Source organism: Chelonoidis abingdonii, chromosome 14, assembly GCF_003597395.2.
Source record: "Chelonoidis abingdonii isolate Lonesome George chromosome 14, CheloAbing_2.0, whole genome shotgun sequence".
Lineage (NCBI taxonomy): Eukaryota > Metazoa > Chordata > Testudines > Testudinidae > Chelonoidis > Chelonoidis abingdonii.
The window spans coordinates 6250230-6322318 of NC_133782.1; the positions used below are offsets into that span (position 1 = coordinate 6250230).

General features: G+C 43.6%; 2 protein-coding genes across 2 annotated transcripts in view; one reads left to right on the top strand and one right to left on the bottom strand.

Annotated features, from left to right (window-relative positions):
• Positions 1–18501: 18501 nt before the first annotated feature.
• On the top strand, positions 18502–51964 carry CHRNA4 (cholinergic receptor nicotinic alpha 4 subunit). Its single transcript, XM_032766406.2, has 6 exons — positions 18502–18986; positions 20480–20631; positions 26699–26743; positions 26841–26950; positions 39391–40771; positions 51286–51964. Exons 1-6 carry the CDS (start codon positions 18926–18928, stop codon positions 51409–51411), a joined length of 1875 nt encoding a protein of 624 aa, XP_032622297.1. The 5' UTR covers positions 18502–18925; the 3' UTR covers positions 51412–51964.
• A 10825-nt stretch (positions 51965–62789) lies between these two features.
• The window catches only part of COL20A1 (collagen type XX alpha 1 chain), a 95762-nt gene continuing 86462 nt past the window's right edge, over positions 62790–72089 (bottom strand). Inside the window, exons 35-38 of the mRNA XM_032766402.2 lie at positions 70346–70534; positions 66461–66538; positions 64809–64964; positions 62790–63549 (exon numbers count right to left, since the gene is read on the bottom strand). Coding sequence (XP_032622293.1) covers positions 63536–63549; positions 64809–64964; positions 66461–66538; positions 70346–70534 — 437 coding nt within the window. The 3' untranslated portion in view covers positions 62790–63535. The remainder of the gene's footprint in view (positions 63550–64808; positions 64965–66460; positions 66539–70345; positions 70535–72089) is intronic.

A 72089-nucleotide genomic window follows, 5' to 3' on the forward strand; every position in this document is an offset into this window, starting at 1 on the left:
AATGTCCAGCTAACCTCCTCTGCTGCATCCACAAAATATGTGGTTGGTTAAGTTTTGCACCCCTGCAGCTATTCAACAATGCAAAAAGTTCTGTGTGTGGACGTTGGATTGTTAGATGAACAATTACCCAACTCTCATGTGCATATACTCTTTGGTCTGTATAAAAATGTGGTTGTGTATACAAACAGGTGTGCTCCTGTATTCTAGGGCCTGTTGGACATACTGATTTAGCAATGCATGTAGGCACATGCTTCAGTCCATTCCTAGGCCCAGATCCTGTGAAGACTTATTCACGTACTTCGCTTTACACCCTGCAGGTCCATTGAACCAATGGGATTTTTGCCATTGATTTTAATGGCACCAGGATGTGACCATTTGAGTAGCCCCAGTGAGATCAGCAGCGTTACTCACAGTGTGTAAAGTTAAGCACATGCGTAAGTCTTTGCACAATCATGGCTTTATTGGGCAAATCATTTAATCTCTTGCTTAACTTTAATCATGAACTGAGATCTCCATGTCTTCACAGTCAGTGCTTGAATGCGTTGCTGAATGGGGGACTGGAAGCACAGCCCACAAGTGTTGCTAGGCTCTGTTGTGGCTTTTATTGTTGCCTTTTTATCCTGCACAAAATTATAATCAATGTCTCTGCTTTCAGGCAACTCTGTTAATCAACTTTTTATTATTATGATAGCTTCCGTGTTTTCATTATACCATCATTTATTTACTGAATGGCTGCCTTAGCTTGCTACCCCTGCACAGGCACAGTTTTGCATCCACAGAACTTGCATCCACATATATCAGTTGCAGGAACGGGTATAGCTACATCTTCTCTAGTTGTCAGATTTATTTTTTTTCTCTCTTCCAGTAATACAACCTTGACCAAGAAGATTTTTGATTTGCAAATTCTCAATTGTGAGCAGTTTCCACATAGACAGCAGGGATTATTGATCTTGCTCAACATAAACTGTACCGTTTGCTGCAGTGCATAAATTAATCAGCTCCCCTACGACAATGCTGAACTGCTTCCGCTAGGCCTCCATGAGAAATAATTAAAGGTAGCATAAGCCGTGCTGCTAACAATGGTCTCTTTGTAGAGCTCACTTATCTACTTGTAATTCTTTGTGGAGACAGCTCAGGGAGTCACTTTTCCTTTCTCTCCTGATGCATGACACCTGCACTCTGCAGGATGTGTGGAGTTCAATTGCTGATGCTCATGGTGGGGATAGTGGTTTTAAAAAAAGAAATAGAGGAGGTATAGGGTACTGTATAGTGCAATGTTTCTCAAACTGGGGTCGCCGCTTGTGTAAGGAAAGCCCCTGGCGGGCTGGGCCAGTTTGTTTACCTGCCCCGTCCACAGGTCCGGCCGATTGTAGCTCCCAGTGGATGCGGTTCACCACTGCAGGCCAATGGGAGCTGCTGGAAGCGGCGGCCAGTATGTCCCTCAGCCCGTACTACTTCCAGCAGTTCCCATTGGCCCAGAGCAGTGAACCGCGGCCAGCGGGAACCACGATCGGCCAGACCTGTGGATGGGGCAGGTAAACAAACCGGCCCGGCCCGCCAGGGGCTTGCCCTACACAAGTGGTGACCACAGTTTGAGAAACACTGGTGTAGTGCATTTGTTGGCCTCCAGTCTTTGGGGACAGTATACAAAATAGCGTATCCAAATGGCATTATGTTCTAAGGGCTTGTCTACACTTGAAACTCTACAGCTGTAGTGCTTCAGTGTAGACACTACCTATGCCAATGGAAGGGGTTCCTGGTTGTCACTAAAACATGCTGTAAATTGGGGAATCAGCCAGATATTAGCTCCCCAGAGACAACAGCAAGGGAAGTAACCAGTGCCCGGGTGGGGTGTCAAACAACCCATCAACAGCTATTGTGCAGCAAGGGAGTTACAAATTAATGACTCACCTGCATAAGGCCACACCAGGGGAATTGCTCAACCTTGCCTGGGGACTCAGCAATGCCCCCCAGACATGCCTGGACTTGTGTATAAATGGACTAAGGGTATAAAACAGGACACAGCAAGCAACACTGAGAAGACTGAGGAGACTGGCCCAGGTTTCAAGGGTAAAATCTGTGTACTATGAACTGAAATATCCAGTGGAGTGAGAAAAACTGCTTAATCTAGATGTTGCCCAGCCTAAGAGGGTTGAGAGTTTAGACTGCGTGCTTATATTTTCTTTTTCTTTTGGCAACTAACTCTGACTTTTTGCCTATCACTAATAATCACTTAAAATCTATCTTCTGTAGTCAATACATTTGTGTGACTGTTTATCTTTACCAGTGAGTTTGCCTGAAGTGTTTGGTAAGGTGCCACCTTCATTTCTTCACCAGCTCTATGGGCACTAGGGGGCCCAGCCTGTGTCAGGGGCCAAATAGAGCTGTTCTAACTTGCACCTCTGCACCTATGGACCGTTTCAACAGTGCAGAATTAAAGGGGCACAGAACTACCTGAGCCATTTCCCCTCCCTTTATAGTGGCTTATGCATGCGCGCACGCGCGCGTGTGCGCACACACACACACACACACACACACACACACACACACACACACACACACACAATTGCCTTTGGTTCTGAACTAATGATAACTAAGTGGTACAATTTAGAAGCCAGGTTCTGATGATGCTGACTCACATTGAATAGTACCTTAATCTGTGAGAAACCTCTCTAAAAACAATGCAAGTATGCGTACCCGAATCTGGTCCTGAGTCTGGACCTATGTATTCAGAATGTGGAGAAATCTTCCTCTGAAGGCATGAGGAAGGTTGGGATTTTTGGGGGAGATTATCAAAGCAGAGAGGGCAGTTTCAGAAGCCAATGGGAATTAGGTACTTAATCATTTGTATTTTTGAAATTCACCCCTTTAATCAATCAAAGACCTTGAGATTCAGAATGCTGTGGGAGGAACAGATGGGAGATGGTTCCTCCCGCAGGGCACTGAAATAACAGAAGCATATGTATGAATCAACAGGAAGCTGATTTAAGACCAAAGGTGTCAATAACACAAGTTATGGGTACAGACAAACACACAAAGGGGAACCAGCTGCCAGCCTTCTTTTCTGTCAATAGACTTTCTTCTCCACTGCTTGAAAATTGAGAGTGAGGGAAAATTATCAATAGTGCATTGGAATTAAATAAGAAGGTGATCTTGAGATTTCTGCATTGGAACTTGCGAAGCAAAGATCATAGCATATACTAGCTATAAAACCAAGGCAGTAAGCTGTTTGGTACTGGCAAATGAAAGCCACAGTTGTCTGCAGAAAAACTTTTGTCCCATTGTGAGGATTCAGACGGTAAGAAGAATTTCTACTTTCCATATGTAAAGTCTATGAAAAAATGAAACTTTCTATTTTTTTTAGTTCCTTATTAGCAATGGGCACATCAATTCACAATACGACCTGAGCCAAACCCTCACTCAAAATGCCTGAAGGGCCAAAATCCATGTGCTGTTTATGTAACAACCTGATAGACTATGTAAGTTCTGTTTACAGGCCCAAAGTCCAGAGTTTGGTCAAGAGGCCAGAGGCCCAGTAAACAGCAAACAATATTAGTTAAGAGAAGCAGAGCAAACAAAAGACAACTTTGCTTTTTGCTAAGATAAGCTTGGTCAGCAAAAAGCCAGGTGAGGAGCCGTAATTGGTGTCTTTATCTAAAGCTGCAAATGAACCAAAGGAATGAAAGAGGCCTATTATGCCTGTGTCCATTCTTTCTTTCCACACATCGACCTCGAGTTTATGGAAAGGGTTCAAGCATGTCAGTATGAGATATGATATCCTCCCTCCTGCTTCCCACAGATACCAGTGCCTGCCTTAGAAACACAAATGAGCAACTGAAGAACAATCTTTATTGCCATGTACTTTTCATTTGTCTTTTTGTTTCAACCCCTAGGTATGTACCTGTTGGCAATCAGAAGGGCTACTTGATTCCTATGGACCCCAAATCAGAATTCAACATATATATCTTCAACATATACGTGTTATACATTGTTTGACGTACTGCCTGTATGTTACTTGTTTACATAATGTCTCTGATCATGGTTTTAGATTATCTTTGACTATTGGCTACTGTGCTTATCTTGTCTTGCTGCTAGACCTAGCCAGGGGTTTGGGACTACCTACCCCATCACTTTCCTTTGCCCATGGAAAATCCATTTAATCTACTCCATTGGCCTGGAGCAGTGAACCGCGGCCAGTGGGAGCCACAATCGGCCGGACCTGTGGACAGGGCAGGTAAACAAACTGGCCCGGCCCGGCCCACCAGGGGCTTTCCCTGAACAAGCGGCAGCCCCAGTTTGAGAAACACTGATGTAGACACTGCTTTGACATTGCAGCTCAGGCTCTGAAGCTTAGGGAGGAAAGTCAAGCCTGGCTGGGAGGCTTGCTACTACAGACAGTGTAGACATACCTTAAGACAGGCCCCAGGCCATTCTGTGAGAGTAGGAAATGAAACCTGTTTTTCTAATTCCTACCTCCACCCTCCACGCACGAAACAATTCTCCCTCCCCATTAAACACGCTCGTTTAAAGGGGATGCAAAGGAAATAGGGAACCTTGAGCCAGAGCATGTGAGAAAGTGGGAGTGCTGGGGTTACCTGGCCAAACAGCCACACGCAGCTCAGGTGTGTATGGAACACTATATACTTACTTCGGGGTAAGTGTGTCACTTCGGGGTATGAAATATCCCCATCTTAAGACCCCATGTGGAAAGCACTATGCTGGCAGGAGAGCTTCTCCCATGGACATCACACTGCCTCTTGTGGAGGTGAAGTTATTGAGCCAATGGAAGAGCTCTCTCCCGTCAGCTTAGAACATCTTCACCAGATGTGCTATAGTTGTGCAGCTGTACCAATGTACATCTGTAGTGTAGGCCTGCCCAGATAGTAAAAAGGCCCAAGTGGGAAGTTTTCATCTCATTTTGCCTCTCTATTGTTATAGCGTAATGCTACTAAATTCAGAGCCGCCTGTGAAGAGGCAGTTTGCCCCCGGTCCCCATTTGAGAGGGCTCCCAAACTGGGTGGCATTGTCACCTGGTGCACAGAGCCACTCAGGTTTGGCCTGGCCACCCCTCCTTCATGGTGAGGGGGTGGCTGGGCTAAACTGGAGTGATGCTGCAACCCTCTGTGCCAGGTCACAACACTTGGAGTGGAGAGCTGGGCCCAGCCCCATGGGACAGGAGTTACTGCTATGGGTGAGTGGGGTGAGGAGCTCGCTCTCCAAACCCCCATGCCTTACCCCCCCCCAGTGGTAATATTTGGAAGGGTTCAAATTTTTCCTTTTGCCCCCAGAAACCTTTGCGCAGCCCTCACTAATTTACCTGAAGCACTTGTAACTGTTCTTGGCACTTTTAGACCAGGTTTGATAAGGCAGTAAAACCACATCAGAGAGCTGGTTTGCATCATAATTGTCCCCTATCCGAGTTATAAAGGACCACATTGTAGCATAAATCATAACTTAACCATATTTATGAGAGACAGTGAAGTCTAGTGGTTAGGGCATTTGAAATGGGAGTCGGGGTTCCTAGGTTCTACTCCTGGCTCAGCCATTGATCTGCTATGTGCCCCTGGGAGGGCCACTCTTCCTCCAGAGCCGGGACTCCCTCTCACTATGTGTACATAGTAGAGCTGGGCAGTGAACTGTCAATGCATTCCATGGACGATTTGGAAATTTGGTTTTGTTCTGATTTGGAATGAAAATGACCATTGTGATAGTCTCGGCAAAATGGACGTGGGAGCTGGGAACCCTGGGAGCTCCACCTGCTGAGTTGCTGCAGACCTGGAATCCCTCCCTGCTTTGTTCCCAGTGGAATGTCATTGAATCCTTGCAATTTCAACTAATTGGCAGATTTCAACAACAACAAAATGTTCAGACCAGCTCTAAAAAGTATAGAACCGAGTATGACCAGACGTCCGATATTAGGGGTTTTATCTTTTATGGGACCCTATTATCCCTTCCCCCCATCCTGATTTTTCACCCTTGCTATCTTGTCACCTTAACAGCACCCAGCACAATGGTGGTTGGGTCCTTTGGGCTACTGGAATACAAATAACGTTTCATAAATGGCCTTAAGACTTGGACTTTAACTTAGTTACGCAATAGCGTTGAAGAACTGCCTACACTACAGTCTGCAGTCAGGCTCCCTGACAAGGTTGTATTTGTAGGGTAGGTGGGGCCTGTGGCTAAGTGATTACCAGGGAGTGAAGAAGATGGACTGTATCAATCAATCAACTCCAGATTTCATCAGTGAATAAATTGGGCAGCATTTGCCCTTCAGTTGGGAAGGACACGAGCCTAATTTAGATCTACAAAGCCGAGCAATGAAACCAAAGATATCCTTGGAGAACAAACTTGTCTAGAGAGCCATGCTTCTGTTCTCTAATTTAAAATCCGTCAGCTTAGATCCCAAGGGAAGCTAAAGCTGCCTCCTTGTTCTCCCCCCCCTCCACCATTTATAATATCTGGCATTTACAAATAAGACTTTGAGGTCTGTCTCATTTGTTATATTAAGCTTCTCATAGCCTTAAAGATGGTTTGTGCCATGTTGTGTAAAGTGGCTGCAGTGCAGGGAGGCTTTCTGTCTCCTCCCCCTTCCTGGTAGTATTTGACCCCTGGAGAGCTGTAAATACAATGTGCCAATCTCATAACTTTATTACAGGGCCTAATCCTGCAAGGTGCTGAGCACCCTTAATAATTTACCAGATTATAAGGCAGCACAATAGGCAAATGCACTAGGGCCCCTGCACTTAGATTTGAATCCTAATCAGCTCGTGGACAGACGGGAGAGTTAGTGATCTTGCCCTAGAGTGGCCTGTATATTTATTCTCTCCACACATCTGTCACATATTTCATAATTGTTCACATGCTCCCAGGACTGGAACGGCAGGGGCTGCTGTAGGTCAGGATTGTGGTGCATAGGCAGAGCTGCCTGGAAGAAGCCAGCGAGAACACTCTCTTGCAATGGGCATGGCTGAGAACCTTCACTAAGAGGCTGTCAGCTTCACAAGCACTGAAAGCACTGTGTTAATAATATGTTCATTGCGATGCAAACTGTACTGAGGAGAAATAAAGAGAGGGGCAAATAATTTAGTCTGGTTATAGGCTTGTCACAAGTACTCACACAAACACAAGCACAGAGCTTAACCCCGCTACATTTTAAGACCCATGTCAATCCTTAACTATTAGCCATTCCATTGCTTTCTGCAACAGGTGTCAATCTCTTGCTTGGTGATTGAGTGCTGTCCCACCCCCAATCAGTCAGCTGCAAACATCCTTCCTGATGTTTGTCCCTAAAAAGAGAGCAAGGTACAAAATATTTCAATTGTACTTTAACAAGCAGGAAAGGGCAGTGAAAACCAGACCTTTATCTGGAGGGTAAATGATCTTTATCTTGACTCTGCTGCTGCTGCATCATCTGGAAATTGTCTCTGCATCTTTCATAGCTGGCATGACGCTGGAATGAACGCAGCTTTGGAAGAAATTCAGTTCACACTCTTTGTGATCTCGACGGGTACTGGCAGCTTCTTCTGGAAGCCAAGAATGAGATGGGCATAATTACAGCAATTATTAAAGGGAAATAATACGCTGGAGCTCTATGGGCATGATGAGAATATGATGATGACATATACAAAAAGCTTTAGTGCATGTACAGTGGCATCCTATAAATGACATCAGATGGAATTGGTGCCAGGCAGTCATATTGCTGGTTAACTGGCTATTATTCGCCAATGAAAACTTGGTTTCTCAAAGCGGACACTGAAATCATTTGTTGTACAGCTGCGTTACTGTCTTTGTCCTTAGACACTGAGCATTGTGATGAAAATGTTTCAGTATATAATCAGGTATAAAAATGAAATGGATGAAATTCCAGCCACCCAGAAAAAAAATCACCATTCCTTAAAAAGAACAATACTTGTGAATGTTATGGATTCTGATTGGCTTAATCACATGTCATGTGAGTTTTCTAAGCCAGTGGTTTTCAAACTTTTTTCATCTGCAGACCCCTAACAAGTTTGAATGGAGGTGCAGACCCCTTGGAAATCTTAGAGTAGTCTGTGAACCCCCAGGGGTCCATGGGCCAAAGGTTGAAAACCAATGTTCTAAACCAGTCATACTACAACAGATTACTGATGTAAGGCTACAGGATAAGGAGATCCTTGCTCAAGCCCACATCATCCTTCCCCAGTTATTACTATTTGCTTAAAACACAGCCATAATCTCCTCACCCCTCCCACATGAGGTCAGTTCCCACTGGGGGTTAGGTACATCTGCCCCCTTCCTGGGAACCCGTGGACCAACTCTCTTCAGGGTGCTACATGGGTAGTCATGGGCCTCAGGCTGAGTCAGGTCAGGGTAGGCTTGGGGTGGATTCTTTTCTTCCCCACCCACCCCTGCATGTGAACCTGCTCCATGACCTTTGCTGCAGGAAAACACCCCCATCTACGGACAGGTACAGACAGGGGAGGCATTGGTAGTGTGACTCCATTGGCACTGCACTGTCAGGCCAGGTCTACACTGCGACTTTAAATCGGTTTAATGGCCGATATACCGATTTAACGCTGTACCCGTTCACACGACATCGTCATTAATATCGAGTTAAACGGCTCCTTAAATCGATTTCGGAACTCCTCCCAGACGAGAGGAGTAGCGCTCTAAATTCGATAGATAACTCGGATTTCGGGTTCTGTGGACGGAAATCGACATATTGGCCTCCTAGAGTATCCCACAGATGCACCCACTGACGCTCTGGTCCGCAGCAGACTCGCAGGCGGGTGCCGATAACAGGAAAGCCCCGAGACCTTTCACTGACATTTCCTGCCTCTTCACATGTCCAGCTCTGATCAATAGGGTGGCAGATGCAGTTCAAATGCAAAGTAGCTCCTGCATTGACCTTACGCGGAGATACTAGGATATGATCGCTGTATGGTGAGACAATCTGTTTTATTCAGAGCCTCCTCGCTTAAGAACAAGGACATGCCCAAGCGTTTGAAAAAAAACTCAGGATGACCAGCGGTGCGTGACAACCGTAAGGGAAGCCAGAGATCAAACGGTTGATGCTCATGAGGGGGAGGAGGGGGTAATAGCGCTAACAGCTAGCACTTCCCCAGCGTCTCTGAAAAACTTTGCATTCTTGGCTGAGCGCCCATGTCTGCGACTTAATACACGGTGTCTTGCGTGGTTCACGACAGTCCGTCTCTTCCCCCCCCCCCCAGCACGTGAAAGAAAGTAAAATATACTTCCTTTCGTACTGTAAATGCTCGCCGCTCTGTGTACTGAGACTGCTGGGCAGCGCAAGATGCTGCGTGCAGGGGGTGTAAGCGCAGATGTGTTTCGTGCCCCATCAGGCCAAGCGGTGTGGCTCTGCAGACCGGAGGGAGTGGGAACTATGGATAGCTGAGGAACAGCTCCCACAGTGCCCGCTCTGAATCGATGGTAGCTTTGGACCATGGACGCAACACAATCGCTCGTGGAGTGAGCGTGCGCGGGTAAACGATTTATTAGATCTGGTGTGTGGTCGTCGTTTAAACTACATTCGAATCATCGTGCAGGTAGAGTGAGCCTAGAGGCACTAGGGTTCCTCTCCTGGATTCAGAGTTTTGGGCTGACAGGACCCCAGCTCATTGGTTGGGACGGGGGAGCCCACTTCCCAACCCCTTCACAGAATGGTGGTTGGGGGATGCTCCACAGGGAATCCTCCAGAGGTCTTCTTGCTCTTCCAGATCCCTCCTGGGGATTTCTAAGGTGATCTGGCTCTTTGATTGTCTCGTGTCGTGCGACGGGAGCCCCTCTGAGTCAATGGCGTGTGTGTGGGTAAGGGTCTGGTGGGAAATTGGCTCTGGGCCCACACTGGTGCTTCCCTGTCCACGGGGACACTACCCAGTTGTTCGGTGAGTAATAGAAATAACGCCAGTCATTTTTCAGCACAGAGCTATTTTTTTCTATACAAACGCCTGTTTCTGCCTGGGTAAGGTGTGGTTGATTTCTCTCAGGAGTATCGCGTGTAGATGAGTGGCGGCGTGTGGGGCCACACTGAGAGAATACTGGGCGTGGTGCTCACACTGGTGTAAATCAACGGCGCGTGCGTGTAGCGGAGTGCTGTTCTGGAATTGCAACCAGATGAGGAGTGAGCCATTGTGTGGTGCGAGGCGGTAGCCATGTTAGTCTGGATTCTGTAAAGCGGCGAGGATCCTGTGGCACCTTATAGACTAACAGACTTTTGGAAGCTTGGCTTTGTGGTGAATACCCACTTCGTCAGTATGAGTGTGAGTGTCAGGGCAGGTAATATAGTATCTAGGGAGCAAGGCTGAATAAACGGAGTAGTCGCAATTCAGGAGATAGCCCTGTTGCTAGGCAGCGTGAGGTGTGGACCGCAAGAGAAAAATGTTTCTGTAGTTCGGGCAAGCCGCATGCGACGTCTGTGTTGTAGTCCAGGCTGGATGTGTGCATGGAGATGAAGCTGAAGCTCGAGCGAGTCTCGGTTTAGTTGCTGAGTTTCTGGCCTGCGCGCCTTACGGTTCTATAGTGTGGCAGGGAGTGTGAAGTGGCTGCTCTACAGTTTGGTGTAATTGCCATTCCGTGGTACTGATTGTGTGTTTCGCGTTGTGTCCGTTAGGAGGACTGGTCCAGTTTGGCCGAGTGTGTATAGCACGAGGGGGCATTGTGCTATGGTGGGTATATTACATTGGTGGACGTGCATGATGAATGAACGGGTGTGGGTGAGTGGCTGGTTAGTTTCCTGTGATGGTGTTCAGTGGTGAGTGTGCAGAGTTGGCATCGAGGTTGTGCAATGATTGGGTTCCTGGGCTGGAGTTACTATGGTGTGGTGTGCAGGTGCTGGTGAGAATACATTTCAGGTTGGCAGGTTGTCGATGTGGGCGAGGTTGGCCGCCAGCCAAGACCTGTGAACGTGTGGTGAGTGGGTCCAGGATGGGTTGTAGGATCCCTGATGATGCGTTGGAGTGAGTGCGCTGGTATGGGGATGGCCATGGAGTCCTGTTAGGTTTCTTTCTTCGGTTTGTCTTAGCCAGTAGGATGCTTCGTCGGAACGAGCGTCCTGCTCTGTTGATCTGTTTCCTTAGTGTGTGTGGGGTATTTAGTTTTTGAGAAGGGCTTGTGGAGCTGTTTGTAGTGTTTCTGGTCTGCGAGTTGAGCAGGATGCCGTGTGGTACCGTGCAGCTTGGCTGGTGCAATGATGAGTGTGATGGCCGGGGATGGAAGGCTGAGCATGAGACAGTAGCGTCGGGTTAGGTTGTGCGGATATGGGTGGTGTTAATGTGACCGATGCACTTATCGTGCCTGAGGTGGCTAGAAAGTGAGCCTGCGCCATGGTAGATGTGGTCCAGGGAGTATGTGGCGGAGCTGTTGTCGTGGGTGAATTTGGTTCGCGAGGTCTCGCTTCCCAGTGGTCAATATGAAGAGTGGTCAGTTCAATGCGCGTAGTAGGGAGAGAAGGGCGATGAGAGACGAAGCTGAGGAAGCGTTGTTCCAGGTCGCCATAAATAGTGTATTGTGTAAATTTGTTTTTTTTTTTTTATGGGGCCACGCGGGTTGGCCCATCGCAGTGCCACTGATCTGGCGATTTATTGTCATTTCAATTTGAACATAGTTGTGTGTGCGTATAAGGCCAGGCTCAGCAGCCAGTTGTGCTGTGGCATCATCGGGATACTGTTCCTGAGAAGCTTGTATTCCTCTGTGTGTGGCGATGTTTGTGTCGAGAGCATCTACATCATAGGTGGGTTGGATGTTTTCTGGGAGGTGACCATGCTTTTGTGTTTCCTCAGAAATCAGTGCGGTCCGGCGAACTGGGAGTGTGGTGGCATAGGTCTGGTTAGGAGAGTCCACATATCCGACGTCCTTCAGTGAGCGTTCCAATCCCGCGTGATGGGGCATCCAGGATTCCGGGTTGTGGATTTTGGGTAGTGATGCATGCCCCTGGTCGGGCGGCTCGACTGGAACAAGGCAATATGGTGCTCTATTTTAAAAACGGTTTTAGCTGCGGGTATGTTGATTTGTTCCGGTGTTAGTGTAGGGAGTGTCCTGAGTAGATGGTGCAGTTTCTTAGTGTATTCCTCAGTGGGATCTGAGGGTAGTGGCCTGTAGAATTTGGTATCGGAGAGTTGTCTGGCAGCCTCCTTTTGGTAGTCAGAGCTTAGAAACCTGCTTAGAAACCTTTCTGTACCCACTGCCCGCTGCAGTCCGCTCCCCTCGTCGCTTATGTCTCAGCACATTTGCTTTGAACTAGGATCTCCTTCCCTGAAGTGTTGGCTCTGTTTCCTGCTGCTAATTCCTCACCTGAAGTCAGAATTCTTTGCTGGTGACAAAGCAATCGCCTGCTGCTGAAGATAAATCTCCTTTGTGAGGAAAGAATGAAGGGAGGAAAAGAAAGAAAACTGTCTCTTTAGGGAACAAGGCTTTGAACTCCAGGAGAATGTTTTCCAAGCTTCCCTTGCATGAAGCCCAAGTAAACAGACTTTGCATGGGGAGAATATTATTACTTATGTAACATGAAAGATATGCACAATGCTTTACTAAACAGATACAGATGGAGGCCTTGCCCTGGAGAGCTCACAATGCAGGCTGAGATGAGAGTGGGAAATGACAGCAAAGCAGAGAGTGCAAAAGCAAAGACAATCAAATTGTGCAGTCCCTTGAGGGGAGTGTCCATGTGTCTTGAGGGTTACATCAGGAGCCTGTGTGCACGTGTTTTGTTACTACATGAGATTATTGGGGCTGGGGTTAAGCCCTCAACTCTCCTAGACTTTCAGGGGGAGTGGGGATCCTCTGTCCTTGGTGACTTTGAAAATCCACCCCATAGTTGAGAAACTGCCTTCAAGAAGGAGGTTTTGAGAGGGGCTTAGAAGAAGGAACCTGAACAAGAGTATTCTGCGTTCTAAGTGCTGGTGGCTCTGGGGCATGGGGACATGCCTCTGAGAGAAATGGGAAGCATCTAGCAGCGTGGCTTGAGTGAATTCCCCCTGCCAACTCTATGAAACAGAACTGCAGCTCTTCCTTTTCTTTTGGTGTCTTCTGCCCCTCCAGGCCTGTAGGATCTCTCCCTAAGTAACCGCAGCTATGGTGCTCATTGTTCTCGTAGGTGTTCTTTGTAGAGTGCTCACATAGTGTTTTCCAAGAGGAAAGCTGTGCTAAAGGAGAACAACGATTGCAGGGCAGCACAGTGCAGAAATGGAGTGACAAAGGATCCTCATAACTAGACTTCATGTTCGTCATAGAACAGGGTGGGCTGAAAGGGGCTTTTTGAAGGAGATTCGTGATGGAGCCTTGCCTATGCTAATATTGCTCCAGATATGAAGGGCAAGGAGCATGGCACAAAGACAGGAGAGAGGAAGAGAGACACAGGGACTCTCTCAGTGAGAGGGTGTTTAGTGGAGATGGAGGGCAGAGATCTATAGATCCCAAGGCCAGGTCATTTATGATCCTCTAGTCCAGGGTTTCTCAAACAGGGGTCACTGCTTGTTTAGGGAAAGCCCCCAGCTGGCTGGGCTGGTGTGATTACTTGCCCCGTCCTCAGGTCTGGCTGATCACAGTTCCCACTGGCCGTGGATCACTGCACCGGGCCACTGGGAGCTGCTGGAAGCGGCGGCCAGTACGTCCCTCAGCCTGCACCGCTTCCAGCAGCTCCCATTGGCCTGGAGCAGCAAACCGCTGCCAGTGGGAGCTGCGATCAGCTGGACCTGCCAACGGGGCAGGTAAACAAACCAACCTGGCCCGCCAGGGGCTTTCCCTACACAAGAGGCGACCCCTGTTTGAGAAACACTGCTCTAGTCTGATCTTCCACATAACACAGGCCATAGAACTGCCCCAAAATAATTCCAAGAGCAGAGCTTTTAGAAAAAATATCTAATCTTCATTTAAAAATTTTCAGGTGATGAAGAATCCACCATGACCCTTGGTAAGTTGTTCCAATGGTTAATTACTCTCACCATTAAAACTGATACCTTATTTCCAGCTAGAATTTCAACTTCCAGCCTTTGGATTGTGTTGTTCCTTTCTCTGCTTGGTTGAACAGTAAATATTTGTTCTCCATATAGATACATACAGACTGTATAGATCAATGTTTCTCAAACTTGGGTCACCGCTTGTGTACGGAAAGCCCCTGGTGGACCGGGCTGGTTTGTTTACTTGCTCCGTCCACAGGTCCAGCCGATCGTGGCTCCCACTGGCCATGGTTCACTGCTCCGGGCCAATGGGAGCTGCTGGAAGCGGCGCGGGTCAAGGGACATACTGGCTGCTGCTTCCAGCTGCTTCCATTGGCCTGCACTTTGAGAGCACTAATGTGAACCCTGCAAGCCTGAGTCTATTGACCAGAGCTGGGAGGCTTGCTGCTGCCGGCTATGTAGATGTACCCTTAACACCTCCATTTCACATCAACTTTAGAGGGTGCAATCAGTGCACTCTGTGCAAACATCAACTAAAAAAGAATTAGAGGCCATGGCTCAAAATGTGACTGGCAGTATTTTGCTTGGCTAAACAGCCAGGAACTTCTGATTGTCAAGCGTTTACTGCAGTAGGGTAAGAGGTAGGAGATAACTAGGGTAACAGCTAGTATGGTGTCAGGAACACATTTCAGAAACATTGTATAGGGAAAACATGGTAAGTTGAGACCCTGGATATGGAAAAAGAAGGGAGAGAGGGAGGGAGAAGTTGAAGATGAATGAGCAATCACTCACAGCCAGGAATCCAGAGGCAGTAGGTAATTACCCATATGCCTTAGTTTCAACGTCAATGTCACAAGGTCAAATGTCAATGTTCTTCAATCTCCCTGAGAAATTCGGATAGCCAGGATGCTTGTACTTGCTAAGATTTCTCCCCCGCACCCCCACCATCATAGATACTTTTTTGAAGGCCAAGTGATTAGAGTAAATCCAATCTCATGCTTCAAAGTGTGAAATGATCAACTGCAAGTAGCAGGAAAAATGTTTTTCTCCCCACGTACCATTGTACAATTTGCTACATGCTAATGTTTGGCCACTATTGAGTGGGGGAGGGTACCAGACTAATTTTGACCAGATCAGTGGTCTAATGAAGTCTGTTCTTAACATAGGATCTGCCCAGGCAAAGAACAGGCATGTTCAGAGTAGATACATTCCGGTTTTGAAATTACTGAGTCCTAAAGATTAAATACATCCTTGTTATTCAATATATTCCAGTAAATCAACAGAAGACATTATGGTTTGACTGCTTGTATATCACTTGTGCCATCCAGCTCACAGCTCAAGTCTGAGACGATTAAAATCTAGGGGGAAAATGCTGTTTCAATTACATTTGGCAAAGCTCTTAACCCCAAATAGGTTCGGTGTCAGTCAGGCTGGCCGTACATTTGTAATGCCCAGATGATCCATATGATGGTCTAAATTCTTTGCAAACAAATACAGATATTAATAATGTCAGTCTCAGTCTCTCATCCTTGGATTAGACTAGAATCAGGCTTTCGGTGGGATCTTTACCATTTTTCAACTGAAATTCATTTAAAACCATTATTTTAAAGGTGCATAGTTTGTCCCAGGCATGCTGAGTGTCATGTATGTGTTCCAGCAGAAAACTTTGTCTTCCGAATACATACAAGAGTGTATGAAAATTCTGTTATGGCCCAATGATGCAGAAAGGAATTGGCAGTGAGATTGAACAAGGTCACTTCAAGGTGCAGAAATACTTGTAAAATATACTCCCTTCCCCACATCACATAAAAACAGGGTGGGAGGGAAGGGGAATAAACCCTTCACTTATAGGGAATGATGAGGTGTGATTGATCTCTGCAAGAAAGAAATCCATTTTTAATCAAAATTATTTATAGGGTTAATGCAAAGGCCGTACATGCTAGCCTGCTCCATAGCTAAGCAGCATGGACTGTGACATGTGATGGAGTATTTCTACAGTAGTTTGAATCAGCTTCAAACTCCTGTAGCCAAGGAGACTGTATCACTCATGGACAAGATTTTCAAAAGTGACTGGTGATTTTGAATGCCTCAAGTTCTGAGTGTCCAACTACTGCCTGTCACCAATATAGTCTCATTGCTTCCTTATACCCCCTGTCTGTCTTCATCTGTTGTCTCATCTTATACTTAGATTGTAAGCTCCTTGGGGCAGGGACCATCTTTTTGTTCTGCTCTTGTATAGCAGCTAGCGCAATGGGGACTTGGTCAATGACTAGGGCTCCCCTGCACTGCAGTAATACAAATAAATACATAATAAATATTCATATTAATAATGCCAACCACAACTTAAACAGCATGATTTTCCAATAGTAGTAAGTACTCAACTTCTAAAAATCTGACCTCTTTTAAAAATCTTGGCCTAGTGTCCCATTTTTGACTCAAATGGGAATTTGAAGAGACCTGTCGTATTTGGTATCTGTTGGTTGAAACTCTAAACCTATTGAAATCACTGACTTACCTGTTTACCTGCGTGTATGCACCTTGCGCAGTCAGATACCACAAGAATTTCAATTTAAAGCCACATGTGCAAGGAAATTGCAGAGACCTTCACAGATCTCTTCAGAATCAAAAAACATGTGATATAAGGAAGGCTGGTGTCCTGTTTAGTGCACAGAGCTGGGACTCAGGAGACCTGACTTCAGTGACTGCCTCTGCCACTGACTTCTACACGACCCCAAACAAATCACTGACATTTCTTTGTGCCTCCACTCCCCATCTACAAAATAGAGATATTTCCTTGTCTCACAAATGTGTTGTGGGGATAAATTCAATAATGTTTCTAAGATGCTCGGATAATATGGGGATGGAGGCCAGATAGGTATCTAGGTGATAGATAGAAAATAAATTTGTATCTAGGTATGGGGTTGAGATCTTCCAACCCTTTCCCCTAGACACTAGAGGAAAATATGATGCGATTTCCAGGTAAAATAAAGGAGTTCTGAATTTCTCCAAAGGGATAAATGACTGTGTCTGATTGTCTGGAGGAATTTACAAGGAAACAGTGGAGTAATCAGAATCCTGAGTACCTGCAGGTGTCAATATTATAGACACTTGTTGACTTTTTCTTCTGTGGGCAACTTAGTCCAGAAGGAGACATTGGGAAATTATTGCTGCTTCATAGACTAATGACAGCATTTCCACTAAGAAGGGCACCAGCTGGCTAAGGGGACATGTCACAGAGAGTTCTTGGCCATATCAGGGCCTGATCCTGTGGGGGTTCTTTCATTCATTTCCATTGCTGCCAGCGAGGAAGCCTGGTGCTTAGTGCTTCGAAGCACTGGACATTCAGGAGGTATCATGAGTAGCAAGCCAGAATCTTTGGCCAGGTTCTTTGAATATTAATCCTGATCCTGGAGAAGGAATAATCAGTAACGTATGATGCAGTGTTGGAACATTCTATTCTGTAATTTTCTCTCACTTCTTTCTTTACATATATTATTGCCAGAGGAAGCCCATGGAATTAGCCCCCTTCTGAAGAAGCACATAATGTTCGGATGCCACACTGATGGGTGTAGTATAAAAGAGAGGAGAAGAGAAGTTGGACTAGATACCTCCTGAGGTCCCTTCCAACCCTGATATTCTATGATTCTATGAAGTTTGGCACTGCACATTGATTTTACTTGTGCTTTTAGAATAGATTCACTGTCTTGGGTTGCTTTAAACCTACCTGGTGTCAGTCACATAATCTAATGCTATAAAAGATCTAGGTATTATTTTTGTTCTGTGTTTCATTAAAAGGCATCTGATACGCTTTGGGAGAAAGGAAACTATATATATATATAACTATGGATTTATTATTAGAATAGACTTTGATTAACTTTACAGTGTGGAAGCAATTAGCTAGATCTGCAAATCCAATCCATTTCCTCTCCTTGTGGAAGTAATCATAACATCATAGCAGGGGCAAGCTTAAAGTGAAACAGAAAGGACTCAGTTCTGCATTCTGGTGAACACCACTGAAATCATTAGAAGCAGTGAGTTGGTTTAGGGCCAGATTGCAACTCCTTTACTCACAGCAAATAATCCCTTACTCCATAGGTAGCACCATTGACTTCAGCAGGACAGTTTGCAGCATAAAGTCTTGATTAGGATGTTCTCTGGGATAGCGACTGTCTTTTTTAATGAAATATTTGAACAGCATCTAGCACTATGGGTCTCTTGCACAATAATATGCAAGGAATAAAAAAAGGTCAGGCCACAGACACTTTACTTTCTCTATTGCTTTCAAAATAAATATAGTGTAAAGAACTGCTGATCAAAAGTTAATTTTATAGGGTAAGAAATAATAATTAACTGGAGATGTGGGCCTGCTCCTTTCAGCTCTGTATTGGGGTTCAGGCACCATAAAGACTGCAGCTGAACCAAATTCCCTTCCAGTCTGGAGCCCTGGCCTTTGAGAATCACCCCCATTCTAAAAGTTTCCCTTTCCTGCAGCCTGTTTGCTGAAGTACAAGGATTCTCTCCTCCCCCTTCTGTAGACAGGAGGTGGGCAGGTCCAAGTAGATAAAATATGCAAACACACTGTTCTAGCTCCCTCTGTTCTGCCAAGGGCTTACACTGGCTTGCATGGACCATTAGCAGCGACCAATCTGAGCAAAGAAAAACCAAAGAGGGGAAAACTGCAGTAGCTCTGCTATGAAAATCAGGCAGCAAACAAACTGAGCAAGAGAAAGCAGGGAGGAGAATATCAAAGGCCTGTGTGTAGTTAAAAAAAGAGCTTGCAGGGCCACCTGTGAACCCCTTAAAGTAACTGCGTGGATTTGTGTCCTGGGGAAGAGAAAAACTCCCAGTAGGAAGAGCTGGAAATTGCTGAGAGCAGGAGGCAAATAAACCTCCCACCCCCTCCAAGAACCTGGTGTGTCCGTGTGAGGGAGAAAGGAGTTTGAGGGAATGAAGCTGGAAGATCCCGAGACTCCGAGAAGAAAAGTTGCTGCGAAGGGGGACTTTGCAGTCTAGAAACCGAGCTTTGCTCCGCGATGGGCTTTCTGGTTTCTAAAGAAAACCTTCTCCTCTTCCTCTGCGCTAACGTCTTCCCTGGTAAGTTTCAGGGCAGATTTCCCTACGTTCCCCCCCACTGCTCCCCAGCTGAAGATTGTCCCATTGCAGCAAGGAATCCCGCCCCCCCAAAGAACCACCTGCTCCTTTCCATCAGATCCCTCGAGGATTCCCCCTTGCACAGTACTGTCTTGCTTTGTTTTATTTTCTGCCTCTTGGGTGGGAAAGGGTTAACCCCCCCTGGGGATTTAAACGCACGAGTCCTGCGCTCCCTCGCTGGTGGCTGGTTCCCCCCGGTGAAAGGCAATGGGTTACTGTGCCTCCCAGCTGCAGCTCAGGCGGACGGGGGTGTGTGCTAGGCGCTCAGCTAATGCCCCGTTTTTATGTAACCCAGGGCAGGCAAAACGATAACTAAGGACCACGGTGCCTGGGAGCTGGAGAGCCCTGGGCTGAGTCCCCCATTCGCCACAGATCCCTCCCACTGCCTCCCTCGCCTTTGTGCACACTCAGCACCGGCCAGAGACCTTTCCTGGCAGCTGCCTCCGCGATGCTTTAATTTTTAATCACCCCAGTGAAGGGGGAGCCAGTCTGTGCAGCCTCCAACTTTCGAAGTCATCAGTGAGGGGGGCCTGTGTGCTCTTGAGCTAACTCCCGCACCAGACCCCGTCGCCTTTGTCTGTGCTGCAGATGCACAGACGTTGTAGCCAGGAGTGACCCGAGTTACTGGACCAGGAAATTCTTGCTTTGCTCAGGGGTTGAAATTTGCTCTGATGGTCGTTTTTTGATGTGTTTAATCTCCATAATCACAGACTCTCTCAATCTCTGGCACACACACACACACACACACACACACACACACACACACACACACACACACACACACACACACACACACACACACACACACACACACATATATATATCCCTGAACTGATGTCCTGGTCCTATTTCCCCTCCTCCCCCCGAACACCTCTTCTTGCCCTGTCCAGAGCAAGTGGCCCTTTCATATGCCCCACTCCATGCTTCAAAGCCTGACGCTTGCTAATATTCTCCCAGCTGTTCAAGAACGGCACTGTTTGGCATCCACAAAGAGGCCCAAACAATTTAACAGGAGAACAGTCCAGGCAGTGTATTTCAAGTGCTTTTTAACAATCTCACCACCCCCAAGACAGTTCCTAGATGCTGTTCCATGCCACATTGTGAACTAACCATGGTAGATGCTGAAAGGTGCAGGCCACTCCCACTGCAGTGTCCTGTCACTGGGATGTCACTGCCATGTCATGCCCATCTATATTCTTTCCTCCTCTACCTGTCTGCATTTCTAATGTGCCCATCACCATGGTGTCTAGGTGCTGTACATATATAAGTAAGACTTGCATCATAGTGTCTCTGCCACAGGACGGAAGGGCTGGGGCCTATTCAGGGAGAGAGGAAGATGAAGTACTCCCCTCCTCTCCCACACACCAAATGTCTCTGCTCCCGTCTTCCTAACTTACAAACATTTCACACTTTGATGTCTCACACTTTCCCTGCAGTGTGCAGCCACGTAGAAACCCGAGCCCACGCAGAGGAGAGACTCCTGAAGAAACTCTTCTCTGGCTATAACAAATGGTCCCGACCTGTAGCCAACACTTCCGACGTAGTTCTCGTCCATTTCGGATTGTCCATCGCGCAGCTCATTGACGTGGTAAGTGAAATTGACCGTACCTATAAGCAGTGGAGATTTTAGGGGTCACAGGTAAGGAGTGATTCCAGATGCAAGCCAGCGTGTGCGGTTTTTGCGGACTTATTTCATGAACATGAATATCTTACTGACACTGAAGAACAGTTATCCATATGAACAATTTCTACTGAAACTAATGGGAGAACTCATGCGGATAACTGCTCATCAAGGTGTTCAGTCTGGTGGTCTGGTATTATTTATTTATTAATTATAGTAAAAAATGTGATGCCCTTTCTGAAACCAAGGGAAAGTCCATGGTATTCCTCTATCCCAATATAACACGACCCAATATAACACGAATTCGAATAGAACGTGGTAAAGCAGTGGTCCGGGGGGAAAGGGCTGCGCACTCCAGTGGATCAAAGCAAGTTTGAAATAACGCGGTTTCACCTATAACATGGTAAGATTTTTTGGCTCCCGAGGACAGCGTTATATCGGGGTAGAGGTGTATAAAATCCATAGATCTATTAAGCTCAAGGAGAGTTTTGAGGGAATGAATTTTGGCTGAGTAAGAAACAAGGAAGGTGTTTAGAATTTGATCTATAATTAGAATTCATAATACATAATCCTCACAAATAATTTACATATCTATTGCTTAGCTTATTCAAGGATCCCAAAGTTCTTTCTTCACATGGAAAGTCCTTCTACTGCTTTGAGGGATAGTGGCTGAGAGCAAATGTTCCTGCATGTTTTCTCAAAGGGAATCGACATGTATACAAAATATAGATAACATACAAAATGGATTGATTTTTATTATGAGTCAGGTGCATGCATTGGCATGGTATTTAAAGGACATGATTTTATGGCACTTGGAGCTCAATTTTCAAAGAAGAAAACAGGTTCATGATTCCACACCCACACAAATCTGCATTTTACTGTTCTAGCATGATGGTATGCACAAGTACCAGTTTGCACATGGAACTCAGATAATTTTGCATGCCAGTGTGTGTGTCTGTGTGCATGCATACTTCTTTGGAAGCTGTCTGAATTATTTCTTAAATAGAAAACTATTTGTACAGTATGTTCTTATGTACGTAACAGAGAGAGAAGATAATACAGGATGGAGTAGTGCAGTACACAAGAATGATTGGCATGAGTTTGTGCTTATTCGCAAACAGTAAAGCTATAAATAAATTTTACAGATCATTCCAGCTGAGTGCTTATTAACCCTTTATTCCATACCACACCATCATGTACTCTCTATATGCCACCTATGTAATAGAATCACGATTTTTGAAATGGATGAGAAAGAAATATTGATGCTAACTTTCATATTCCTCCCTCTGAGAAGCTAGGCTGCCAGTATCCTGGGTTCAGCCATATGTGACTCGGATAAATATTCCAGCTAATACAATTTACAGACCTCTAAAAACACCTGTAATCGTTTTTCCACCCATAATGTTATCAGGACCCCTATGGTTCTTCCACTCAGATTGCCGAGTTCTATTGAGAAGAATAGACAGTCCGTTTTCCAGTAGTAAGAAGGTCCAATTTCTAGCCTTCATGAGTCATGAGATCTCTTAATCATGAGATCTCCCTGGTTGAATATTGTCCAGATTGGGCCTCATGACATTGTAATTTAGAGGACTAAATTCTGCTTTTGGGTGGAAATTAGAAAATGGTTCTGGGGTGGGTGGTTTCAAAGAAGGGTAGTTCTTTGAAGCTGCATTCATGTTTGGGATGTTAGAGGTAGTCGCAGGTAGACTAGATTAGTGGTCAGAGTACAGGAGAGAGGATTGTAGATTAGTGATAGATGCACATGGTTCCACAGTTTATCACATTTATATGTGGCAAAGATATCTCTGCAGTATACAATTTAATATGGGTATTTGAGAAATGAATGGCATATGTGCATGAGGGGTTGTATATCTTTTTATATATAAGCCTTTGCTCAAACAACTTCAAAAAACAGATCTTGGCATTGATTATTATATTATTATTGTGATAGCAGCTAGGAGCCCTAGTCATGGACCCGGGACCCCATTGTGCAAGGTGCTGTACACACACAGAACAAAAAGGCTGAGGAGCTCAAATCAGTCATTGGTGGTATTAGGTTGTATGCATTTTGTCTGAATAATTGATAGGATTAAAGATGGTACCTCAACGATTGTGGTGGCATAAGAGATACTTTCTATTATGCAACTGCCCAATCATGGACGGTGAGATCAATACTTGTGCTTTGAAGTGCTTTTCTTGTCTTACCTAGGAAGAGTATACCCTGTAAAAGTCATATTCTGGTGTTTAAAACTACAGTCGACATGCAGGGCTGTAAAGCAGCTGAGATTTAATTAATTATTCCCCATCTCCTTCAGTAAGGTTCTCTAGTTCCTGTATAACCCTTTCCCTGATAGGATTCCTGTATCACGTTCCCAGTCCAGCTGAGTGTCTGTTTAACGATCCCCCTTCTTACCACAGGAGCATTTCTTAGCATGATTGTCAGACATGGTGTTAAAAGCGCATCTTCCCTTTTCAATGGAGTTTGCTTCTCCTCTAGACACATCTCAATGGGAGAAAGTCAAAGAAAGCAAAACAGAATCAATATTCAAATCCTGACTCGGTCTGACAAAAGCCAGAAAACTCAATATCAAATCCACTATCCTGCTGTATCCTTACTTCACCCTGTTGTGCTGAGGTCAATTTGATACTGGCAGGGCCAGCTCCAGGTTTTTTGCTGCCCCAAGCCAAAAAAAAAAAGCTGGAGTGTCGCCCCTTGAAAAGTGCCGCCTCAAGCACATGCTTGGGATGCTGGTGCCTAGAGCTGGCCCTGGGTACTGGACTAATTGACTATGAGACTGAGACATGGGTTTCAGAACAGACTAGATAGAACCCATTTACCTCCTACACCCCTCTCTGCTGGGTAGCATGGAGTGCAGCATATTCACCTTGGGAAAAGAGATTATGCAGTTAAATTTCACCCTCAACTGTGTTGCTACCACAACCCCTCTATTTATAGTGAGCTGCTTTCGCTAAAAAAAGTACTGACATCTGAGCTCTTTTGAAGCCAGGCCAATGAGGAGACCAAACAAACAAATGAAAATCATTAGTTTTGCTGCAGCACCTTAAACTGTGAGAACCGAACGGAGTCCAAAGCACTTTTCTTTGGGTACTTACACAGAAGCTGTAATTAGCATGCAAGCAAACTAGCAAACATTAAACAGTTCAATTAAATTGTATTAGTGATAGCTGAGCAATCTGCATGCCTTGCATTGGATTTCATTTATTTATACATAGTTATATTTCGTAACTTCATACTCCATTCACGGTTAGCACAGGAAAGAGCCTATCACCCAAAACACACACAGAGCTATATAGATCATCAGAGATATCATCAGGTTGTGTGTTTGCAGAATGACTCACATAGTTTTGGTCACTCAAGTGAATTTGTAGTGTTTTAAGTTAACATATCTGTGGAAATGTAAATACTGCACTGCAGATGCCCAAGTTTTCAGAACTGCACATACAAAATGCACATGAACGCTGCTTGATTGCACACTAAGACATGCTAAATGTGCAGACAAAGGACTAATTGCATGTGCAGCTGGCCATGTACACGTGCTTACTGCGTTTGTGTGTGCAAAAGTGGTAAATGCACACAGAAATGATCAAATATACATCTAACCAGCTATGAGCTTATGCGTTTACTGCAACTGAATATCTGTTCTGTTTATACAAGGAAATATTTCCCAAAGTGCCTAAGGTGGCGATTCTCAAAGGCAAAAATGACAGTTAAGCGCCTAACTCCCCTTGACATCTCTGAGGCACTTTTGAAAATCTCGACCCCAGTGACTTATGAGCATAAGTACCTTTCAGTGGGACTTAGGCTCTTAAGTAGAGCTGGGTGAATAATGAATTTTTCAGTTCATTGGCAGTTCTGAAAAATTAAAGTAATAATTTCAGGTCAAACCAAAAATGAAATATTTATACATTTTTGGCAAATTGAAAAGTTGAAAAAAAATTGTTTTGGGTCAAATGAAATGTTTCACTGTGGTTTAGAGCACTTTAAAACATTTACCCTTAAAAAAAATAAAACAAAAGAAATTATCTAAATGAAAATCCATTTTGAATTGAAAAATCAAAACATTTAATTAAAAAATGTCAAAATGAAACATAGATATTTTCAGAATTTGAGGGTTGTTTTTTCAGAATGAACAATTCAGCGAAATGTACATGAATTTGTGAAACATTTTGGCATCACTGAATCTACTTTTTCTGCCAAAAAAAATGTTTTGGTTGAAAAGTTTTGGCCAGTTCTGCTTCTGAGTCCTTCAGGCACTTTTGAAATTTTTATCTGTGGTCCTTATTATACTGGAATCTAAGCAACAACCAGCCTAGTACTTACATGCCCAAAGTAGAGGCACAAAATGCACCTTAATTTCTGAGAATTGGAGCCTTAATTCCCTCTAGGTATAAAAAAATGCAAGACAGATTTTTTTTAAAAAAAGAATGAAGCTGTGTTGCACTCAGAAATAGGTCATGGGAGGAGTGAATTACTCAAGAGATTAGAGGATATAAAGTCTTTAATTTCTTCTTGACCAGTTCAAATCCAGCCCAAATTGGTAACAATCAAAAGTTGTCACCTCCTGATGGCTTTTCAGTGACCTATATGAAAGATCCCCATGGACAGATGTCCCATTTGCAAATGCTATTCTCACTGGTGGCACCAGTTGGCACCTTTATTGGCAGTTCCATAAGAAAAGCCAAGGATTGAACAAGCAATGGAGACCGAGCCACCATCTCTTTAGACGGTCCCTGCAGGTTAGATCTGTTAGGACACTGAGGGGAAGATTTCACTGGCGTTTCATCTCTTGTGGATATAAAGAGGGTTTCAGTGTCCAACAGCTGCCAATTTAGCTGTCACTTTTTATCAGTGCTAAATTCATTTTTTATAAATGAGAGAAAGAGACAAGCAGGGGTTAGAAAAATATGAATTGTTTTCCAAAGAAGAACATTTTAAATTAAATGTCAATGGTTGTGTGAGCAATCACTGCAGCTGAGAGATATCCCCTAACTCAGGAAAAGCATATAGTTTAGAAGTGAACAAACAGCTAGTAGAAAAACTTAAAGAGTCTACTCTTTCAGGGCAAAGTATCAAGCTCTGAATACAGGTAAACTAACCCACCAGTTCTCAGTACAAGACTATCTGAAAGCTACCAGTTTGCTATAGGAATTTCTTTATGGTCTGTGATAGGTATGTGTGAAAAACTGTGTGCGCTGGAGGAATGAGGCAAGGGGCAGGGGCCAGTGGGGCCTTGATTCTAATCTTAACCGCCGGAGCTTCCTTCCCAGCACAGTACTATAATGTGTTCTTTAGAACACGCTTTGGAGAGCAGAGTTGCATGTTAGAGCCAAAGGCAGAGAGCCATCGATAATGGCCTTAAACTCAAGAAGGGCAAGTGCAGATCTGGCACCAAGCATCACTTCCAAGCAGTCAGAACAATGCAGGAAAGGAAGTGCTGGGGAACTGTCTGTGGCCATGTTCGAAGGTAAATCGTGCAGGGGACGTATCCAGATACCCCCACCCAGCCCACGTCTGCAGCCAGATTGGTACTGCCCTGCCAAGGGAGAAGTTGCAAGGGGTAAGTGATTGGTTCTCAATAGGACATCTCCCCTGGAAGTCCCAGTGAAGTTGTGCTCAGCAGACCACTGGGGGAGGAGTGATGGACTAATGTGACAATCCTACCCCCATTGTAGTGGGGGCTGTGGATTCATCTCCCGCCCTCCGCCCACCCCAGTGCTGATCTCATCTTGGCTGGGCCTTATAATGTCCTTTGAAACAAAAGTCTCCTTAGTACACACATTTCTAGGAAAATCTGTTAAACAAATCCAAGCTGGTCATCTGCCAAGACTGCCTAGTCTTATCCTCAGCTGTTGGGTGGTATCAGACAGGTGCATTCTGTCCCATGCTAAACTCCAGGAACATCTGCTTTTTTTAGCTGAAAAATATGTTTATTGCCGAGATTATTTCTGATTACAAATATCATCTACAGTAAACATGCCTCTGCTTTCTGAACGTATGGCTTTTTCTTTTCAGGATGAGAAGAATCAAATGATGACCACGAACATGTGGGTGAAGCAGGTGGGTGAGCCCAAAAGGTATTTTCTTGTATTGTTTTCCATGTATATTTCAATTCTAACTCCTCCCAGTCCCTGGTAATGGATCTGTTTTCCCCCAGGAGTGGTATGACTACAAGTTGCACTGGGATCCTCTGGAATATGAGAATGTTACATCCATTCGCATCCCTTCAGAACTCATTTGGAGGCCGGATATCGTTCTCTACAATAAGTGAGTCTGAGCTCCAGGAAGGCGACTGTGTTCCTTTAAAAATCTACTCTGCTCTCTGCTCTGGGGAGATTGTTGTAATTTTCTCTCTCTATTCTATTTGATACTATTCTAGTCTATCCAGGTTCTTATGCTACCATAATTGCTGTAGTATGTGAGCACCTTCAAGTCATGCACTAAGCAACATCATTGACATCTGTCACATTTGGTTTGTTCTCCCTCTCTTTCTCTCCCTTCTTCTCCCTAGCGGGAGAACTGTGCATGCAGTGGAATGTTTTGTTTGGGAAGAGTTTTGTTTTTGTTTTAAAGGCACATCCTTTAAATAGACTCGAATAATATTCTGGGAGAATGTCATATGTACCCTCTATCCAAAACTGGCTGAAAAAGGACCCTAACACTGTTGGGTCTAACTGCTAATGGGTTATGGTCTTGGTTTCACTTGAGAAACCTCTCCTTCCTGGGCAACAATGCCATGTCCTCTAACTTATACCCAAGTGGATCTCTGTAGAAAGTGCTAGGAGGAAGGGAGGAGTGTTTCCTGAGAAATTATTTGCAAACTTACCTACCGCTTCTTGGGCTGGGTACTGTTTAGGACTCATTATGCAGGTTCTCGGATTGTTCCAATGAACCTCTAGTGTTGTTTGTAAATAAACTGTTGCAGCTGGATCTGCGTGTGTGAAATCTGGGTGTCATATGAACACATATGGCAGGAGAAGGTGGTTGCTTTCTTTACTTGACACCTTTGGACAGTAGTAGCCAAATTTGTTTCTCAGTGAGCCCTATGCAAGCTCGGTGTCAGGCTTTCCAGGGCTAGAATCCAAAGGAGGAGTAGCGAGGGCATTTTAGTTGAGAGAAGAGATATCAGCACAGTTCAAAAGTATCTTACATGGGTGATGAGAACATCGGAGTTTGACTTTCACACATTCCCAATTGCAAGGGAATGTTGGTCAACTCTGCCAAAATAATTTACAAATATTTTTGTGACTAAAAACATTGAGTTTGTTTGGCTGTGAACTGTGAGATCCTGTTGTGCATTGTTGGTGCTGATTCAGATGGCTGCCTGGTACTGATGACAGTCTTCATGAGTCCTAAAAGCATCACAAGTTTTAACATGAATTATTATTTCTCAAAAAAATTCACACAGGAAAGTGTGTCATCCAGGGTTCGATAGTCACTATTAATCATTCTCCTCTTCTAAAACTTTCAGTTGCCCAATCAGAGATTAGAAACAATGCCATGTGATGTGGCATAACGTAGGGCATAAAGGCTGAGGTAAATTATACCAGCTGGAGCACATGGCCTTAGCTCCTCACATCCTCTGCATGCTCCCTATATATCTGAGGCAGGGGCACATCAGGGGTGGAATGAGACAAGGTGACCGATGCAGTGCTCTCTCCAGTTCTTTGCTGGTGGAGCAGTCCCTATGGGCTAATAGCATTGATTGGCTACACAGATTAGGCATGCAATCACACATCTAACTTCTTAGACAACTTGTATATGTTATTGCTAATGAAAGCATAGAAGAAGCAGCTGTGTTAGAAGCTGCAAAAAAATGCTTTATGTGAAGCACAGAATCTTCAGTTCTTCCCAAGCTTGTTTAATCTGCTTTTCCCTGGGTTCTTCCATTTTTGTCTTGGCTGCTTTCATTGTAGTGAAGTCACTTGTCACTGGCTGAGGTCTTAAAGGCTTAGCAAGGTCTTTGAGCATCTTCACTTATTGTACTTGCAATATCCAAGCTCTAGTTGTTGGAGGACACATAGCCTTGCGTGGCAACCCTGGCCGAATGTGCCCTTGGAATGGCGAACAGAAATGGCTTTTTAAACAGGCAACACTTTGTGACTCAGTTTTGACAATGGAACTATCTTCATTTTCAATTAACAGTTGCATGGTTCCAGTTTGGTACGTTCTCTAAGAAATGGTTGAGGTAAATATATAAATATAGAGGGTGTGCCGCTTTACAGACTATTGAAACAATCTTTTCCATTCTCCATGAGCCTGATCCTGAACAGTGCTGAGCTTGCAACTCTGGCTGAAATCATTGGGGGTGGTGTGTGCTCAGCACCTCTGAAGATTAGCCCTATGTAATTATTAATTCATGGACACTCAGACTTTCTTATCCTAAAAGCAGGCACAAGCTAACACTAATAGATTATGAGTGGCTTAGACTGCAGCCCAGGAAAGGTGCGCATAATTTTTTGTCAACCTTCACATGCACATGGGAGTCCCTGTTTCTGCACCAGCCAGACACAGAAAAATACAATATCCACATTCAAATCTTTTTCAGGTAGCCCCTGAAAAAGCAGCAAACCCAGCTACCAATGGAATGAGATAAGAGCCTGAAAATGTTAGCAATGGAATAAGAAATAATGAGCCTGCTTCTCCGTTACATTAAAGACCAATTTATGATTAATAAGAGTGAATCATTGGAATTGCAGTCACACCAGTCATAGACTCCACGGTGGTAGGCACTGTACCGACACAGAGCAGGTAGATAGACTCTGCCCCAAAGAGTCCACAACTGAAGTGTAAGGCAAGAGCCTACAGGAGGATACAACGAATGAACAGAAGGAATACAAAGAGAGCACTGGACATCAGCTGCCTGACCATGTGGGTTTTTTAAAACTGAGAAGTTTCAAGAAGGGATTTGCAGGACCATGAGCAGGCCTGGAGGATGATTATAGGAATTTTTTCTCATGCTTTCTCTCTTTCTGACAGTGTAAAGGGACCTTAAAGTAGGTGTCAATACTTTATGGCTAGTATAAGGCTCCTTTATTCTGCCAGAGTGGTATAAAGGGGGTTTAGTGGAACTTTTAGCGGAAAAGGCCCAATCGTCCTATTTCAGTGTTTCGCCATTTTAATGCAAATCATTTTGGAAGGCCCCACTGTGCTTACAAAAAGAGTTCTGATATTCTTGTTTTGGATGAGATGCTTAGGGCGGGGGAGGAAGCTTCGGGCTATGAGTCCACACAGAAGCCTTCCTTGTTTTTAATCTCTGGGAACAGATAGAAACGATGCAATTGCAATTGAATTGAGATTTTCATCTTCAAGGAAGTCATACCCCTTGTTGTCAGTGATTCTCTTATCTGAGCTCATTATTGTCAAAAGCTTCAATTTATGCACTCTGGGGGCCCAAATTAAGTCAGTAAATTTGGCCAGTTTGGCCTGCAGAGTATATGTAGTTGTCAACATTCATAAGGAATCTAAAACCAAACTAATATCCTCGGAGGACATTAATATGCGGTTGGATTTTGCAGGCTTGATAAGATAAGCTCTAAGACTCTGTAAATTGTCTCTACTGAATCTGACAAAGCATATGTAAAACAGAGGAACATGATTTCATAGTGAAAAGACAAAACCTCCTTTTCTTTATTTTCTTTCTCAAGTAAGGCTAGATGTTTCATAGTTGAGGTTTTAATGGTTGTGAAGGTAGCTTACCCAAGGCTCAATAAAGATGAGCAAATCATTTGTAGTGAATACATTTATTTGACATGTTTATTGTCCATGAACATTTTGCAATTTCCCTACATGTATTTGCTATTCAAATTATTTCTCAAATGGTTTCAGAGAATAATTCATGGGTTCTGATTTTCCACTGCTTTGCCACCATGTGTAGCTATTTGACCTGTGTGAGACATGCAACATGCTGTCATCAGTGACTGTGAGTGGAGAATTCTGAACATTAGCCTTACGTAGATCTGTCAGATCAATGGAGGACTGTGCCCTTGGATCTGCAGATTGACCAGTTCATTGAGAATATTTGATAATTGAAATTCAAGCTTTTCCAGATGGTTTTAATTGGACATGTGATAGCATTTCTATTCTATAATTAAATGAATTTAACACTTGGAAAGGAAGTTTCTGGTATGAATATTTGCACTTAGGCATTCAAAATTCACTCTCTGAATACTAATATTCACCTAAAGTTAGTTGTTCTATAAAAAATTCCTGTCAGCTAAAAGCACTTGGTAAAATAGTCAGAGAAAATTAACACAAGGGACATGATCACATGTGAAGTGAGTTCAAATATTTATTACAATGAATATTATCAGGAAATGTTTTGAAGAATTCATCCAGTTGTAATATAGACACAAAGGACTTCTGTACATAGTTGTAAGATGATCTGGTAGATGGCTTAATATAAATCAAAAAATTGATAGTTTCTTTTGAAAACTTTGGTGTTTTTTGGTGTTTTTTTTTAACTGATGAGGCCCGTGCAATAAGACAGAGTTCCTGACTGACCTGAAGGACATTTGGAACAGAAATTATCTTCCCTAAAATTATTGGAAACACTCTGACTACTGGGGCAATATGGTATTTTTCCCCATAGGATGACCAGACAGCAAATGTGAAATGTGGAGGGTAATAGGAGCCCATATAAGAAAAAGACCCAAAAATTGGGACTGTCCCTGATAAAATCAGGGTCACCCTATTTCCCCATATCATTGCCAGTTGAAGAATATCTCCAAATGACATAGTCTGTGTCTACCAGTCTGTTAAAGCAGTAGGTAGAAGTTGCAGCCAGTTCATTATTTATTGGTCCTCAAATTGCTGAAATTGAGATAACAGGTAGAACGAAGAATAAAAAAGACTAAATCTTCACACAAATTAGACATGAAAATACATGCATATATATATGTGTCATCGGTGATTTAGATAATGGCATAGAGAATACATATAAAGTTTGTGGGTGATACCAAGCTGGGAAGGGTCGCAAGTGCTTTGGAGAATAGGATTAAAATTCAAAATGATCTGGACAAACTGGAGAAATGGTCTGAAGTAAATAGGATGAAATTCAATAAGGACAAATGCAAAGTACTCAACTTAGGAAGGAACAATCAGCTGGACACAAACAAAATGGGAAATGACTGCCTAGGATGGAGTACTGCAGAAAGGGATCTGGGGGTCACAGTGGATCACAAGCTGAAGATGAATCAACAGTTTAAGACAGTTGCAAAAAAGCGAACATCATTCTGAGATGCATTAGCAGGAGTGTTGTAAGCAAGACACAAGAAGTAATTCTTCAGCTCTACTCCATGCTGATTAGGCGTCAAGTGGAGTTTTGTGTCCAATTCTTGGCACTACATTTCAGGAAAGATGTGGGGAAACTGGAGGAAGTCCAGAGAAGAGCAACAAAAAATGATTAAAGGTCTAGAAAACATGACCTATGAGGCAAGACTGAAAAAATTGTGTTTGTTTAGTCTGGAAAAGAGAAGACTGAGAGGGGATATGATAACACAGTGTTTCTCAAACTGAGGTCTCTGCTTGTGTAGGGAAAGCCTCTGGTGGGCTGGACTGGTTTGTTTACCTGCCCCGTCCGCAGGTCCAGCCAATTGCAGCTCCCACTGGCTGTGGTTCGCCGCTGCAGGCCAATGGGAGCTGCTGGAAGCAGTGCGGGCCAGGGGCCATACTGGCCGCCATTTCCAGCAGCTCCCATTGACCTGGAGCAGCGAACCATAGCGGGTGGGAGCCACGATCTATCTATATATGTAAGGAACTAATTTTCAGGCTTCTATAGCACTGTTTAAATTAAAATAGTATATCAAATTAAAATAAATTTGTGCCTCATTTATATGCATTCTGAAAACATTTAATCTGATGAGCTGATGTATATCTGAACTACAAGGAAAAGAGAAGCTGGCAAAAGGATCTTCATCAGCAGAGCTTTTTAATGAAGCATGGTTGATATTTGTCAGCAGAACAACACAGTTCTTGAATTTCAATTCAACTCACCTTATGATAAAGATGAAATGAGAAGTTTAGAGGAGACTCTGAAGTGAAGTTAAATCTAGAAGTGAAATCTGGAAGGAGTATAGAACAATGAGAAGATGTTTACAGAGGACAACTGCTGTAACAAGCCACAATTCTCTTCTGCCAATATTGATATAGTATTTGATAGACAAAAGTGAGACTTCGGGGCGTTATTACTGACAGATATTTAGGCCTTTTTGGCCTGAACAATTAAGAGATCTTGACTACATTATTTGTCTTGAAAATACTCTTGTTTTTGATACTAGCCAGTGTTTCTAGAAGATTTTCACCTGTCTGGTTATAAAACTATATTGCAGCTTAATTGTCTTCATTGAACGAGACAATAATATGGTTGTAATCTGAGAAATGACTATATACAAATGGCACCTTCTTACTGAACATGTTTGTCCCCAAATGTATAGTCAGAGTCAGACCTGCTAACTTGACTATGAGTCTAAGCTGAAATCCACTGAAGCCAATGCAATAGCATCAGACCCCAATTAGCCTCACACAGCCAAGGCAGCTGTAGGGAAAAGACGCTGGATTCAGTTCCAGTTAGTGACTCCTCAGCGGAATTGTTAACTAAATTCCAACTGCAGGAACAAACTCCGCTCTTCCTTGCACACATGAAATCCCAATGAGAGCAGAATTAGGTCTTGCAGCCCTTTTGTTGCTGGTGATAATGAGTGAGCCAGAACAGAACCTGCCTGACTTTTGGCTCCAAGGCTGAGTTTGCAAGGTAGGCAGTTAAAAATGATCTTTCTTTCTCTATGTCAAAAAAAAACAGAAACAGTGTAGAAATAATTGAGAGATGATATCTGTAGAACCAAACAGTGCTACTCTTACAGAGACAAGGTGGGGGACTATCGAACTTCCATAGAGGTCTTCTTCAAGACCTGAAGAAGATTCCTGTCCAAGTTCAAAAGCTTGTCTCCCTTGTCAACAGAAATTGGTCCACTAAAAGATATCTCGCCCACCTTGTCTCTTTAATATCCTGGGACCAACATGGTGGCCACAACATTGCAAACTACTTCTCCGAAGTCACTTCTTAAGATGGAATCGAACTCTAGTAACAAAAAGGTCTGAAAATAATTAGTCTATAATATGTAGACTGGTAAACTGCTCCTAAGAGATGGTGTCTGAATGAAACCCCATGGCTTTACGTAACTCTGAGGAGGGGATTGTAGATGAGCAAATATTATTATTCTCAGATGGATTTTTAATAACGACTATGGGCTGGAACTTCAGCTGGGGTAAATTAGCGTTGCTCCATTGAAGTTGATTTCCCCTGGCAGAGTATTTGGCCAATTTTTTTCTGTTCAGTGTCCTCCCCTCTGCATTCACCAACATAATGCTCAGCCCAATATCCAGTGAGAGAATTTGGTGCTTTTACTCTGTTAAGAAGAAATTAAGGCAGGGATCAGAGGAACAGAGAAATAAAGCAATGTCCTTTTGTCTCTTCCCCTCTCTGTCCTTCCTTCCCAGCTTCTGGCTTGTAAATTCATATAAACCTAGTGATGAGTGAATCCTGGAAGGTTTGGAGGCTTGGGTCAGTTAGGCTGACCAGACAGCAAATGTGAAAAATTGGGACAGGGGGTGGGGGCCAATAGGAGCCTATATAAGAAAAAGACTCCAAAATCGGGACTTTCCCTATAAAATCAGGACATCTGGTCAGCCTAGGGTCAGTTAGGAGAAGCATGTTAGAGTCTTGGGACCTGCTATATGTTCTTTGGTAGCAGTGAGGTGTCCAGAGGACTCCAAGCTGCTCTCTCCTCCCCTGTGGGTTATGCTGCTCTTCCTCCTCAGAGGCAAGAGAGGTCGGCTGGAGAACCTCCTGGTAGAGGTAGCCGTCTTGGCATTAGGGCTCTAGCCACCTACTCTGCTCCATCGCTACTGCCTCTTAAACGTGGTGCTGCTCTTAGGCTTCCTCTTGAATGGCACTCTGGTGTGCAAGCAGCAGAGATATTCAGGACGCCTCCCTCCTTCCCCTGGGACCCATAATCTTCATTAGGGTGAAAGGATTTGCATGCTCTTCTCTCCAACGTTTCAGTGTCTAAATTTCCACCCAATCCTCCCTAAAATGCAGTGAGGCATAACATTCCTCACTGCACAAACTCAACTGTGAGCTGCCCGAGGCGTTGGATCCTAATGGACCATAAGGTTTGCCTTTCCAGGTTAGGCCATCTAGCCTGATAACCTGGCTCTGGTATTAACTAATACCTGATACTGCAATAATGTACCTAGCCAATTGAATGATGCTATACATGGGAGGGACCATTATTAGCATAATCACTCGACTATGATGTGAGTCCAATTATAAATGTACTATTCTATTAATGAATGATTTACTCATGCCTCAGAGATCTCATTAAATTCTGAATGAGATTCCAGTTTCTTATCAAAGTTTAAAGGACAACAACAACAGTAGTGTGTATTGAGGTGTCACACACAGTGAATGTTTCATTGCTCAGTCTGGTTTTACAGGAAGGTAAAATCAGGCAGAAAGATTTGTTCTAGTCAGGAAACTGGAAGGAAAATGCCCAGGCAAAGAGCAACTTTCAAGTCATTGAATATCAACATTGCATTTTTTAATCAGAATAGACTAAAATGCAATAGTGCCATTGCCTGATTTCGTTAATCTTTTGGGAGGTATTGAACTGAAGGTAGAATAGCATGGAAAAAAATCTTTTTGTCAAAAACAAACAGACAAACAAAAAACTTGAAAATTTTTAAACAAAACCCCAAAAAACTTAGTTTTGGGCCAAATACTGAACATTTAGGGTTATGGCCAAAAAAATTAGTGGTCAGGTATTTATATTTTCAATAGGGTTGTCAAGCAATGAAAAAAAATTAACCACACAATTAATCGCACTGTTAGAACACCATTCATTTAAATATTTTGGGATGTTTTCTACATTTTCAAATATATTGATTTCAATTACAACACAGAATACAAAGTGTACAGTGCTCATTTTATATTTATTTTTAATTACAAGTATTTGCACTGTAAAAAGTAAAAGAAATAGTGTTTTTAATTCGCTTAATACAAGTACTGTAGTGCAATCTCTTTATCATGAAAGTCGAACTTACAAATGTAGAATTATGTACAAAAAAACTGCATTCAACAATAAAAATGTAAAATTTTAGACCCTGCTTCTTGTTCAAGCAGTTGTTCAGACAAACAAATTTGTTTACATTTACAGGAGATAATGCTGCCCGCTTTTAGTTTGCAATGTCGCCTGAAAGTGAGAACAGGCATCCTCCTGGCACTGTTGTAGCAGGCGTCCCAAATTATTTACGTGACAGTGCGCTAAATATTCATATGTCCCTTCATGCTTCAACAACCATTCCATGTTGATGATGGGTTCTGCTTGATAACAATCCAAAGCTGTGTGGACAGACACATGTTCATTTTCATTATCTGAGTCAGCTGCCACCAGCGGAAAGTTGGTTTTCTTGTTTGGTGGTTCGGGTTCTGTAGTTTCTGCATTGGAGTGTTTCTCTTTTAAGACTTCTAAAAGCATGCTCCGCACCTCAATTCAGATTCTTAAATCTTGGGTCGAGTGCTGTAGTTATCTTTAAAAATCTCCCATTGGTACCTTCTTTGAGTTTTGTCAAATCTGCAGTGAAAGTGTTCTTAAAATGAACAACATGTGCTGTGTCACCATCAGAGACTGCTATAACATGAAATACATGGCAGAATGCAGGTAAAACAGAGCAGGGGACATACAATTCCTCCCCAAGGAGTTCAGTCACAAATTTAATTAATGCATTATTTTTTTTAACGAGCATTGTCGGCATGGAAGCATGTCCTCTAGAATGGTGGCCGAAGCATGAAGGGGCATATGAATGTTTAGCATATCTGGCACATAAATACCTTGTTATGCCAGCTACAAAAGTGCCATACAAATGCCTGTTCTCACTTTCTGGTGACATTGTAAGAAGCAGGCAGCATTATGTCCCATAAATGTAAACAACCTTGTTTGTCTTAGCAGTTGGCTGAACAAGAAGTAGGACTGAGTGGACATGTAGGCGATGAAGTTTTACATTGTTTTGTTTTTGAGTGCAGTTATGTAACCAAAAAAATTCTACATTTGTAAGTTGCACTTTCCTGACAAAGAGATTGCACTACAGTACTTGTATGAAGTGAATTGAAAAATACAGTTTGATTTCGGTTACAACATAGAATAGAATATATATGAAAATGTAGAAAAACATCCAAAATATTTAATAAATTTCAATTGGTATTCTATTGTTTAACAGTGCAATTAAAACTGCGATTAAACGAGATTAATTTTTTAAATGGTGATTAAATTTTGGGGGATAATTGCTTGCATTAACTGCAATTAATCGACAGCCCTAATTTTCGATGAAAGTCAAAATATTTTGTGGAACTCAGACAACTGTTGCAAAAAACTTTGTTTAGTCAACCATCTCTTCCCCCCCGCCCCTGTTTTTCCATCAAAAGCCAGTTTTGATTGAACATTTTTGACTAACCCTATTTGGGGGAAAACATTGTAAATAGCATTTTAAATCACTTTTAAACAAGACTGGCCATTTTTTTTAATGCCCCCTAAAAATAGCAGGTGGAAATTCAGAAGCCCAACTGCTTGAAAATATGATCTTGCTATTTACCATTCTGGATTAGATAATGATAAAAAACGGAGGCAGTGAAACCAATGAGGGAAACAGTGACACTCTGACAGCAATCAGGCTTGGGCATTGGTATGTCTTCTTGTGGCTGGCTACCAAGGAAGAAACTTCAAGTGATGCAAACCAGTGGCAAGCAACAGAGCTAATAAAACAAACAAAAAACCGAGAGGAGAAATCTTCTGCTAAAAACTGGAACTACGTTATTAAATCTGGTATAGAGTGAAACCGGTTTTTCTCCAGCCAACATGTCCCCAGCTGGAGCTGATCCAGGATAAGGATCCCTCAGTCCTGTTCTGTTGCTTCAGTGCTCAGATGAGATGTGACAGCAGTGGCACAATAGGCTAGTGTGTGGGGATTAGATCTTTTGTTTATCTTTAGGAGAGAGAGAGAGAGAAGTGACCCAAGGAAGACTCTTTGGGGCTCATTTCTGACTGCTGGGGGTGCAGCTGGAATTATTAGTGAGACAGAGATGGTGAAGCTGAAATGCTTGGACAATTTAAGAAATGGTTTGACCTACATCTTTCTAAGCTCATCCCCGCCAGGGAAACAGGGCTTTCAAAGTAAACTCAGCAGGAGTCACAGCATTGAGATGAGCAGCGACAACCCACACTGCAGTGCCCGTCTGCAGCAGACTACTTTCTGCCGCAGGAGGAAAGAAAATGTTGGTGAAAAAGTAACTTTTTAAAAAACCATTGCCACTGGGAGCCGCAATCGGCCAAACCTGCGGACACGGCAGGTACACAAACTGTCCCTGCCCGCCAGGGGCTTTCCCTGCACAAGCAGCGGAACAAGTTTGGGAACCACTGGATTAGTTCATCACAAACTTTGTTGTGTTGTTAGTAGAGATGTTCCCAGACCAACTTCTCAGGTCCAAACAACCACAGACATGGTGGCATTTTGGATCTGGAGCCTGTTCTGAATTGCTCAGCTCTGGCCTGTTTCCAGTAGTTATTTTGTCGGGTCAACTGTGATCCAAAGAAAATTCAAGACTGACCAAAACACACTAAACCAGAAATACAACAATATTGCAAATTATGCAAAGTCTAAATGGGGACATTGCCCCAGTTACCTTGACGTGACAAGCATTTATATTTTAGAGCAACTTAATATGTTAACGTCATTCCATAGTAATTATGGATTTCCCATTGTTGCCTGGAGACACTCCCTGGTTGCTTTTAAGCTTGCTGTATAAGGAAATTGAAGTCCTGCAAAAACCCAACTATTGCCACATAATAATAGCATATTGAACCATGGTTCTTTAGTGCAGCTGTCTGAAGCTGAAGCCTACAGGTGTCAGTGTTAGCGGAGCAAAGGAAGCTGTAGCCTATGTGTAGAACTCAGTGACTGGGGAATCAAGAGTTTGGTTTCTATTGCTAATAAGATATTCTCCCAAGGTTTCCATATAGCAACCGTCACAATTAATCCCATTCTGTGTAGTGTGCAGCCATGCCACCTGATGGCATGATGCTACCAGCACTGGAGGATTTACAGGCAACCTACAAGCTCAAGCCTGGCCAGGAGGTAGATGGAAGAGCATCAAGGAAAATCTAGGTGCAGCAGGAGGTGTTGTTACTGACTAAAAAGTAGGTACAGTTCTCTGTGTCTGGTCTGAACCAATGCCAGAGTTGTGGTAGCGGGCACTTGGCTGCTGGAAGGCTTCTTTCTTGGATGAACTGTAAAGCATAAACCCTGGTCAGTTCTGATTTTAAGTGCTTGATTTGTATAAGGTGAGACCTGACGTTTGCCTGCCTAAGCTGGCACCTGCAAATCAGACATTTGTGTATGCAAATAGGTTTCATAACCCACTTGCTTTACTACACATACCCAATTTATAATGCACCACTATAGCTCTCGTATGTGCCAATGCAAAAAAAAAAAACGTGTCTTGGAATTCACTAAATATCCTCTTGCACATTTGGCAAGAGTTAGGGAGTTAACAGCATCTCAGAAATTTTGAAAGCGTGAGCCATATTTTCCAAGGTCTGTGAACTAATTTTAAAGCAATGGATTCTAATTTCCTTTTTGTCTGATTTTCCCCTTAGTGCAGATGGGGACTTTGCAATCACCCACCTGACCAAAGCTCACCTTTTTTATGATGGAAGAATCAAGTGGATGCCCCCTGCTATCTACAAAAGCTCCTGTAGCATCGATGTCACCTTCTTCCCCTTTGACCAGCAAAACTGCACCATGAAGTTTGGCTCCTGGACCTATGACAAAGCCAAGATAGACTTAGTGAGCATGCACAGCCATGTGGACCAATTGGACTACTGGGAGAGTGGAGAATGGGTCATCATCGATGCTGTGGGCAATTACAATATCAAGAAATACGAGTGCTGTACAGAGATCTACCCTGATATCACCTACTTCTTTATTATCAAGAGGCTGCCCTTGTTCTACACAATTAATCTGATCATCCCCTGCCTCCTTATCTCCTTCCTGACTGTCTTAGTCTTCTACCTGCCTTCAGAGTGTGGTGAGAAGATCACCCTTTGTATCTCAGTGCTGCTGTCACTGACTGTGTTCCTGCTGCTCATTACGGAGATCATCCCTTCCACCTCCTTGGTCATCCCCTTGATTGGAGAGTATCTGCTTTTCACCATGATATTTGTCACCTTGTCCATCATCATCACTGTCTTTGTGCTCAACGTGCACCACCGATCCCCCCGCACCCACACCATGCCCGACTGGGTGAAGCGAATCTTTCTCGATGTTATCCCACGCCTCCTCTTCATGCAACGGCCGTCGGTGGTGAAGAACTCTTGCAAGAAGCTGATTGAGTCCATGCACAAAATAGCCTCCTCTCCGCAGCTTTGGTCTGAGACCGAAGTGGAACCTAAGTTTACTACAGGCTCTTCAGACAGCCCTCAGAGCAAAGAACCGTCACCCGTCTCTTCCCCCTGTGCCCATCTTGAGGAGCAAGTCAAACCCCAGACTGTCGGCAAGTCACCTTCTCTCCAGTACTCTGTGCTACACCAAGAGCCAGCACAGGCTAGCTGCTCCTCCCTGCAGCCCCCCTGCCATCCGCTGAGTGACACCCAGTCCACATCCATCTCCAAGAGCAGATCATTAAGCGTCCAGCAGATGTACAGCCCAAATAAAGTAGAGGATGGGAGCATCCGCTGCAGATCCAGGAGCATCCAGTACTGCTATCTGCAAGAGGAGTCCTCCCAGACCAACGGCCAGACCAGTGGCTCTCCGGCATCTCAGCGGTACCATCAGAATGAAAAGCAGCCCCAGAGCAAACCCTCCCAGTGTAAATGCAAGTGTAAAAAGAATGTGGCAACCAGCTCTTCAGAGCAAGGAACCAAAACTCTCAGCACCAAAGAGCAACACGTTTTGCTGATGTCCCCTGCCTTGAAGCTGGCAGTGGAGGGGGTCCATTACATCGCAGACCACTTGAGAGCCGAGGATGCGGATTTCTCAGTAAGTACATTTGGTTGCCTGCCACCCATTGTGATTGTCAGACAAAACAACTCATGTAACTAGAACTGGCTGAAAAGCAGGTCAAACAAACCCTTCCACCCCTTTGTAATGTCCACATTTTTATGGAAAACTTTTTCAAATTTTGAAACATCTCAACCAGCTTTAGTTATACTCTTGGGATCCAGCCAATGAGTACTGAGGGCCTGCCGTGTCTTGCAGGGTTGAGGCTCAGGTCAGTAGTGCTTCCCTGTTGCTGCTGCCTATTTCATGATCGACCCGTACAGGAGACGATTGTAGCTTATTGTTGAGAACCACATCTGTCATTCCTCTTTTAACCTTGGCAGCCACCATGTAGCTTTCAGCAGATTGGCCTTGTTTAGGAATGCACTGTGCTATTCCTCTGGCACTGGGTCTTGTTAAAATAACCATTGTTTCTAAGCTTAGTGTACTGCAGCTCAGAGTTATAGCTTCACTTGCCTGTAAATAAGAGATCTGGACACCATTTTATAATGATACAGCAAAGAACCAGAACACTTGGTGAAAGCAAATCATACTTGATGGAACTCAGCTGAGTTCTACACACCTGACCTATGGTCCTGCAAGTTGTTAAACACCTCCCATGAGAGGATGAGCACCATAACTGGAGGTCTGATAGGAGAGTTATAAAATCATGGCTAGTGTGGAGAAAGTGAATAGGGAAGTGTTATTTACCCCTTCACATAACACAAGATCTAGGAGGTCACCTGATGAAATAAATAGGTGGTAGGTTAAGAATATACATAAGATAGTACTTCTTCATACAAAACACAGTCACTTGTGGAATTCATTGCCAGAGGATGTTGTAAGGGTCAAAGTATAACTGGATTGAGAAGAGAATTAGATAAGTTCATGGAGAATAGGTCCATCAATGACTGTTAGCCAAGATGGTCAGGGACACAACCCCATGCTGTGGTGTCCCTAACCCTTGGGACTTGCCAGAAACTGGGACTAGAGCACAGGGGATGGATCACTTGAAATTGACCTGTTCTGTTCATGCCCTTTGAAACATCTGGCACTGGCCACTGTCAGAAGGCAGACGACTGGGTTAGATAGACCATTGTTCTGACCTGCTATGGCCGTGTAAATCCCATCGACTTCAGTGGAAGCTGAAGGTGCTCAGCACCTCAAAGGAACAGGTCCCAGCTGTTGCAGAACATAATAACCCATGATCCTATGATCTGGGAAGGGAAAACTTGTACCACTGCAAGCATCAGATAAAAAGTAAAAAGGAGGAGAACTCAAAGGCAGTCTCTGCTGCTCATTTATTGGGAACTTGACCGCATTATACTTTGCAGCTAAGCCTCTGTTAGACAGGGAGTTATCACCCCTGTCTTCTAGTAAGTGTTGACTCTGGATAATGTGGAAAAGGGAAGCACAACGGTAGTTCATTAATATGACCGCCAGGTAATACAGTGAGGTTAGGAGCTTCTCTGCTTCTCCATGGTCCTGATCCTGGGGTAATTATTTACATCCATGTAAACTTAGTGCAAAGCAATTGTAAAGACCAGCATTGGTATTTTACATCTACTCTCCGTACATGGCTATGGCAAAGGGACAAGGGAGTGGGGAAGCAACCTCTACTCTTTCACGGATGGAGATGTGGGTAAATACTAGCTAAAGCCACAAGAGAAATGTGATTTGTCCCATAATTTCCTTATTCACATAATAGAATTTGGAACAATTCCGCAGGGAAAACAACCAACTACTGCCGCATGTAAGATCAGAACTGGAATAGCATGGTTAGGCCAGGACAGATCTGAGGTGGGAAGCTTACCCAGAGCCTGTACAACCTATGTTTGTGTCAAGCCATTATTTGTAGCAACCTCTCATGCGCATGAATTCTACATTAACTCCCATCTGTTGTAGTTCTTTCACTGGGTTGATGGCAATGGAATGTGATGGGTAAGATCACCTGAAAAAATCACTTGCTATAACTAGAACCAGAAAATTCATCCATTGGTAGAAAAAGCTACTGGAGTTGATCAGCTGTAGCAAACATACATTTAAGGCTACACTTTTGATGTCAATGTCTAAAGGTTTATATTCAATGCAACATGTGGTGCTTTTGTACATTGATCTCCATTAGCTCTTTTGGATTGTAAGCTCCGTGGGGTAATGATTGGCTTTATATTTGTCTCCTGTACAGTGCTGAGCACAGAGTTACATAAATGACAAAGACCCAGAATCCTAATAATAAATAAATATTGCTACCTCTGGTATTTACATGTCCTCATACCCCTTGCCCACATTACCATAGTAGCTGAGTGCCTCACCGTCATTAAGGTCCTCAGAGATATTTAGGTGCCTAAACCTCATTGAGTTAAATGGGAGAGAGGAACCTAAATATTTCTGAGGATCTGAGCCAGAAAGACTCAGAGCTGCCTATATGGTGCTATAGTCCACCTCAGCTGGGGTGTAAATTCTAATGTGCACCACTGTGTTGCATACTAAGTGGCCCACGTGGGCTCTGCTGGAACACCGTAAAAGTTCCCTAGTGTGTATTGAAACAGGACCACACTAACATGCACTTGGAACTTTTAGTGTGTACCAGCAGAGTCCACACGGGCCAGTTAATGTGTGAAACAGTGGTTCACACTTGAATTCACACCCCAACTAGTGCAGACTAAGACATCATGTAGCCCTAAGTGACTTGCCAAAGGTCACCTAGGAAGTCCCTGGTAAAGCAGGGACACCAACCCAGGGCTCCCAAGTCCTTGGCTAGTGCCCTAATCACTGGACCATTCCTCTTCTCTTTTGGGCCACAGCTGTGCCACAGTGAGTTAAAACTACACGAGTCAAATCCTGCTTTTATGTATTCCAATGTGAATCAGAAGTATTTCCACTGACATCAGTAGAATTTGGCCCATATATTTCCCATGATTTAATAAAATAGACATAATTCCCCACTTTTTACCAAAACAATGGTACCTTCCATTTCATGTAAATCTCTTTATAAGCTTGTCAGTATAAATATAGTATTGAATAAGTGATTATATTGGATCTCTTGTAATCCATCCTTTTCATTTGCATTATAGATAGTGTGTGATGAAAACCACTAGTGCGTGCCTTCTCCTCTGATGCCATGTGACACTTTCCCCTTGTGAAATGGTCTGATATCTTCAGGGGAGAGCTGCCTCATCATGACTGTCAATGTATTAGAGAAAAGAACAGCTTTGTCTTCCGTAAATGAATATTCCACCACACCAGTCTAATAGGTTAGTGGTTAAAAAATATCCAGCATGAGAACTCAAACAAATCGGAAACCTATGACCCTAGGGACCACTGATTCTTTAGCTTTCCCTGGGAATAGATGCCAAATCTACTATGTTAAGTTGCTTTATTTTTTTTCTCTATTCCTTGCTACATAAATAAGCGTGTTTCACTAGCGTTTAGCACCTTAGCGACTCTTGCAATTCCCTCAGAAAATAGAAGAGAAGGGACTAGTGGAGAAGACCTGTACCCCTGTGTTTTTTGTAGGGTTGAGCAGCTGAGCTATCACCACTGACTTTCTGCACTTCCCCAATAGATTTTGTGGTTTGCTCTTGTTCTGAATCCAGAAAGGAAATAGCAGAAAGAGATATTACAAATGTGAACTGAAGATTCATTCTTGGGAGTAGAGCTGATGGAAACATGAGGATTCTATAGGACCATCCAATATTTCAACATTTACTTTCATCCTGACTTGAGATGAAAAAATCAAAAGCATTGAAACTTTGTCATGAAATTAACTTTCCAAAACATTGCACCATCTGCCCCAAGCCTATCTACTTCAGAGACACTGCACCTATGCTTGAGTATTTTTAGGGACCTGAACATCTTTGCAATGGAGAAAGAGTTTCTCTTTAAACTCCCAACTGTTATTTGTTTAGTATCATTGCCACAAGGGACATATTTCTAAATTAAAAGTAAATAGTTCATTTAATTAAGTGTTCGAATCTAAAGAAAAGTGGGAAAGTAGGAAGCAGCAGTCTGTTACAAAACGTGTCTGCATGCAAATCCAGGCACAGAGTCACACTTAGGGAAGTGACTGAAAATTGAATACCTCCGGTATATAATAGAAATGCCATCAGATTTCTTACAGACTGTGATGAGGAAGAGAAGCTGTATGTCAAACCTGAGCTAGAATAACCAGGTTGCCTTTTCATTACCACCTATGCATTAACAGCATGGTCTGGAAACACAAGACACTCATGTTATCACAGTGATATCCATTTCTGCTTGAGAAATACACTATTTCCTCTGAACAAATGAAGGTTTTACCAGTAATTAGTATCCCAAAATGGTGCGCTGCTGGTAGCCTGCATTACTTGCTCTTTGCGTACTATTTAGGATACTTGTTTCAGGAACAAACGTTTGAAGTGTTTTGGAAGGTAGCATTATATTGTGACAGGAAAACCATCCTCTGTATTATAGTAAAATAAAAACGGTTAGACGAAGAGCCTTCATGTTCAAACCACCAGATCTTTCCATTGGCTGAAGATTCTAATACTGTTCCTCTTCTTTGGAAATGATAGGTTGGTTTGTGCAACATGGAATAGTTAATGGTCCAGTCTATTTAAATATTCAGAACCTTCCCCCCCAACCTAAATAAATGCATATGATTGCTTTAAAGAACATAAAGGCTAGAGAAATGAATTTTCAGTTGGAAATGAGTGAATAATTTGTAACCAAAAGAGTATTCAACACATTTTTCAGCTTCTTCTGTTCATAAAGGTCATGATCCACCAAGGTAATTAAACTCACCATGACTAACTCTATACACGAGTATTCCCACTGAAGTCAATAGGAACACTCTGATGCTTATAATCAGGTACCTAGCTGAATCAGGGCTACATTATCTGCAGAAACCCTTCTTTTTCTCAAAATGTATTCATAATATAGAATCACTTGTCCATTAAAGTCTCCATTAGTTCTTGTCCTACAGGTTTCTCACAGCTCTTCATTGTAAGGATTCAATACACTAAATTTGAGCTGTTCTGAGTGACTTGTACGTCCCATGGTATTGTTTGTGATCATGAATCCTAACTGGGTGATCCTGACTCTTAGAATCAGAGTTCCTGCACAGATACTCATACTTCTGAACTGAATATTTGCCTCCTGCGTATGTTCTGCAATATTTGCTTAAAAGTCACTATTTTGACAACATTGCCAGGAAACTCATTTCAAGGTTAATGGTAGAAAGAAAATTCAAGGGAAGTGTGATATGAAGTGATTTAAAAATAAAATTGGAATGATTATTTGGTGTGGGAGAGGGTTGCAGAATTTCCTCCAGCTTTATTTCTAACAGCGTATAGCAGTTACTCTTGGGACTGCTCTAACTTATGCCACAGTCAATGGCCCGTCTGCCAGATAGAGATTCCTGGAGCATATCAACATTCCAGCCATCCCTCTCTTCCTCACACCAATCCCATATGCCAGGGACTGAATGGAGCTGGCATAGTAATTGGCTAGATAGGTTCACCTGTGAACTCCCTCTTACCTGGAGGGAGTCTTAGATGGGGAGCTCTAGCTACTTTATATTCCCTAATCCTTTCCCTCAACCTTGGGAGAGCCTGTTAAATCTAGGTAAAATCCAGATCAGTGGTTCTGTGCCAGGTATTGACATCTGTATGCAAGTTGCTGGTGATGTCTCTCTAGATTGTACTGCATGGGAATTGTTGTATACAGGGCAGGCTGAAGGGGAATTTCAGTCAGCGGGAAAGACTATAGCACAGTTAAAAACATCTAATTTCCCTTTCTTCCTATTCTTTTTTTGTCTCCTCTCATCCTTTCTCATTTCTCTCTTCTGTGCTGTCTGTGGTGCTGAATGCCAATTGACCGTATTTGATGCAAATCCATTTTCCAGAAGAGCTGAATATTCAGTGAAGATACAATCAAATTTTAGAAGCAAATTTCAATTAGGCTGCTTACAACCCCCTCATGTTTTCTTTCCTGGAACAAATCACGCACCTAACGCTTTACTAGCACAACTACATCAAGCTCATTTTTACCTTGGATGCTGGAATATTTGCTAAAAGTGATTTCCAGTTGTGCATTGGATGGTGAAGGTCAAAATCTGTTCTTTGTTGGTTACAAACCTAAGACATAGAATCACGGAATCATAGAATATCAGGGTTGGAAGGGACCCCAGGAGGTCATCTAGTCCAACTGCCTGCTCAGAGCAGGACTAAACCCCAACTACATCATCCCAGCCAGGGCTTTGTCAAGCCCGACCTTAAAACCTCTAAGGAAGGAGATTCCACCACCTCCCTAGGTAAGCCATTCCAGTGCTTCACCACCCTCCTAGTGAAAAAGTTTTTCCTAATATCCAACCTAAAATTGTGATTTTAAAATCTAAAATCAAATTATGAAACAGAAACAATCCTCCAGAACTTCTCTAGCTCTCCCACATAGGACAAATGTTGAATATCAAACTATGAGCATCACAATCCAGTTCAGAGTCCAACATTGGCTGTCATCAAATAGTGAATAAATCAGAGAATCTCATGAGTTGCTTGTGGACAACTGATGAATGACGGGAGTGGGGGTGGGGGGGGAAATGAAATTCATAGTCTAAATTATCATCCTGATCCCAAACTCAGTGGGAATTTTGCCCTGGCTTCCAGTAGTTGCAGGATCAAGACTTACTCACTCAATTTTGTATTTGAAAGTGATTCTGAGCATTAAACAGCCATCATACCACCATTAAGAGCTCAACTGTGCAAGGTGCTGAGCAGTTTGGCCCCAGTCCAACAAAGCATTTAAGCACATTTAGCTTAAATTATATGACTACTGCCATTGAAGTGGATGGGACAGCTCCCATACTTAAGAGGTTTTGCTGAATCAGAGCCAGTGCGCTCAATACCTGGCAGGACTGCGCCTCAAATGGGCCTGTTTAATGGCAGGGACGAGGCTGGGGTGGGGGGGGAGGGGAAATAGCTACTGCTTTGTTGACACCCACTCACCCATTGATGAGTAGGAAGGATATAATTAGTTGAAACCATCTGATCAACAATCTGTACCAAATTCCGTTGTGGTGCTTCACCCTTTTACTTCTGCATCCTTTGCTCTTACATATCACCAGCATGTCATTTTAAACAGACCTCCCACAGCAGTGGGTCAAGCATACCAGCCAGTCATGTTCATTTGTCAGCATAGTGTACAAGGTACTTGTCTGGTGGATGGACTGGGCACATGCACCGTAGGAGAATTATATAGCTTTAGAGGCCCCATCTCCTCTCAGTAATCATTGCTTCATGAGGTTACATTCTGTAATCTGCCTCTAGTCAGGTTAGGAGCGTAGCAACAGGTGGGCCTGGGTGGGCCATGACCCATCCACCTAGCCTCCAGGCCCACCCAAATCTGAGAGGAGTTTAGTGCTGCTATGTTGGCCAGGAGCATCACTCAGGCACCTGAAATCCAGGACTGAGCTATGCGCCTGCCCTTCAGAAAGCTACGCTCTGGCAGCTCTGCCCTGCCATTTTCTGAGCCGCTCATGCCTGTGCACAGCTCGGCAGATGAAGTTCTGTGGCTGGGGGCACCAGGGCAAGGAAGACAGTGTGGTGTCATGGGAGAAGCTGAACTAACACAGTCTGTCATTACCCATCCACCCGAAAATTGGAGCCCACCCAAATTTCCTCTCCTAGCCACTGAGTCAGGTTTATTAGTCTGGGTTGGGGTTAAAACCGGCCTGTATAATGTCTGGATTGGGTTCAGAGCACTCCGCCTCATAAAATGTAAATATTTTGTTTTCTCCCCTTTGAACTGATTTCAATAGTGAGTATGAGCAAGGATTTTAATTGCCCAATGGAATTTATTCGCAGACTGCTTGATATCAATTTAAATCGGACTCCTGGGGAATGAATATATATAGTCACCGAAATATATGTTAGATTCCATGCAAGTTTTTTATTCCTTTTAAGGGATCTGAAATCTATGAAAATGTAGGCAGTGGTGATCCAAGTTATTTGTGTGTGTTTTGTTGTAGTGGCTGGATCATCAGTAACATACACTCAACTGTGCACTCTAGCACTCAGATTTTGACCTGTATTTTGACTAATTTTAAAGGGCCACTCAAAGTTGTTTGAGGGAGATGATCCATCACGAGGAAACAAAACAGCTCTTCTCAAATGACTCAAGTTGGAGAATTACATGCCATGATCTCATTGCAGAGTTGTACCATCTGATGTCACAAAATATTGGAACTGGGCAAAGAGGACACAAAGTGATTTATGAACATGTTTGTGAATAAATGTGATGAGTTCTATCTGTTGTTAACAATGGGATGAAATTAACCATTGTTTGGAAATATTCCAGTGACCATTTGTGAGAACATTTATGAATCCCTGACGTTTCATGAATCTTAGTACAAAGAACAATGTAAGAAACGTGTTATTTCTTATTCGCTTCTTATCATTCTCCTATGTAAAAAGCTGGTTGTCCATTCAGATTGAAGAAGTAATACTGGATGATTTGGGCAACAAAAGCAAGTAATAGGAATAGCAAATAATCAGAGATATGAACAGTTTATGAACGTGCCATAGGCTGAAATTTTTTTGCATAAGCCATTCAGTGAACATTTATTAATTATAAACACACCTGAAGATTCGTGATTAGTTTGCAAAGGATTTGTGAGCCAAAACAAGAGCTAAATGCAGGTAACTTATTTAAAATGAATAATTCTACCAGCTCTACAAACATTGCAATGTATTCCACACCAAACTTAAACTTTCATTCAGTCTATGACATGTCATGATTTATCTGCAAACTTCGTGGCTTATGACAAACTAAAACTCTCTTGTGAAACCATGACTAATGTAGAAAGAAAAGGTGAGAGAGATGTTTTAACATAGTGACTCCATTGCCTTCATGGGAGCTGTTTTGTTTGGCTGTATACCAGATCATAACATTGTGTTACATGGTAACTAGAATGATATTTATGATGTCACTAAAACAGTGAAACCATGATCCTTGCTCAGCTGAAATGGTGGATCCGTTGGCACTGGAATAGCTTCCTTTACCTTCAACCTGCTTAAGAGCATTTCCAGCAAATTTAGGAATCCCTTAACATTGAGCAACCTCGTTTAAGGTCTCCTACCAATCTCTTTTTGTTTCAGTTGTACTAATAATTGCTCACAGCAACTTGCAAAAACATTTATTTTAAAACAGTGTCATGTACATAGGGTTGTTACTGATTAACTACTGATTAATCAGCTCTTTTCACCATAGTTTAGTTCCATGAAGTAGTAAATACTGAAGTTAATCAAAGCAAGATCTCATGTCCCCTTCACCAGATCATGAAGGTATCTAGTACACCTCTTTCCTGAAATAGGTCTTGACCAGCTCGATAAAGCACTGGTAATCCAAGGGAGGAATTTTCCAAAGCACTCAGCTCCACCTTAACTCTGTTCCCCTTTTTAAATAATGCTGCAGTATCATTTTAACTCTTCAAAGATATAAGACAGTGGAGAAGGGTGAGTGTTGGGACTTCAGACACTTGGGTTTTATTCCTACCTTTGCCAATGACTTGCTGCATTCCCTTAGGCAGATCACTTAACCTCAATAGGCCTCAGTTTCTGTATCCATGAAAAGGGGCATAACTACACTTACCCGCTTTTGAAAAGTGCATTGAGATTGATGGATGAGAAGCAGCGCAGTGTTAATGTCTTATTCATTGGTTAGGGTTGTAGGGTTGAGCCTGTCACCAGCACTACAACTGACAGCAAACAACAAGCCAAACTGCCAAATTTCAGCCCTGAGTCCTGAGATATGGGGAGAATATCAAATAGCAAGCAGAATATTATAGGAAATGTTAATGGGCACATCCATATAAATCAAGACTTTACAGGCTGTTCAGACCTCTTTTTTGGGGGGGGGGAATCATGGCTGCAGTATAGTAGACAAGGTTGTGATGTGCGTGTGGGTCTTTATTCCAAGAAATGTTCATCTAGGAACATTAACTCCTCCTCTGCCATACAGAAATCTATTTGGCCTCCCCAGAGAGAAGAAGATGGGTAAATCCTTCCACAGCAACATGAGAGTGGGCCAAAAGGGAACAGGCATGATTATTTCTCTTACCTGCTGGCTTTTTTCACTTATGACTCAGCAAAGGCTTCCTGGGATAGATTAGGGTGTGTTAATGCCTCAGTGAAGATGTTTAAGCAGGGGGAGAAATAAACCTTTCCCCTCAGTTTAAACCTCTGCCTAATTTGAGCCTACAGTTGTGGCCCATGGAAAATGGGTTATTGCATGTGCAAATAAGCCTAATGAGCTATTTGTATATGCAGTGTGTGCACAATTGTAACTGCATGTGCAAACTAGGCATATCAGAACTGTCTGAAAATCCATCCCTTGGTCATATTTAATCGAATTAATTCCTGCCTTTGTACGAGGTGCTTGAATGGAAAACAGGCACTCTGTCTGTCTAGGTAAAAAAGAGACATTGTCCTTTCACCATAAGAGCCGTAGTAACATCTCTTGCCTCTCTGTTTTCCCAGGTGAAGGAAGACTGGAAGTACGTTGCAATGGTGATTGACAGAATCTTCCTTTGGATGTTCATCATAGTCTGCTTACTGGGCACTGTTGGTCTCTTCCTTCCCCCTTGGCTGGCAGGAATGATCTAAGAATAGCTGTGGAAAGAACAAAGTGCATCCCATTCCATGGATTTTAGTCCACCTGGAAGGAGACAAGAGGAGAGAGCTGGAGACAGTCTCAATGAATAATTTACTATGTATCTGCGCATGAATTGTTCAGAGCGCACTGAGGACACCTTCCAAGTTTACATTATTCGCCAAGCCATCCTCATCTTCTATATCTATTTTAAGGGGGAAATTATTAAAATTTACACCTAGCATGGTGGCGTTCGTTGACATATATGCTACAATGTAAGAAAGCAGGTGTGGTCCCTAAAGCAGTACTAACCAAAGCATTATTTACAGACCTGTCCCTGGCAAATTAGGCCTATTAGTCTTGAGGGCTTTCAGTGTGTCCTACGTAGTAGGGTCGTGCCATCAGGATGGAACGGTCCAGGACTGTGTGTCCCTGTAAGAGCCATTTAATAAATAAAGTTTCAAATTTGGCTTCCTGGGCAAGAGACTGTCTGTGCGTCAGGCAGAGCAGCTGTAGTCACAGATGGCCGGATCACAAAGGTTCTGCATCAGCCCATCCATTCTGAGCCTCTGGTACAGTTTACCCTGACCAAAGTCCCAGCAGCAGCAGCATCCTTATCAAAGTGTACGGGCCAAGCGGTGACATCTTTACTCATGCAAAACTGCAGGAGTAAGATTTTGGCTTGAGCAAGGACTGCATAAAACCTAAGCAAGGACCTCGTGATTTGGCTCAAAGTGTGTTTTGATCCATCCACATTAGCCTTTGGCTTGGTTTGCTTTTCTTAATGGAAATCTGCTTGCTCACAGACTTCGGCTGCTGCATAAGGCCTATAAACTGGACTCTGTCTCTGTGTCTGTCAGCAAAGCGTGAAATGCTTGGCACTTGTACAGTAATGCTTTTAGTATTATATGAGAGAAGGGGAGGCAACCATACATAGTGGCCAGTTGTTAGATGCAGACACTTGAACAGGATACCTAGATCCCACATATGGAGGCTTGGACTGGCATTGAGCCAGCTAAAGAAGGCATTATGGACTAAATTCTTAAATGCCATTCTGGATGCACCAATCGAGACATTGGTTACCCATAAACATTAGTCACCTCTGACAAGTTTGGCATATGTACAGACGTAAATGTCCATCTGGACGGAGTCAATGTTATTGAAGATTTGTGTTATACAGGAGGGTGACTGTTTCCTCTTTGTATCAAGGTTTTCTTTCTACATGCACTTCACTTTAACAACCTCCAAGACTTGAGAAAATCTGACAAGATGGTGTCTTGGATGGTTCAGGGTGTCACCAGGATGCCTGCAAAGTTTCAAGTTGAAGATAGTTTAAAAATATACCTTTATAGTGCATGCTGGCACTATCAGCAGTTTCAAGTCCTAGTGGGTTATCAGAACTTAAATACAGCATTTATTTGAATAGTTGCAATAGACGTAGGGAGAGAGCATGCGTTTTATTGCATCTGGCACAAACATCAACATATGATAAGGCTCAAAACCCAGCATTTTAGAATATCAAGTTCAGCAACAGCATCTTCTGAAGATGGATGGATTTACAGAAGTGTCAGGCACAGAGACTGGTCAGTGCTATGACCTGTCAAAAGGCCCAGGTCAATCTTCAAAGACAACATTATTGAGGAGTCATGTTGATTTTCATTGGTGTAAACAGAGCCAATGGCCTTATTTTGACCTGATGGTTTCTATGTTTTGAATGCGTAGGAGAATCAGCGAAGGCTGGATGGCTCAGTAATTTGACAGTGAATCCAGTTAATGAGGTGGCTGAGTTGCCACAGTGGTTACCTTTTTACCTGGGGCTTATGTCACAATTGAAATCAATTTTGTGGTCTAACAAAAGTCCCCATTTGTCCACATGATCAAATCACCGCTGTTGGGAGCCCCACTTCATCAGTGGTGAGATGGGGATGTTATAAGTCAGGCTGCGTATCCATTGGCAGAGATTGATACTGCTCAGTATCTGCCTGAACCTCATCTGGTCCAAGACAGATTTATAATCCCCTTGATTTCAGTGTACCCCAATAATTTCTGTATGAAAGAGGGAGATGGAAGGATGAAGTGGAGGGTGCATATAGAGGCTACACTCCAATAGTAACTTCTCCACAGGATTCCCAATATTCCCTAGGACTCTTAGCCAATATTCCTTCAGAAAAAGCAAATGATGAAGCTTCCTAAAAGGCCTGAAATAAAATATTTCCAAGTTCTCTTTCCTTTCTTTCTATCCCTTAATAAATTCTGTGACCAGCCAGAAAGAGATGGAATTGGAAAGGTGAAAACATATTCACATCCGAGATAAAACTGGTCACCTCTATGTTTTCTAGTTCATTGCTAGGAAGTTTTCAGAATATTCATTATTACAGGGGATCATAGAATCATAGATTATCAGGGTTGGAAGGGACCTCAGGAGGTCATCTATTCCAACCCCCTGCTCAAAGCAGGACCGATTCCCAACTAAATCATCCCAGCCAGGGCTTTGTCAAGCCTGACCTTAAAAACCTCTAAGGAAATAGATTCCACCATCTCCCTAGGGAACGCATTCCAGTGCTTCACCACCCTCCTAGTGAAAAAGTTTTTCCTAATATCCAGCCTAAACCTCCCCCACTGCAACTTGAGACCATTACTCAATGAGGGATTGAGTAATGGGATGAAGAGCACATTTTGCTCTGGGAAGGTCTCCCTCTCCTTTCCCTTGGGTTTCTCAAACTATGTAAGGTAGTGGGAAAAAAGGCGCCCCATGGATAAGCCTCATAAGATCCCATTGACAGTGTTAGAACCTAAGCCCTTGAATACTTTCAATTCAATAAAAGGATGTACTTTATTTTTTTGCAGTTTGTACCTCAGAGAAAACTGTACTCAAAGAAAGATACAGAGGCTGAATGCAGACAGAGCCTTTCATGTTTATTCCACCAGCAACTCACACTCAAAACTCAGATGCAAGTCATTCAGTGTGTTCTCAGATCTGTGAGCTGAAAAATTATCCAGGTACAAATAACTGACCGAGACTCAGACCTTGCGTCTGCATTCCCTAGTTAATGCTGCTAAGAGGGTGAAATTCACTAATGGGCAGAGCCACAATGCATGTCCTATACTTAGTTTCGGGTATGTTTACACTGCATACTAAGCTCAGGCTGTGCCTCAGGTCTGAGCCCAAGCTCTGCTTCCATCGCACATAAATCAGTCTGACTTGAGCCAGCAAGGACTCAGGACCCAGGTTCTAGGATGCTGCGAGGGGTGTGGTTCAGAGCCAGAGTGCTGCTGTGACTTGGCTCCAAATCCTGGCATTTTGCAGTGTGGACAAAGGTCAAGCCACAGACATGAGTCAGAAGGTCTGCGCAGTGCAGAGTGGATGCATTAGCACGGCTGAGAGACTCAGGTCCAGCAACTGTAAACCCAGGTTTACAATGCAGTGTGGACACTCAAGCGTGGGCTTGGAAACACTAATCCACAGACCCAAATCCCACAGACTCAATAAGGCAGTGTTTCTCAAACCGGGGTTGCTGCTTGTGTAGGAAAAGCCCCTGGTGGACTGGGACGGTTTCTTTACCTGCTCCGTCCGCAGGTCCAGCTGATCGCAGCTCCCACTGGCCATGGTTCGCCGCTGCAGGCCAATGGGAGCAGTGGCCAGTATGTCCCTCGGGCCATGCCACTTCCAGCAGCTCCCATTGGCCTGGAGCAGTGAACCACGGCCAGTGGGAGCCGCGATCAACTGGACTTGCACATGGGGCAGGTAAACACACTGGCCCGGCCCGCCAGGGGCTTTCCCTACATGAGTGGCAACCCCAGTTTGAGAAACACTGCAATAGGGTTTGAGTGGGACTTAAGCAGTGCACAAGACTCATGCTGTTAATCTCAAAAGGGATGAATTTCACCTGCAAGTGGAATATATTGAAACTTAGACAAGGATTTCCCAATCATCTACAGCTACAGATTTCAGCTTTGCACCACGCTTAACTAATACAATTACAAAATAGTAATTCAATGAGACCAAAGAGCTATCATTTGGAATGTGTTTTCCCTCACGGTTGCTCCTCCATCATGTTTTGCACATCCAGTTTTGCACAATTCACAGGCTACAGCTTCAGTAAAAGGCACGTAATGCAGCTCCCTGATTGTTGCACACAAATTTTACTGAGCAACCTGGGGACAGACACACTGGACAGTCAAAACTGGATGCACAAAATCAGAGGTCACACTGAAGGTGGTTGAAAATTTAAATCCTTCTATCGCTTTCCTCTCTGAGTTCAATGAATTTTAATCCTATGATCTGTGGCGATTTTAAAGTCATATGTTTCACATCATGAACTTGTAATAGACATCTGCACCCAACCACTCTGCTTCCATAAATCCTTGCAGGAAAACTGATGCAATAAGTTGCTATCTCTGCTAATAATTTCCCCATATATAATTAGCCATCAGACAGTTTGCTTCAAGCAGACTCTGCATAGAAAAGCTACCCACGAGACCATTCAAATGGGTGCACCTCCATTAAAGGCAATGTAGCATAATGGAAATGTTTAAGAAAAGCGCTGGTTGTTCTTAGTATATCTGTGTACATTTCCCTCTCTCCCCAGAAATCTATATTCCTCTAGCTTCCCAGAGGGCATAGGAAGGAAATGCCTGACAGTCAATCACAAGTCTGGCTTTGCCCATGGAGTGCCAGACTTCAGGCTTATTCTAGGCAGTGGAGGTAGCACGGTCTGGGAGCAGTTTTATCAGCTTACATCGTCATTCCTCTATGAGTATTTCCTCCAGGGAGTATCAGCTCACTCCAAAATTCACAGCTGTTCCAAGGGGCTTTCACATTTCTCCTAGGAGTAGTGGCCTGCAGGCCTACCGATAGGAATGATGATGTATTTGTGTTGCAGCGCTGACTGCAGATTCCGATCAAGGCCCCGTTCTCCTTGGCAACAAAGATGATGGCCCCTGCCCCAGACAGCATACAGACGAGGTGTCAGACGAGTGGACAAGCCGGACAAATGGGGTTGGCAGGTAACAAAAGGAGCACAGCAGAAAAAGAGAAGGCAGTTTTTCAACCGAAGCCAGGTGGGAATGAGTTGTAGGGATCACATTGGATGTAGCTTTAAAGGAGGGATTTTAAAAAGGATAAAGGGGGGACCTTTTAAATTTCAGCAGGGAGGATCGTGGGGCTTTGCTGGTATGCATGAGCTTCAATCCTGTCCATTCAGCCTAGGAGGCCAGGGTACCATACCAGACCATGAAGCCTCCCTAAGGGAACAATAGTCCAGTTACAGACAAGAGGATCATTGCAGGGATTCAGGAACTAACCCCTCTGAGCTTTGGGGTCCCTCTGCTCACCAGATGGGAATTCCCAAACTCTCTCAACTCTCCTAGACTATCATTTGGTTAAGTGCACTTCAAAAGTGGCGGATAGTGTGACTTTGCCTAGTGCACGTGGCTGAAATCCTGATGTCTCACAGGGATCATGCCGCTATCACAGAAAATTGAATTGGGAGTGACTGGCAGGAACACAAAACTTCAATTAACCTCAGTCACAGAATTGTCCTGCAGTGCAGAATAAAACAAATATTTTGACTCACATCAACAATTCAGCCAGTGCCACTAGGACATTTGAGCACCCTTAGGAATCAGCACTTCAGCCTCAGGAAGGTGGCAAAAAAATAAAAAATACAAAAAAGTGGAAAATGAAACAGCTTAAACTTGTTACAAACATGTTGCTTATATTCTGGGACAAATTCAGGCACCTTTGAAGACCCCTCAGGGGTTTTGTAATGCAGGTCACTGTCTCTCCCCATTTTGCTGGTGTCATAAGACTCTTCAGATAGTGGTAACTCCATTTCTTTACACTGGGCATAAATTCCTTAGGATTGCGGTCATATCTTTGCTGGGACTCAGAACAACATGATTCTATCAAGCCCGCAGGGCGCCCATGAAGAATGCATTTCACACAGATGCCTTTCTCCATCCCACCTCTCACCTTTGTAATTGACATTATCTGCTTCAGGCAATTTATTGAAAATGTAGGATACTTTGTATCAAAGTTTTTAGTGCAGGGAAAGGGGAAAATCCTGAGTCTGTACATCCTGCCCCAGAAATCCTTAAGTTCAAAAAATCATTAACTTGTGCTGACATGTGTCCAGGTAAAACCAAAGACGTAGCTAGCAGGATTTAACTCCAACCACTGGATTTCCTATGTACCTCATCACACTGCACAGGTTGCTACGGTTTGCTTGATTTATCCAGAGCAGTAATGTGAGACATTCAGAACTTTCCTAAAGAGTTTGACCGGAATAAAACTGGGACATCAGCCAGAATATAACTATAGAATAATGAGTTATTCTAACCCCTCTGCCTAGTAATGGATGAGATGAAATATAAAGAGAGATTTTTTAGCATATGAAAAACTCAGATGATGAATCCAGCCATCCTATTAATATCGTTAATGGCCCTGCTCGGAACTGATTCATATTGGCTGGGCAAGTTAGTTTAAGGGAAAAAAAAATAGGAATCCAGGATAGTAACTTAGTGGTAGCACTAAACACTACTTTGAGCCTCTCAAGGCAAAATGACCAGTGTGTAGGGTGTGGCTAAACCTTTTGTACTCCAAAGAAACACTGATATGTCACACACAGCACCGCCTCTGTATTCAGGATAGGTCTCAATGTTTTGTGCTATAGCCTCATAAGAGAGGGCAGGTCACTACCACTCTTAAGGAGTTTGTGGTCAGTCAAACAGATATCTAGGGCTTTGCCTCTCACTCACTTTTAAACTAGTGCAGCTGTATCAACTCCAGTGAACTTACTCCTAATTTACAAAAAAGTAAGAATGTATCAAGTCCTGGAAATCTAGTCTGCTTGTGACCTCCTGAATTACTACTTTAATTTACATATCACCTGGCAATTATCTGCCACATCATCCTCCCCAGCCACACACACATTGTCCAGTATCCCAATCAATGAAGCTGCTATCAGTTCCCTTCCCCCACACTTTCTCTAAAGGGTATTAGACAAAACACCTTGGAACTGCACTAAGAGACTACTACATAGACAGACATGCCTCTAATAGGAAGTACATACAGAATGCAATATAATGATAAGGGACCACTCTGAGCAGAGACCCAGTTAACAGACCTTCCTCTCTAATTACTTAGCTCCTTTTGACTCCACCCCCATGTCAGTGCTGCCCTCTTATAGGAACTCTTCCCCCCACCCCCAGCATGCCTTTCTGCTTCTGGTCCTTTAAATTGGGCAGAGCCAGACAACACAGATTTTAAGGTAGCCATTTTATAACTAATGGCTGTTTGTAATATCTTCCTTCTAGCTGGTGAGTTCTTTGTGTTCCTTCCCTTTCATTTCTTCTACCCCCATTTAAATATTCCTCTTTTCTTTCCTAAACAGATGGCAAACCCTCACACATGCTAGGAGTTTGTTGTTGTGACCTATGAGTGTGGAGTAAAAGTGGGCTATTTTTGCCCCATTAAGTGGGGTTGTGGCAATTGCCAAAGTGCTGTTCACCTCTAGTTCCTTGAAATCTCTTTTTTTATGCAGTCTCATTTACTCTCACTGTGATGCCATAGGGAAAAGCATTTATTAAAGGCAGCATGTGGCACTAACAACAGTATGGAGTAGTGGGGGGGCTGGTTCAGAGGTGGAATTAGTGAGAACAGCAGAGTTAGTTTTTCCAACAATTGGGGGGAGGAGCAATGAAAAAAATTAAGCTGACTAAATGTTTTTTTTAAAGCATCTCAGTTCTATCCAGTGCCCAACTGCACTAGGCAGCATGGCACTATGCCTAAAAACACACATGAAACATCACAACCCAAATGCCCCATTTGCTTGGGGGAGAGCAAATGTAAAGATGTGATCTCAAACTGCTGACCGCAGGGAACCAGAGTTTCTTTAGCATGTATCATGCAGCTAGAAAGATGGGGTTTAGCAAAAAATGGCTCTGTGCATGGGAAGACCATGAGGCCCCAGCAAGCTAGCAAAAGTCTTTTTTTCTTCTTCTGTTTGAGTGAAGTGGTAATTAAAACTTCCCCATACACAAGGACAAGAGATTGTCCCCACAAGACACCTTTCAGCATTCTCCAAATGAGATCAGGCTATAGTCCCACTCTACTGGGAAACCTAGGCTTTGAGTGAGCTATACAATAAAATCGCCTGTCAAATTCACTGTTTGATCTCTTTCAGTGGAGCTGCTTGCCTGAGACAGGATTAGTTCTGCTTAAAGCTTTGGCTGATGAGGTCCCTACTGGAAAAGCTTGCTAGGGGAGTTTTCAGCATTGCACTTGTAAAACATGGAATTACTTTTAACAGCTTTTAAAAATGACAAACTAGGCCAGAAAAGTACAAGGGTTACTAAAGGAAAGTCCAGCAGGGGAAGTGATTGGTTGTGCTCCCCAAAGAGAGAAGGAATAGTTAATATTCATGAGTGAGTGGCATCTATTTTCATTAACAGCTAAAAGTAACTAAGCAAAATCATGGATGGGTTTCTTTTTTAACACTTTCCCTTGTCTACATCACTGCCCCCCTGTGCTCCTTTGAACTCCTCTCTCGTCTCCCTCCATATCATTTTGCCACTGTTGGTTTGAGAGCCTTCTCCTCTGCAGCTCCTACCATCTGGAACAGCTTTAGCTATCTCATTAAATTTTCTAATCTCACTAGAATACCTTTGTCTCCCTTGCCCATCCCTCTTCTTCTCTCTCTTGACCTGCCGTTATTAGTTGTGTAGCTGTGTGATCTCCTTCCACGGAAAATATACCAAATAAAGTTGCTTTATTGTGTAGGAAATCAGGACATGTAGAGATTCAGTGTGTAGTAACACAGGTCGGTCATAAAGAAATGCTGTGTCCATAGCTAGAGAAATGTAGTCATTGGCCAGTTAATAACCTTTACAAATTAGAACTGAATTGAGACACTCACACTTAGAGCTGGTCAGGAATTTTTTGAGTAAATGTGTTTTTTCATTGGAAAATAAACATTTTTGCAGGAAAGAATCTGGTTTGATGAAATCCGCATTAGGAAGGTTTCTCTAGTCCAGAATCTAATTTCTAGTTAACAGCAGGGAGACACCCCACCACCCCCTGCACCCCAACCACAGAATAGCCAACACAATACAAGAACTATTTCCTACCCTGCTGCTCTTACAAAGTATACCACCTTACTGCTGCAGTTCGTGAAGAGTAGGGACTTGAAGCTGGATTTCCCACATCCCAGGGTGAGTGCCATCATCACCAAGCTACTGGTTATTCTAGGGGAGGATTTCTTGGAAAAACTTTGAAGGTCTCAATTTTGTCTCATTTCAGAGCAAAAAAAATTCCAAAATCTCAAGAGTTTCCCATCTTCCTGTACTCAGAGTGTAATGCCTTACTCCTCCAATAGCCCCACTGACTTCACTGCAACTGCTTGTGGTATAAGGGACTGTTCACTTGTAAGTGCGTTTTATAATCTGGCTCTTTGATTTGAGCCAGATTATAACGCTCAAATCTGGTTATTGATTTGTATTATTGTAGAACTCTGGAGCCCCAGTCCTGGACCTGCTTCCTGCTGAGCCAAAAAAAATCTCCCTGGGGTGGGGGAATCTGACTTGTGCTACTGGCACAGAGTATGGAAAAGTGTTTCCTTCTGTGAGGCTTTCAGTTGCGGTGCAATGAGTTTATGCTAAAAGCAGGATAAGTATTTTTGAAGAATGGTTTATATGAATACAGGTACAGCATACTGGGGACATAACCACTAACTGAGCTCCCCTCCCTTCCCCGCTCCCCTCCCTTCCCCACTCCCCTGCCACCGCTGTCATGTGGAAGGTTAAGTTTGTGATTTGTTCAGCAGCCATCATCTACGGATGACTGAAATTCTGTTGCTGATGGATGTCCCCAGGTGCAGTAATTACATCTATGTAAGAGTCCCCTTTCTGTAATTAGTTACTGCTACTAACAACTGTTTTAGTAACATGGTCTTAACCAGCAGGCACTGGCATACCTATACCTTACCAATCTGTCACTCTCCTCCATTGTAACTGTGAACATGGCGTGCCCAATAGGAAACCACTCAGCCGTGGGGGCTGAAAGCTGTAGGACCTTGTTCCTTCCTCATTCCTAGCTCTTGCTTTAGAAAGGCCCAGTGTTTCCTCCTGTGGAATGAATTTCCCTACACCTCTCTCAGGCTGCTTACAAATAGATCATGGCTTGGCTAGTAGTTCTGAGCCGCTCACACTGACCATTGGGCTCCAGAAAGAGCCAGGACTCAAGTTCGACTGTCCCTGGGGAATGCTGTCAATGCCACAAAGGTATTTAGGTGCTTAACTTCCACTGATCCAACTTAAGCACCTTTGTGGATCTGGGCCCAGATGCTTTCCTGGTGCGATCAGCATATGCTTCCTTAGTGAACACATCCCGCTGGGGAGGAGAAGCCCTAGTGGGAGATTTTGGACTGACCCTGAACCTAGAAAACTTAGAAAAGTCAATCAACTGCGGCCCATGCTGCTTCTCGCAGCTCCCATTGGCTGAGAATGGCAAACCATGGCCACTGGGAGCTGAAGGGCTCCATGCCTGCAGATGCTCCGGGTGAACAAAACGTCCTGATCCATGACTGGCTTACCCTGACAGGCCGGGAGTCATAGTTTGCCACCCCCTGAAATATAGGGTTTATGAAAGGGTCATATAGTTTTTGCCATTTTGAGCTATCCATCTGGGTCAGCTTATAAACAAACAGGCTAATGAATGAGTATCTATGGCAGTTACTGGATCTGAGCCATATTTTTGCAGGGAGGACTTCTGTATCTATCTTGGGTATTTCTAAAGGGCCTAGCAACATGGTTTCTAAATGTTGGATAATTACAGGACTAAAATTTCAAGTGGGTTAGCTGTGCACAGCTACCGGTATTGCAAATGAAAATGCATGATCGTGTATGCGCGGTACCATCACTAGCCATTTGTGTACAGCTATCCAGTGTGCCAATAATTAGAGGAAATGTGCACACACATTAGGTGCACGGTAATGTGTGTTTTGCTCCTTTTTTTGTATCTAAGCTTTTTCGTAGAAGCGATGCAAGAAGAGTCAGTCCAGATTTTCTAACGCCAGTGACATTTTATTCACAGAACTTGATTGTCTTTGCATTGATAATCCAGGTTCCGGAGCAATTATTTGAAAGCAGTTACAATGTATCTCGGGTCTAGGACCAATACAAGCTGGTACAATATAAAATAACAAAATTACCATTAAGGCGTTGCATTACTAGTATCTATATAAATTTGGTATGAATGTAAACAATTATGGCCTGTACAACTAGAATGTCAGACAATAACAAATACCTCTAGTAGCCTGTTGATAAGTGAGGCCTATGGCTATGCAGTATTTGATGGAATACAATGGAAAACTGTTACTATGCGCCAAGAAGACCAAGGGGTTATCTAGGCCATCTCTTATTAATGCACAAATGCTCTATTTTCTCGTACTTTGCTTGATATGTATAAAACTAGACTAGGCACCTGGGCTTCCACTGTTCCTCTGCAAAGGTTATTCCATAGTCCAATGATAGTCATGTATATAATGAAACAGAGCAAGACTTCAATATTGTGCCAAAGGCAGAAGCAGTAACAATAGTCTTAGACTTTATTCCATTGGCACCTCACAGCTAACATGGCAGTGTCTCCCATTGTACGGATTTGCATCTGTCAGTACTTTGTACTGTTTTGCTCAGCTACTGGTGACCCACAATAATGGCTGAAAAAATAAAATAAGTGGACAAACATGAGCCATTGCTTCAGACTCTTTCTGAACATTTCATATACCATTAGTGCTACTTTTGGCTTAATAGCTTGAACCTCAGACTGTATTTCTTTACCCTGTTGTGGGACACCTGACATCAGTTCAGACACACCAACTGTCCAATGCAAAATGGTTCAGATAACATAGAAATACAGGTGAGAGGGGATGACTAGGTACGAGCTGCATACAATCTGTTTTGTGGGTAGTGTTTTATGCTTAGTTTAGAGTTCTGTGCTTCCGTACAAAAATCCAGTGCAACCAGGGGGGAACTTTGTATTTGGTGTTCAAGTTGCAGTTACGCTTTGGCTGGATAGAACCTTAATGCAGAAGTTTCCAAAGGACCGAGACCTGTCCAAGGTAGCCCATGCCTCAGTCATCATGGGATGAAATCTGCATTTGGAGACAAAAACAGGAGATACTATTGAACAGAAGAATATATACAACACAAAGTACAGAGGATGGAGGGTGCACAATTAGTCCTCCCTCAACAATCTCTCAGGCACCAACTAGTGTCTGTACTTTATTCTTATTCTATGAGATGGGGAGGCAGAGCAAGGCATTAATATGTCCTGTCATTAGTACCATGAAAATACCCCAAGTTAATTGACAAGATACACCAATAACTAAATTGGGTAGCTCGGTATTAGGAGAAAAGGCCTTTCACATAAGAGAAAATAGGGCCATCTATATGGAGCAGGAGCATTTTTAAAAATCTACTTTGCCTTCTTCAGATGTGGTGCACATAAATCAGGGGTTCTCAAGATGGGGGTCAGGACCTCTCAGGGGTTCATGAGGTTATTACCTGGGGGGCTGCAAGCTGACAGCCTACACACCAAACCCCACTTTGCATCCAGCATTTATAATGGTGTTAAATATAAATGTGTTTTTATAAGGGAGGGTCGCACTCAGAGGCTTGCTGTGCAAAAGGGGTCACCAGTCCAAAAGTTTGACAACCACTGACAAATGGAGGAAAAAGGAAATACAGATACAGGTAAATAAAGATGCACAGTTTTCATCTGACAGGGAGAGTGAAAATAGCATTCAGGAGAAGTCTTGAACCAGTTCCCCTTCCAGTACATGGTTGCATAGTAGGCCAGTTTACAGACGACTACTCTGAAAAAATGGCTAGTTTGAGGGGGAGGTCAATATTACAGACAAATGGTCAGTCACATGAGAATGCCTTTTTTCAGTAGAAGTTTCTAGTAGAAACCATGCATAAGTGCTTCTCAAGAAGAATCCCTAGTCCTTTCATGAGGTACAGAGCAGAGGTCATATCCAAGTAAATGCTACTCCTGGTGTGTTAGATCATCTCATGCAACCCAAAGCCTCCAGAACTGGCTTTAGTCTTCCACAACATCTTTCGTGGTGAGAAGGGGAAAAATTTGTGAGAGAGGTGGACTGATGCGTAAAGAACAGAGGTATGCAATTATTACAGGTTAATCCAACCATTGTTAAATGTTCAGCAGCCAGTCAGAAGGACTTTTCCCACATGGTTTGTGTTAAGTACTTAGTAAAAAATGTTCTCCAGGATAAACTGTCCCTTGAAGCATGGGAAAAATAAATTAAGCAAAAATAATAATTGGTCTAATACAGGTTAGCCAGGTAGCCAAAGATGCATCAGTGGGGCAGCTTCTAGAATCAGGACTTACCTCTTGTGCTTGCACTGTAGCATCCAGAGATATCACAACCACCTGGGTAGCCAGGTGCTCCAGGATGGCCTCTGGCACCAGGAAAACCTGGAGGACCAGTGCTCCCAGGGGAACCCTTCAGACCTGGGTCCCCTATGACTTGTTCTCCTGGAAGGCCTGAAAAATGAATGGCATCTCAAACAGTACAGTATAACTCTGCTGGTCCAATGCAATATCTATAGTCTGATGGCACACAACTACTGATGGTTATCTGGGGACTTTCCCTTCTCCCTTTTGAAGGAAGATAGGGTTACAGTCCCTACTGCATCCTGATGATCTATGGACTGCTTTCTCATTTCCCACAGTTTTACTCTTTCCTCCTGTTCACCAGTGCCCTAGAAGCTTTGTGATGTGGTCAGCATCACTCTGTCTGAAGAAGGCTAGAAAGAACACTTGTCTGCCTTCATCAGTGCTGTCTCTTAAACATCAGGAAGAATTGCTTAGGAGTATGATGACCTATCCTCACCCTCAAGGAGCAATTCCAGCCCGTGATGAGCAGGGAGCAGGATTAGGGAATCTCATCACTGTCTCCCATGTGGAGAATTATCAGACACTAATCCCAAGATCCTGGTTGGATTCACTGATTTTATGTCTTTATATGTCAATAGTAACAATCATATATATTAAAATGAAAAAATACTTTCTGCAATGCTCTCCTGCTGGCATTGAAGTCAGCAATAGGCTCCCTGACTTCAACTAAAGCAGATCAGGCTCTTGAGGGGAGAATTTTGGGTGATTTTAGGTTCCAACAAAGTAGGGGACCAATTTTCAAAGGGCCTTCCACTTTGTGAGCCACGTCCTTAACTGGCTTATGCCATCTGAACATCTGGCCCTGGATGCACAAAACTCTGCAATAGTGTAGATTAACCCCCCACACCTCCTGGGAGTGGTGTTCTGTCCTATCTAGTGGTACCGAGACCACTTAGAGAGAGAGTGAGTCTGCTCTATAGCTGTAGCCAAGAGCCATATGACTTTTAGTTCATGCAACAGAGGCTCAAGCATTTAGCTCCAGAGGTCCCAGGTTCGATCCTGCCCGCCAACAACTGGGGTCTGTTGGTGTTTTGTAGGCGATGTGAAAAGTCATATGGGGCCAATTTTCAAAGGGCCTTCCACTTTGTGAGCCACATCCTTAACTGGTTTATGCTATCTGAACATCTGGCCTTGTATGCACAAAACTCTGCAATAGTGTCGGCAATGTGAAATGTCTGTACGTAAATTGTGTGATTAAAACATGCAATTACCTAATTAGTATGTTCAGACATTGGGGATTTCTGCCTCTGCACTGGCAGATGTTTACCAAAGGGAGACTCCTTGGAAAGTATGTCCCCATGGGATCTTAGAAACAGAGGAGCTGCCATACTGGAGCAGACCCATGGGCCATATAGTCTTGTTTCCTGTCTCTGATAATGGCCAGCACCAGATGCTTCAGAGGAAGGTGCCAGAAACCCTGCTAGAGGCAGATTTAGGCTTATCTGCTCCTCATGAGTGAGTGTTGCTTTGAAATTGGGATGTGGCTGTTGCAAGCTATGCCCAAGCTGTTTGCTCAAACCCCTTGGGAGCACAGCTGAAGAGTCAACATTACACTTGAAACCAAAAGACGGTATTCACTGTACCTGCGCGTCCTCTTGGTCCCTGGCCTCCTTCCTCCCTGGCTCCAGCCATCCCTTTCTCACCTTTGACTCCTGGTCCTCCTGTTTGACGATGAGAGAGAGAGATGTGTCACTTACCAGAGCTTAACAGCTTCCTCTGAATTAATGCCCTCTACTTCAGCCTCCCCATACGGTGGCTCTTAAGTGGTATGGTCTTTGAGGAGGTTGTGGTCTTTAGTGCCGCACACAGCAAAACAGGATCCCCTCCTGTGTGGCCCTGCAAATGTATCCTTGGGCAGCCCTTGGAATTGTCCCTCAGATAGGATCATCCCCCTACCCACTGAAGTTAAGTTTGTGGCTATTTATGAAACTGTAAATATAAATCAAGTTGTCTTTTAATATTTTTTATACCTGGTCTTTAAGTACAGTGCAGCGCATCATACAGTGTTAGGGAGCCTGTTAACCCTTCACTGTTGAATGCCATTTTAGTGGCGCAGTAGAAATGACTTCCTCATCCATGTGCATTGCTCTGCTGTGCCTGCAGCTCTCTGTGCAACAAAGCCACTCTTCCTGAGCTCTTTCTCCTCTTACCACCTCTAGGGGCCAGCACCCAACTGCAGCTTTCTCAGGGCAACCGCTGCAACTGCATATGCCAGGCTCTTGCTGCTCAGGGAGGGCTGGCTGGAAAACAACAATTCCATTGTGTGCAATGTTTTAGAGGTTTGGGAATCTGTTTCCATTCTGAGGAGGAATGAAATTGAGACCTTACAAAAGTTCCCCCAGTGTCACCAGCCTGGTGGTTATGACACTGGCCTGAGATGTGCTAGCCTCAGGTTCAAGTCCCTTCTCTGACTCTAATCTGGTCTCCCATGTTCCAGGTCAATATCCTGACCCATAGGCTAATGAGTTAGTTTCACCTTCCTGATGAAATGGTCAACTAAACTAGGACCTGAAGAAGAGCTCTGTGTAGCTCAAAAGTGTCTCTCTCTCCCCAAACAGAAGTTGGTCTAATAAAAGATATTAACTTCCGCACCTCATGTCTCAAGACATCTCTCTTGAGGAAATGGCTTTTTTTGAGAGAAGTTTTGACAAAGAGATTTTGACCAGTTTTACACATAAGTTCTACCTGTTCTTCATCTAGGGGATCTGTCTCCTCACATGACCATCTGGAAATAGTTGCAGGTTGCTTCATCCCTGCTCCACTTAGTTGTCATTTTGGTAAGCTTTATGTTTTCAGGACAGAACTGAATGACTAACGAGCTCGAGCTAGGGGTTGGCTTTTCAGAAGGATTAAGCAGCTACTGAAGCCAGAGCAGTTTCAATTAATGTTGTTGCACAAGACTCTCCAGCAAATATTTTTATAAAAATATCTGCTTGGACATTATTTCCTCCCATTAACACCTGTCTTTGCCTCTCCTGCCATCAAAAATTTGTATCAATATCTAAGACCTGCTCCTGAAGTGAGGCCCTTTCGTGGGAATAAATGCTTGTGAGAGAGAGCAGCAGGAATCGCCTGACAGGCCTAGGACTCAAACTGCAGAACTTTCAGTGCATGGAGCGGTCCTTTGTGTTAGTAGCAAAAATAGCTGCTTGCCTTACATGTCTTGTCAGGTGGACAGAAACAGAGTTTGTTATTGAGCTTGTGACTGGGGGAGATTTTTCTTGAAATGGGAAGAAGAAAAAAACTGTGTTTTTACATGAGTTGGTTTAAAAAAAAGTCAGTATGGTTGGTATATACCCCTAGTGCTGGCTCCCATCCTGTTCTCACTGGCATGCTATGAATAAAGACTGGGGAGGGGAGAAGGGCTGCTTCAGAAGCAAACTTGCTATCCCCAAAAGCTCTAGTAAGAAGATACTTCCCCAAACACACATTTCAAGATGGCTTTTCTACAGAAAAGTAAAGAGCTACAAAAAAGATGGTGGGGGAACAGGAAACAACAGTGCAGAATCTTCTCTGAGCGTTCTTGACAGATTCAGGTTGCTGGGTGAGCAGCTGTGTGAAATGTGCCAATTAAACCACAAACTTAGACCAAAAATTGAAGGAAATTCTACATGAAAAAGGAGGGAGAGGCTCTTCTTGCACATGCACACAGTCATTTCCTTTTCTTTCTCTCCCAACATTTTCATCTTTAATAATGCTGTATGTGCCATTTTGGAGCTGCAGCCAAAAGGTTCTTCTAACAGCCTATCCTTAATATACTGTTTTTTTAAACCACGGGTGGCTGCCAGGATGACAGTGCAGTCAAGATTTGCCCTGTAATTAAACAAAAGTTCCAGCAACACTTTCCCCTTGCAAGTGCAGGAGCTTTAAGTTTGAGGCCAAGAGGCCAGAGATCAGAGAATATTCTCTCCAAAGCTCATGAGTTCTACTCCAAAAAGGTGCCAGCGAGTGCTCTGCCCACTGAGGGGTGGCGGGTGGGCGGGGTGGGGGGAGAGATAAGAAGCATTGCATGCTGCTCTCATTCCCTTACTGGGAAAAACTGTTGGCCATATGCTGGCATCTTTACTTAGTCCTTACATTGACTTCAAGGGGAGTTTTGATCAAGTAAAACTTTCAGATTTGGTCCAGCATTGTGCCCAGAGACAATGAGAGCCCACCTTGGATGGTGGGTGATGCTGCTGGGTAGAAGGTGGTCCTGTTTTTTGTTGATTAGTACTTATGAGCACGTGAATGGCTGGAGGCATCCACCAGGACTGCACTCCACTGGGCTGGGTGATGTGAATACACGCACACCAACACACAGGGTCCCTCCCCTGAAGAGCTTGCAATCTGAGGTGGGTAACAATGCAATGGATGGGAGAAAGAAGTACAGTCCCATACTGGAATCCTTCCTGCCCCATCAAACTTTGCTTCATGGCACAAACAAACAAGGTGTCACCACTCCCATCTGTCCTGGGCTACTTGTTGCATAAAATGGAAAGGTAAGTGTAATATAAACCTCAGCCATACCTGGCAGAGCATTAAAGGATCTGACAATAAACACACCTGGTGTGTGTAAGCAAGTCTAGATCTGGTACAGGAGTACATGACACTGCATATCCTAAGTCCCATAAATTTCTCCCTTAGTACTGTTTGATGTTGGGAGGGATTATTTTAGTTGGCCCCTTTTATGTATTTCTCCAGCTACCCAATGGCACACTGGCCACAGCAGATGCTCTGGCTTTGGCCTTAACATATGTCCAGATATTTCCATCTTTTTTCCCTGGAGCCATCGTTAAACGGCTGATTTCATGGACCCGACAGCGGTGGGAGCTGAATGAGGTGAGATCAGCTCAGGAAGGATATTCCACAAGTAAGGGGCAGTGTGAAGGGATGTGGAGAAGAGTCACTGGCAAAGCTGAGGAGGGGAGTGTGACGAATGATGAGCAGCTCACAGCTACGTGGGAGATCCAGTTAGAGAATGGGTGCTGCAGGATCCACGTTGCTAAACAGACATAATGCCAGTATGCAATTACTGGCTCAGAAGTGGACGGGAATGAAGTACAGATATTCAGGCAGACCAGACAGACACTCATGCTGGTAATCCTGGGCAGACACTCTACTTGTTTGTAATATTAATGGGGTGAGTGTGACTCAAAATGTCTTGGAACCATAATTTTGACGTCACTCCTGAAAACAGGGTGAGAAGGTACTAGGCTGCAGATCCTGCTCATTATGAGAGCTAGAGCTGAACAAATCCCTCTGATCCAGTAACCTCCAAACTTCGTGGACATCTGGATCATGAGGGAATCTTTGCTGTTGGCGCCTATCTCTATACCATGCTGAATCAATGTGAAATGGACGTGAGCTTAGTGCTCTGGAAGTTTCTATCTGGAAGTTTAGGTGAAGAAGCTACCCTTCATTAGCCACTATGTCTGAAAGTATGAAGGCCATGGCGAAGCCCTACTTAAGAACTCTTCAGTCAGTACCTCTTTCCCCAGGATACCCATCTTTGCCTGGCTGTCCTGGGATACCGTCTTCTCCTCTTTCTCCTTTAGTACCAGCAATACCTGGAAGACCTGGTGGTCCAGGTCCTCCTGGCTTCAGTGTGTCATCCCACACAGGAACTGGCTTCCTCGTATGTTCGTGGATGAATGAGTCGAATTTCAACACATGAGCTGAGAAGACAAGTCAGAAAATAAACTGCTTCAACTCCGCTCCAGAGGAGATGCTGAGATGAGCAAAAGGCCTCAAGTCAGAACCTCTGCTGGCACAAATGTAACCTGTGTGGATAAAATAAAGAGTCCAAGAGCCTTTTGCCCACCTTCGGGCCAAGTCCTAACCTTTTACTAGACTCAGGAAAGGTTCTGTAAGTTCTTCCAACCAAAGAAATAGTTGGAGTCCATCAAATGTGAAGCTACAGAGGACTTGGCTTAGGTTTGGAGCCAAGTCAGGGGCACCATATGGGTTGAGATCGAATAACGCCAATGAATCTCTCAACATATTGGCTGCATCTATACAAAACATCACCTCCCCCCCGCCCCAAGCCCCTTCTGTTTCTGGATCCGAAATTGTCACTATGTTTAGTTCCAAGGACTTAGAGCAGAACCCATCACAAAGCCCTTGAAAGCTAAAGCTGTTTAGAAGTCAGGTCTTCATTTTGGCCCATTTTTAGTTTCCCATATACAGTTCTGATGCCATATGGTTATACATTGGTTACATCACTTACATAGCAGAGAGAAGGCAATACTGCAGCCTGTCTTAAAAGTGCAATGTACCTATCATCAGACCAGGCAAAGGGTGGTTTGGGTTTGAAAAAGTACTAGCTGGAAACTTCATTGAGTTTGCAAAACCACAATTAGGGGGAGGTTCAGATCCACTTCTGTTTTGTCTGCACCCCAAAGTTCAGGGAGGGAGAGGTGAAATAGGGTGGTAGATAAGTGACAGTGGTTCCAGTTTTGGCTCATACTTATTTTACATAGATGGGAGTCAAACTATGGAAACTTTTGATATTACAAAACCATTCCCTGGTTCTGGTTTTGTTTGCAAAACTCATATCAGGATGAATGATGTGGTCTGATTTTATTCTGTATATTCTGATGTTGCCCCGTCTCTAAAAAAAAACCTTATATAAATAAAAATCACTAGGTACTATGAAGTTGTCAGTCCAAATTGCAGAGGTCATGAACTGAAGAGGAAGACTCTGCTGAATCATGGTCTTGCTATCTGACCTTGGGCAAAGCACTAACTTGATTTCCCTGTGCATGGTTGACCCCAAGCAAATCTTGCTGACAACTCTTCATCCCAGGAAAAGCAAACACACAAATCCCTGGTGCGTTCAGTGGGTGTTGCACTTGGTCCAGGCATCATCTGAGCTAAGCTTTCCAAGTTCCACCCACCCACCCAAAATCAAGCCTCCTGTTTTCTCTGCTGTAGAAACTGAGGGATCAATTAATGGCACACTGGAGTGATTTTTCCTAAAAGAGTCAACCGTCAATCCAAGCCTTTTCCTACACTTGAAAGAAAAATCCAGTACAAGATGTCAGGCTGGACTGCTAAGTAATATTTCACAGGTCTTTGTTCTAATACAACTTGGTGGGGGAGGAAGAAAAATGTTCAGTTTTGAGAGCTAGCCTGTGAGATTCTTGCTCACTGAAGTCATAGAATAGAATCTCAGGGTTGGAAGGGACCTCAGGAGGTCATCTCGTCCAACCTCCTGCACAGGACCAAGCC

What these genes read in the sequence shown, in the direction of transcription:
- CHRNA4 (XM_032766406.2), top strand. Translation starts at nt 18,926, where the DNA reads ATGGGCTTTCTGGTTTCTAAAGAAAACCTTCTCCTCTTCCTCTGCGCT. An exon ending in GATATCGTTCTCTACAATAA is followed by an intron (nt 26,951 to 39,390) that starts GTGAGTCTGAGC and finishes TTTTCCCCTTAG; the next exon opens with TGCAGATGGGGACTTTGCAA. An exon ending in CCGAGGATGCGGATTTCTCA is followed by an intron (nt 40,772 to 51,285) that starts GTAAGTACATTT and finishes CTGTTTTCCCAG; the next exon opens with GTGAAGGAAGACTGGAAGTA.